The following is a 60,948-nucleotide window of genomic DNA, read 5'->3' as shown; positions in this document are numbered from 1 at the left end:
GTAGTTATATGAGTAGTACCTTCCTGCTGGAAACTTCACAACTGTGTAAGTTATTTTGCTTTGACAACATGAAAATAATGTTACTCACCACCAGCAGACTGGAATTGCTCTGATGGTTTCCATTGCTCTGCAGTTTTTGGTAAGAGGCTGGAAAGAGTGGGAGGATATCACGGTGTGGTGCACTCAAATCACAAATCACATGCTGAAGGTTTGGGATTCTCTGCCCCTGCAGCTACAGCTACGTTTCATTTATTCAGTTTTGAATGGGGGGTTGGAAAAAACAACGTTTATCTGAAGACAAATTCCACCGTCACTGTAAGTTTGGTATTTATTGTGATTTTTACTTACGTGCTCAAAGTGAAACTAATTAACAGATTTTGGATTGTAAGAAATATTCCTTTGGGACATAGGATGGAAACCAGTGGTTTCCACCTATCTTATCTGCAGATGGATTGGCAGATGGAGAGAAGTTCATAGTTTCTGCTAATGAGAACAAGCAAGTTTGGGAAAATGCCTTTTTCTGGCCTCAGTAATGGCCTCATCCTCCCTTAACAAGTACGACCATCCAGGCTGAAAACTACTTCTATCCAGTGTTGTTGTTTCCTCCAGAGGTCAGGTATGTGACACATTTCTTTCTCAAAATTATTATAAACCCATGTTACTCAAATGCTTTTCTTTTTTTTTTTCCCTGATATTTTGTGCAACTGCAAAACATGTTTGTCAAATAGACATCCCTGCCTTTCCCACGCCAAACCCAAATCATAGCTGCTTCAGCACAAAACACGCTGAAAGAACGTCAGGAGGCAGAAAGTCTGTTTTCCAAAGAGAGGAACAAAATAATTTGATTGCAAATGCAGTGCAGCAAATGTTGGCAACAGGAACGACCTCAGACAGATCACTTTCATCCTGTGCATCAGTGAGGCTGTTATACTGAAGAGAAGGAGGGACGTTATAGCTGTCAGCCAAATATGCTGCAGAAGTATTAGATTATTTCCTTAAAGCTTCAGCAGGAGATCATGGCTGAAATGGGCAAACTGCCTTCACAGACCCTGCTTTTTCTGGCATACTCCCTCCATGCATTAGGAATTATTCCGTCTCAGTGGGGATACAGTTGGGATCTGGAACAGATTATGTCGCTTAAGTTAATTACAGTATTTGTCAGCATTAGAAGGGAAAGAAAAAAACAGAACAAAACAAAACAAAACAAACCCCAGAGGCTTTATTTTTATCAAAGACTTGGTAAGAGTCCTATAAACATAACACAGAATATGGTTAAAGAAAATGTGCTCTTTTTTGTTCTCTTTAAATGTTTTTCACGTTTCTCTGACACTTCTAACTAATAAAGGTAAGTACCTTCTTCACACTGTGTTGTTATTTTGAGGTGTGCCTCTAGGGCAGAGCTATTGGGATCCTTGTACATCTCAGAGCAAATGTTATTATTTCTGTGTCGTTCACTTCCCCTGACAGGCCCCCATTAGGGCCCCTTGTGATACCGTCTCTGGAGCTGGACTCGTGATCGCAGTCTGCATTCCCAGCTTGGGACAGCAACTAGGAGCCACAGCAGCAAGCAAAGTTCAAACTGGTTGTGATGCTGGGGTACAGCGAGAGACTGCAAAACGTCTGAGCATACGCACTGCAGCACAGTATTACAATGCAGAGTATCTGGGTGGCTTCTATCATTAGAATCATTTTAACAGAATCACGCAGTTGTGAGCTAGTGAAGGCTCCAACTGTAAGTAATGAGTTCATCAGTTTGAGACAGCTGAGAAAGGGCGAGCTCATAAAATAATTACCATTTCCTGGTGTTACACAGCTGTGATTCTAAAAGGCATCAGGCACAGCCTTCCCAGGAGGAATAATGGAGTGTTCCTGTCCTCTCAGCTGGAATGCTGCCTGCCATTTACATCACACAGAGCTTTTCTGGTCCAAAAAGAAAATACAGCTGAGAAGTGAGATGGTGAAGGGCCTCATACTTTGTCACAGTGTGTATAAAGGCCTGTCAGTTTAGCTTGCAGCTTGGGGATGGGGAATGTTTTCCTTACTGAGGATCAAATAAACCCTTCCAACATATTTGGCAGGCCATGTGTTGACATGCTCTGCTACCTGGTAATAACACACGCTCTAATTTTAATCATAGGCTATACCATGTAAAATGAAATCACTGAGCATATCCAGCCAACAAAATAAGGTTCCCCACGCCTGCTTAGTGCTAAAGACCCCATCAGGGTCTCAATGCTAAACTGCATTTCCAAACCAGCTTTTGGTGTATCTGCTGTACTTCAAACACACAACTTTATTTCACAGACTGAGATCCATCTTTGCTCTCTTCAGCAGAGAGATGGAGTCTTCTGGCTACTTCATATTTCAAAACGTTATGAACGACAAAAAGAAATGCTAATAAATGGCATCCATGGGAAATACCGCACCGCTGTGTTTTCTGACCACAGAAACCATTTTAATGCCACTGTAAAGGTTAAAGGCTATAAAACCAACTTGAAATATTGGCTGAGTAAAGCTAACTGAATTCATACAAATCTGCAGGATTATGCCAAGAATGAGGTGTTAGATGGGGACGTTGCTTTATTAAGTGCTGTTTTTCGGTTCCATTCTTGTTAACACAGCTAAATGGAGTTAAAGCTGAGTGCTTTGCATCTCCCAGGGCTGCTGGCTGATTCAGGTGACTGGCAGGAGAGATGCTCTCACTTGAGTCCAACCCAGCTGCTGCTTCCCTGGAAGCCAAGCGTTGAGTCTACCCAGGGAGCTGTGTGCGCCCCGTCCCCAGAGCTCGGGGCCGGGTTGCATGGGGTCGGGATCGGGTTGGATGGGCTCTCGGCAGCGGCCGGAGCACCCAGCCCATTGCAGGGGTGGGACCGGGCGGGCTGCGAGGTCCTTCCAACCCAACCAGCTCCGCGTGGGTGGCGGCGGCCGGAGGAGGGCGGTGCGGTCCCGGCAGCTCCCACCAGCGGAGGGAGGGGAAAGGAGGAGAAAGGAGGATGCAGTGAGACCGGACCCGCCTCGGGGCGGCCCACGGCGTGCAGGTGAAGGAAGGGGCGGGCGCTGGGTGATGCGAGGGCTGCGGGGCTGGGTTTAGTCGGAGCGACCGCCCAGCTGAGCTGAGCTGCGGCCACGGCCGAGGTAAGTGCCCGGTCCTGGCTTCCCAGGACGGGTTCCCGAGGGTGAGACGGTGGAAGGGTTCTGGGGAAACATATCGCTGCTTCTCTTTGGGTGATAGAGCCGTGCTGCTTCTCGGCGCCTTTGGTGAGCGGCGTGCTGCGTTGTGAGCATCAGGATTAGGTTCTTAGCGTCTTCCCGATGAACAGCCGGCAAGGCTGCTTCGTGATGGAACGCAGGTTGCAGTGCGGCTTTAACGGCGATCTCTGCGATGTTACCATCTTCAGGCTCCTCCAGACCTGACGTGGTTCGTTCTGCCTTCTCTCTCTGGGGCTGTAGTTCCCATTCGGCTACAGGTGGTTGTGCGCATCGTGGGTTTTACTCCTTGTGTTTGTAAGGAGCAAGAAAAAACCGGCTGTGTTGATTTAACTTGTCCGCTTCTGTCCTGCAAACGGTCACCGCGAATCGATAACAGTTCAGATAGTGCCGCTGACCTGAATGAACTGTGGAAGTGGATCCATGATTCCCTTCTTTCCAACCTGTCTGCCTGGACCTTTGCTGCAGGTCCTGGTGATGCCAGCAGAGAACAAGTTGCAGTAGTGTTGAGCCTCATCCAGTTGCTGGCAGGGTGCTCTGAGCTTCATCTGACCCCATCTGACTGGTGGGTGCTGCTCAGTGCTCTGAGCCTCTCTGCCTGCCCTGGGCATGGGAGAACCTCAGGTTCCTTTGTGTTGCACTGCACCCTTATGTTTCCTACTGCGAAAAGCAAATCTCCACTTTCCCTCAGCTCTCAGTGGTTTATGGCTATGGGGAGAGGGAGAGAATGCAGTACATTAATGTCTGATGAATTACATACACCTTCTGTTTATTCCTGGTTCTGTTTGTGCAGGATGTGTATAGCTGGATCCTCTGCGGTTTGTTTCATTCAGATTTCTCCTCTGTATTACAGGCAAAAGTAAACTTGCTGCTTTGCTTTTAGGCACAACACATGCTCTTTCCCCCTTCCTGTTAGTGAATTTTGGAGCCATCTTGCTGTTGCAAGAGAGCTGATTAATAGGTGCCCCTTGCCAATATTCCATTACTGAGGAGTCAGTACTGGGTCAGCTTAGCGGTGGGTTAAATGCTGTTTCCTGTTTGCATGTTTTTTGTTTTAAAATCTCCTTCAACCTCTCCACAAACTATGACAAATTTATACTAAAAGGTCCAAAAAACAAAGAGCTTCTTTCTTTTTTTTTTTTAAGTTACGGAGAAGGAAGATACAGAGACTCCAGTTCTGGAGAAGACTTACAGTTTGCAAACTGCTCGGAATGAATACACAAAGATAAAGCCTTGCAGGCCTCGCGCCTCTGGCAGGGCTGTCCAAGCAAGAACATTCTGATCAGCTGCTGAACTGGAAGCTGCTGCAGGCAGAGGGACCATTGGAACTGGAGGCTTTTAAGAGCAGCCTGCAGTTGTATTTGTCTTGGTAGGAATCTTCAGGTTGGCCTGTAGAAAAAGAGGTAGTGAGAAAAATCTCCTGCTTCAGGTTGTTACTGAAGTAGACGTGTACTTTCCTTTGGTGGAAATCTGAGCATGGCAGCCACTTTGGTAGTGAGCAGTAAGTAGAAATGGAAACTCATTAAGGCCGCTAACGTAGCTCTTACAATGTTGAATGACAAATGATCAAATGTATAAATCAGAATGTGCGCATCCATTGGTTGTTTTAGCACTTGGAAAAGTGATTGTGACACTCAGAGTCTGGTAGTTGCATTGTGTGCCTTTCAGCCTGTAACTCTCAGACTGTTTACACGTGTATCGCTGTGCATTGCAGTGCAGTAAGATTGCAGTACTGGAGGGGTGTGAGTTGTGAGCCAACAGTGCTGACCTGCTGCTGGGGCATCTTCCAGGTGCCAGACAGTGGGTAACTCGCACCCTTGTTAAATCATCCAGCAGTTCCTTGTGCTGTTTGGAATGTGCAGCCCTGCAAGCACGACGTCAATTAGCTGCTGTTGGCTAAGCCCTGGTCTTGAAAGTGCTTGCAGATGTGAGTTAAGCCCCATTACTTGGAAAACTGTTCATCTGTATTGCTGTAGCATCGGGATCTTAGCTTGTGGCTGCTACCAGACCTTGCAGGAAGCTCAGCAGATCTGATGGATGGCCCTGTAAATAGAAGGGTGAGCTCATGGGATTAATCAGGGGATTTCCAGTCGCTTGCTCTGTTTAAGTTTGAACATATTGATACAATGATCCTGCCACAATGCCTATAGTCTTTCAATGGGGATTTCTGCGGTAGGACAGAGAACAACCTTTTAGATGTCTCTTCCCCTTGTGCATAGCTAAGCATTTTCCTGGCTCTTTGTAAGGTGAACTTACTCCATCAGAGTACTTCCTGATGGTATTGCTTTGTTTTTGAACCTGTGGTGCAATGGAGCAGTGTTGGGCAAGGAGATAGGAGCGTGGACTTGAAGAACTTGAGGCAGCAAGGGAGAGACAATGCGTTTTCATCAAGACAGTTCCAAAAGGAGCATGCATTTTTTTTTTACCTTGTTTTCATATATTAATATGTCATTGCCAGTCCCTATGAGATTTATGGAACACTGCTCACTTTCTTGTTATAAAGCACTTGTTTTATGTTGGTGTGTCTAAGAAGTTACACTTTCTGCAGTGCTTTGAGTAAAGAGCTAAAGGTAGTGAAGTTTTGGTCAGTTTTAGGTGTTGTTTTAAGACTTGAGGCATTAATTACCCTACTGAGAATTAGAAGGGTATGTATCGTGGTGTGTTTAGGGCAGGTAACTAAATGAGAGCACGTCACAGCATTCCCATCACGCTCCTTTTTAAGAGCAACATGCTTCTCCATGGTATTTCTTCAAGACATTTGAAGGGCTTTTTCCACTCTTACCTTTTATCTATGAGCTCCTATGTTGAATTTCACTCTTTTTTAAATTTGTTATTTGTAAAAAGAAATGTGGCAGTAGAATTCATGTTTCATTTAATGCATGCAGGAATCTGAAAACTGTTTTTCCTCTTTATAGAGATGAATTCTGAACAGGGCTAAGCAATAACTAGGGAAAAATGCAGAGCCATGGCTTCCTATGGAAACAAACCTAAGCATTGTTCTTCCTCTAACCCAGCATACCAGTATAACTGAATTAATCTATTTAATTACATGCCAGCTCATTTATAGTAACGACCCAGTTCTTATCTTTTTCCTAGGCATTATTGCAGTACTTACGTGTTATCTGAGCATCTCTGGCAGAATATTTCAATATTTGTTAAACGAGGGACTTCCCAATTCAAGCTAGATTTGTATCCTTACAGTATAGAGAGGTAAACTTGTGTGTGCATAGTTAAATGCCATCACTCTGCTGTAACTTATAATAATAACACATTGTGATTGTAGACTGTTTCCTTGTATATTTTACAAAGATGGAGTTTGGGGTTTTGTTCTTTGTAGTACGACTGTCTCTGCTGTGTATTGTAGTGTGTGTGCACTCAGGTAACTGTGGCAGTTCTTCATTCCTCATGGATTTAGATGAGTGGTTTAGGAACACCTGGAGAGCTGTACCTGCACACAGCTATTAGATCACGTTACAAAACTTTACAGTAGTGCACGCTGTCAGATTATGAACATTGTTGATTAATGATGTTAATTCATTTTAACTAAGCTTGGTGTACGTATATGAAACAAATGACTTTGTTTCAGCACATGCATGCACAAAAGACTTGCAGATATCACTATAAAACACTTAATTGGTATTCTTTCTTGTTTCAGTGCAGGGATATCTTGCAATCTCTGAACAGACGGGTTAGCAAGCATGTTTAACCAGGGCTTTTATTTCGTTATTTCATGCCCTTCGGCTTTGCTGTAATTGGACTACTAGGAGGAACTTGGATTCGTGCCCTTAATCATGAACTTACGTGTAAGGGCTCAGCAAACAGGCTCTGTCATTCCAGCTTGTTCCCTCAAAACATGAAGATGGAATTTCCAGCAGAACTCATAAAGAAGCAACAGCTGAGCAAAATTTTGCCTTCAATCTTTACCAGTTATTTTTAGTTGTGCTATGCAACAGTGCTGAATGCTGTTTGCGTATATGGAGCAGCACTGCAGTGATGCTGTAGAATTCGAGCGCTGTGTTGGTTTCAATATAACTGTCTGCGTTTAAAAAAATACCAAAACCAACAAACCGCGGACCGACCTGTTCTTCTTGAGAGTGGAGTCTGCTAAAAGACCCAGTTCTTAGCACTGGGATCACTGCTTTTATGTTACAACACATCTCTTGTCTTACAGCTACCTTGTAAGCTTCCTACACCCTGACTGAACACTGACCCCCTGCTCCTGTTAAGCGATTCATTCCAACTTGCAGTACAAAAACAAACCTGATGTTGGAATTTGAGTTATTTTCCTCATTCTTGATCCTGACTGTACTCGGAAAGAAAGTGCTTAGGTGCCAGTGTGCAGGTCTGGATCTGTTGTTGCCTTGGCAATCATTGTTTTCTCAGTGTTGGAGGAAGAGATGATGGGAAGTGCTGCAAGGCTTTTTGTGAAAGGCAATTTACGCATAACAGAGACATGATTAAAAGGAAAAGGTTCCTTAGGAGTATGTACCAGATCTGAACAAAGAGAGGAGGAAGGGTAGTAGAAGTAAGCACATTTTCTTGCCTAAGTTTAGCACTTGTATGGTCAATAAACAAAGTGTACTGGGTCATGGAGACATAGACTGCTTGTATGAGGGTTTCCCCATGAATACAAGAACTAGGTTGAGTTTAAGTGGCCTGTGCTCCGTTGTTGCTCTGTATAAATGCAGCTTTGCATTGCTTAGGTGAGCTGGAGCTGCCAGCACCCAAAGAGATGGCACAGCTCCTCTGCTTCAGCAGGTTGGAAAAAAGGTCGGGTCTAGCTTAGCTTGCAGTCTGCCTGTTTACATGAAAACAAGAACCCTTGGAGGAGGGAAATCCCACTTAGAGCATCAGTTTCCACTTTCATGCTCAGTTCTGCTCAGGATAAACAAGCTTTCTTCTCTCCAGTAGAATTTTCTGTGCTGAAATCAGTCAGCACAGTCAATTCTTACAGCACTGCAGGGCAGCATATCAGATTCTGCAGCAGATCCTAGTGAATGTTTGAGTGTTTTCATTTTCATTCTTCATATAATAACCTTCAGTAACAAGAAAGCAAAGAGTCGGAAGTAGGTTGTTGTGAGTGCCTCGGTGCTGCCTGCTGAAGCATGGCTCGTAAAACCAAAAGAGGAAAGAAAAAAGCAAGGTTAGGTAGGAAGTTTTTTTTCCCCATTCTATTTTTACCCTACTGTTACAGTAGCGATAGAAATTAATCATCATTCTGGAAACAGTCATTTTTATGCATATTTGCATATTTTCCTACTAAGTAAATGTCAGTCCATTGAGGAAGGAAAAAACAACGCAGAGCCCGTTTTGACTTTGCGTCTCATGAGCTGCGATTTATGGGGTTGTACAGTGCTGTAGCTACACAAGTAGGAACAAGATTTGATTCTCAATTTCTCCCCAGTGTCTGCTTGCAAATCTTACTCCAAACAAAAACATGTTTTACATGGTCCTTATTATATTTTATCTTGAAGTACTTTCTGAAACTTGAGATACTTCATAACGTTTTGACGTACAAAATGTCACCTCTAAGTCTTAGTTGCCCTTCGTTTCAGCTGAAGTTGCCTGTAAGTAAGTGCTGAGCTTAGCATCCAGACTAGAGCATAGTTAGCCTGAAGAGCTAGTTACCTACAAGCAGCACAGGCTTAAAATATTAGTCTTTAATCTTGTGACAACCCTACTAACGAGAGTAAATCATTACCCTAATGTTGCTTAATAGTAATTCTATTACAACATGTCCCAGAGTTGTTTTTCTCCTAGGTCAAGCTGGAGTTTGTTATACACTGTTAAGAAATGAAGTCTGGTCTGTCAGACACACTGTTTTGACCTAGGCTATGTGATGAACTCTATTTTTTTTCCTTATGTTAATAGAATTAACATAATTTTTTTTCTTATGTGGAACTGCACATTTCAGATACATGGATGTGTGTGAAAGCTGCTGCTCTTTTCTTTGTGTTGCGTGCCTTCCTGTATGCCTAGGAGGATGAATGTTCTTCTATTTTGGCACATTAATAATGCAGAGAAAGGTTTAGCATAGGGATAACTTGCCTGTAAGTCTAAAGGTCCTACTGACAGAGCAAAGGCTTCAAGTTTGCGAGATCAAGACTGATCTTATCTGTATACTTGACTCATCAAAATGAGGCGCTTTGAGCAGTGTTCAGGCAAAAGGGTGACCTGATTTGAACAGTTGCTCAGCATCTGTGACTGTTTAGTGCCTCTCTTTAATCAAACAGGCTTAAACATTTAAGCTTTACAAGTAATTCTTCAGTCAGTTAGTCAGTTTCCACTGTTTCCCAAGTACTGCACAGCTTTCGCTAAACAATTCTGTGAGCAGAGAGGGGTTTGTGTGTGCACTTTGCATGGGGAGCAGGCTTTCTGCTATGCAGGTGAGCATACCAGCTGTAAGAGTCTTTCATGGTCTTATTTCGTGCCTGAAGTGGGAAGTAGCGATGATAGTGATCAGTTGGACTGGATGATCTTAGAAGTCTTTTGCAACCTTGATGATTCTGTGGTAAGTGAATATACCCAATAGAAGAGTTACTAAAAAGGGGTTTTGGAGGAGCCCTAATACCTCTTGCAGAATGGGCAAAGAGGTCTTGCTATCAGTTAGTATTCCACTGCAAAGAGCAAACTATGTAGAAGAGTACTAATGGGATTTTAGGCAATAGAACTGTGGTCATGGATTTAGGAGAACCTATGCAAATAGCAGTCTGGCCCAACTTCATCCTGGTCCCAAACTTTTCCCATCAGTAACCTTGCATGGGTCTTCCTATTCAGGATTAAGTGAGCACAGCAGACTGCTGGGGTTATGCTAGTTAAGTACTTAATATGTGACTGTGTGGTGGGGGAGGGAGTGGGAGAAATGTGGAAGGGAAAGAGGAATACCTCAAATGTGCTTCTCGCATTAAGCTGGGAGAACAGAGGTAGAGAGTGGAACTGTTCTCCATCCACATATAGGGGAGATTGCTGCATTTATTAGTAGCTGTTGTGGGAATTGCTCACAGTGAAATTCTTTTTTCCCTCTGAGCTCAAAGCCTCAGTGAGTCATTTTGAAAAACTTTTTCCCCCCAGGAAAAAAATGCCTTATTTCTGTGCCTGGGCAAATATAACAGCTGTTGTGAAGGTGGTTGTAGTCCAGAAAGACACTGATCTGAGGTCTGAAGGGGCAAACTGAAGCATTATCAGAGAACTCATGGGTTTGCTGGATGCCACGTACTTTGCTTTGAGGTACAGATAACCTCTCCAATAATAATGGAAGTGGTGCTGATAAGACGCAATTCCGCAGTTCCAAATGTGCACAATCCTAAATGGCATCCAAGTGATTAAGTCCTAAAGATATCTGTTGTATTGGCACTGTGCTGACTGTGCCGCTGCTGCCAGTGCATTCCTGCCCAGCCCTGTGGCATCCTTTCTCCCACAGAGGAGTCCACGCCTCTGCCCCCTGCAGGCATTGCACCCCCAGCAAAATTGGGCTGGCAGGTGGCATGGGATTAGTGAGAATGCTGCTAATTCCTAAAGATGTACTAACGTCTGATCTAATGGATCTGCAACAATATCACGCTCCTTTTCTTAGCTTCCCACTGGTAAGTCATTATTAAGTTTTTCTTCCAGATTGGAAGATTTTACTCCAAGGGATATGGTGTGTGATGAAGATACCTTATCTCACTTTTTTTTGGAGGGAATGGCAAGCAGGAGGGGTTTACAGCAGCGTCTTTGCTACAAAATGTGGTGAGCAGAAGTCAAATTTTTGCTTGAAACTCTTCAGCTGGCAGCCCTAACCAATCCATTTCCTTCCTGGAATGTTCTTGTCCATTTTAGACAAGAAGGAAAATATTAATTAATGGGTGCATCTGTGCCACTTCAACCACTCTGGTCAATGTGCTGAGTCATTTGGCTTCCATGTCTAATTTCTTCTGTCATTTCTGTGGCCCTAAGAGGATACAAAGTGTATAGGTCAGCAGCCTGGGACCAGTTTGAGTGTGTACTTCAGTCACAGAACTTCCATTTATTCTCTGTACTTTTTAACTTGATGCTTATTTTTTTTCCCCACCCACTTAACCTGTGGATGCGCTCATTGTTTTTGATTGTGCCGTGCCAGTTACTGGTTCTCAGGTAGACTGCATGGTTGTCTTTTGTCTAGATTTAAATACAGACAAGTATTATTGTGTCTTGTGAACAACTTTATAATGTCTTTCATTAAAGAAGTGGTGTGCTGCTGAACATCAGATAAGTGGAACGCTCTGATGTTGTCTGGTGTTTTGTGGATGAAGGGGGGAAGGCTGGTCAGAGTAACACACTTCTCATATTTTTTAACACATCTAAAGCTGAGAGTTCTTAACATGGCTACAGGCATAAACGTATTTGTAATGCATATACGCCTTGCTAGTTGTTAAGTTCAATTTTTTGTAGGGTTTTGTGTGTCTGTTGGTTTCAGTGCTATGTAAAATGTCACAATATCATCATGTTTTAAACTGTGTGCAGAAGCAGCAAGTTTTGTTTCTATTCTTAAAGCTCAGCACCTGTAGATCTTCTGTGTTGGCATGCCAGTAACACAGGCAGCTGAATCAGTGCATCTGTGATCTGCACGGTCTGTGGCTTGGTTTGGGTCTAGGAGAGCTGCTGTTGTATTACTGCACAAGGAGACGTCAGGTTTGATTTGTTGGTTTGGAGCAAGACTAATCCCCTTTACCCCAATTCCTGAATTTCTTTTGTGCAAGTTTCAGTTCTTCGTTGTGTGCAGAAAGTGACTGTATGTCTCAAGAATAGCCAGGATGTGTTTAGCAGCAAGATACCCTATAAATATTGTAAAAGCTTCTGCTGGAGATACTTCATCATCCATATGTAAGCATAAACTTGAGTTCTGTGGGGCAGCAGAGCTTGCAAATGGAACAGCGCTGCACAGGCATGATCTCATGGTTACAGCTGAATTCAGTTTTTGTTCCAAAAGTGTGAACTGGCAGAAATTCTTGTTTTCAGTGCATTAAAAAAATAAATAAATTGCATTTACAAAAGTGATGGAACACAGTGTGACCTTGAGTCCTTGGTACTGCAATCCACGCTCATACCTGATTCAGTGCTTTGATTTAGTCTTCAGTGTTTGGAGGTGGGAGTGACAAAATTCTTTTGCCTTACAACATCCCTTAAGAGAAGTTTGATATCATGATTTAAAAGGGAATTGTCATTGAAATTGGAGAGGAACCTTTATTTCACGAACACTTGCTTGAGGTTTTGGGCACAATACTCATCTTCACACATTAACGAGCTGTTGGCAAATGTATTATTTATCCCCTTGTCTGCTTAGGCTTCAGAGCTCTTCTTGGCAGTGGGGACTGCATGAGCAATGTGGCCCAGCTGGACCTTCTTATTCTATAAATCACACATGCATGGTTATTAGCTTGTTTTAGGATTCTGTTTCCCAGTCAGAGTTTCCAAGTATGTAAAGAGATGCTTTGGTGCACTCTTAGTTGGAAACCAGTGCTATCTACTGTGCTGTGCAGCAATAAAACATAGAAAAAGGGTCTTTGTGGTTATACTTTGCCTTTAAATATTGTCACAGAGCCTCTTTTCAAACAAAACAAAAATAGAAAATGCTTGGTTTTGTTTCTGCAGGGTCTGGCAGAAGTTGAGCTTCCTCTTTGGTGCTGGTTGCAGCCTTTTGCCTGCAGAGATCTATTTCCTTATATTTACTGAATGCCACCAGAAGAGGGACACAGCTCCAAGGGCTGATAGATGACGTGACCAAATACTCTGCTTTACAGAGTGCATTATGGCTTACTGAGCATGTTCAATATTCACTTAGTAACTTGTTATTGGTGTCAGCGATAGAATTAATCTGTTTACTCGTTTCATTTTTTTTGCTGATAGGCATTCGAAAGGACTTGTTCAATAAGCTTGATGTGTTTGCATACATATCCGTGCTACATGATCTCTTTACTTGGTACCAGCAGTCCTGGATGTAGGTTTTGTTGAAGCGTTGAAGGCGTACAGCATACAGTGAACTGGTGGACGTTGGCTGTCTTGCCAAATTACATTAGTGTCAGAAATGGTAGAAAAGGGTGAATGGCAATGCAGGTCTCACAGGTTTTTTCTTCTTTTTCCCAGTCTTTGCGTTCTTTAAAATGATTTCAGTAAAATTCTAAGAAAAATGTATGTCTTTGCCAGCAGCAGACTTAACTTTCTATACTGAGATGTGTACAGGTTAAATAAGTGTACCTATCAAGTAGCATTATAATCACAGAATTGTAGGGGTTGGAAGGGACCTATAGAGATCATTGAGTCCAACCCCCCTGCCAAAGCAGGCTCCCTACACCACGTCACACAGGTAAATCTACAATGGACAGCTGACTTTCCCTTGTATGTTGCTGGAAGACTTTTGTTTTGGCATTCGATGTACTAAAGGCAGATTGGCTTCAATACTGAGAGGTATTTTGGAACATAAGCTGAATTTATTTTGGAGTCCCACAGTGCTTGCTAAATCTTTAGTTATAGAGTGCGTTGCTAATGGAGTTGTGTGTAAATCATTCCAAATGAGCCAAGGAAATAAAATCGTGTCCACTGTAACATCATAGAGAGGAAATGTTCTGCCAAGGAAATAAATAATTTGGGGAAACTCCCACTTTCAGAGTATATATTTTGGGGAAACTCCCTTTGCATCTGTCAGCAGCAGAACTGTGTGCAGGAATAGGACTTGGTCTGTTGCATTTGTACTTCCCAGTTGTGCTACAAGTGCTTGTGAAGGATAACATGTAATGATCAAATCAGTGTGTCACCGTCCTGTACATGCGCCAAGTTTATTGGGGTGAGGAAAGCTAATAGTTTACAATTTCATTTTAAAATTGATATTTTCTTCCTCTTTAAGTGTATTTTATACACACACACACACACAGAGTCTACAGTATCTACTAATATACAGTTCTGTGTAGGTAAACATATAGAAATGCATGTATCTGGTCTACTTATACTATATTATTATAACTTCTTCAGTTCTTCCCCTGTAAGCAGAATGAGGAAATGATAGCAGAAGTTTTAAAAGCTGTCACTTATCTGGCATGGAAAGTGCATTTCTGGAAATCCAGGCTTCACTTCTTCCCTTTGTTGCTGATAATGATTATTATTGTTGTTATGCTGCAGGTTGCCTGGCAGAAGTAATTCTGATGCGTGGTTATTCACATTTTCACAGGGCTGCCCTACCTAGCAGATGAACTATTCAGGTGAGTAGCTGAAGCCAGCTCTTTTCCAGTATGGAGTTGTAGAGTATCCTGCTAACAAATGTGTTCTCTCTCAACACACTGGATGTTTTCCCACTGTGATCTAAAAGCTTGGTCTAAACTTGTTTGGTTAAATCACTAAAATAATAAAGCTTATAATAATCTGCTCCTTATTCAAGCTGGTTCGCCAGTAGAACAAAATATGGTTGTCTTTCCTACCGTACTATACTACAGACTTTTACCATAGAGATAACATATGAACTCTTATGGAACTCTGAGTGGAACCTGACCACTAGGATGGCTACTTGCTCTGGTGGAAGAGAAGCGAGTTTTGTGCTTTTCTTTTGTTCTTCTTGTTGGTTTGTTAATTTTTCTGCCTTGTCTCTTGCTCAGTCTGCTTCTATCTGTGGTCCATTCTTGCAGTTTCCTGTAAATTGGTCAGTAAGAGGAAGCTCTCTCGCTGAAGATAGTTCAACACCTCAGCTGAACCAGTGCATTAATACCAGTGAGGTTACTGTAGCATGAGAGACACTTTTTATTCTCTTGCTTTCGGTAAACTTGGCGTAGACGTGGTTACTTTTGACTGCAAGCAAGAGCTGTTATTAACATTGGTGGGGATGACTGACTGTCATTCACAAGCAGTGGTCCTAATGGAGTGAAAACCAAATGTAAAGTTGCTTTTGATGCTTCGGTTCTTCCTCCATGAGATCTGATAATGTCAGAGAGATGAAGCAACTGCTTTTCGTTGAAATTCACCCTGAGCTGGGTTGGTGCAAGGCCTCACTGATGTTGTGGGGACAAATAAAGGTCAGTAGTCTGAAAACCATATGCCAGCATTCCTTGCAAAACTGAATTTTGCACTGTGGAGGAGGACTCTTCTGTGACAGGCATGTTAATCAAAACCCATTACAATTTTGCGTCTATTGAGGCTCTGTATTTGTAGTTTTGAAACGCAACCCTTCTGATTAATGTTTGGTCTAGAAAGCTAGGCTGAATTTTCATTCTACTACATGAATGATCATCTGTGAAACATGCAAGCGCTCTTTGGTGGTTTTGGTGTGTGCTTGTTCCTCACTACAACACCAGCTTGTGCCTGAGCACATGTGAAGTGGCCTCTGTTCTGATGGTATTCATTCTCTAAGACCATCTGGACAGTGTTAGAAATCACCAGAAAAATCGAAAGGGGATCTTGGAAGTAGAAATGAAAAACTGTGAGTGCGTATATGAAGAGGGCAGCATCAGAAAGATTGGAATGGAAAAAGTAGTACGTTGGGAGCATACTGAATGTATGCAATATTAATTAAAAATGAGACTGCAGAGCCCAGAGAGCATTGTGTTATGGCTGCAAACTTTGGAAGGGTAAAACCAAGGCTGAAGTGTGTCAGGCTGATGTTTGGAATGGATGTTCTGCAGTGTTACATCTACTTAAGTGCTGTCTCTTTTGATCATAGCTTTTTTTTTTAATGAGGTGGAGATACAGGCTGAAGGATAGTAATGCAAGTTTAGGAGAGTATGCCAGATAGCAGAGAGCAATTATAACATAGCAGAGAACAGGGAGAAGAAGGACTGCTTTAAAACACTGTTAATTCTTAATATCAACTGTCTATTTCAATTTAATGGTGCATGGGATGAATTAATTTCATGGAATCACACAATCACCAAGGTTGGAAAAGACCTCCAACATCATCCAGTCCAACCGTCCACCTGCCACCAATATTTCCTCACTAAACCATGTCCCTCAGTATGATACCTAAATGTGTCTTGAACGCCTCTATATACTCAGTCACATTTCTGGGCAGCCTGTTCAGGCACCTGACCACTCTTTCTGAGAAGAAACTTTTACTAATGTCCAACTTGAATCTCCTCTATCACAACATGAGGCCATTCCCTCTGGTCCTATCACTAACTACACAGGAGAGGAGCCAACTCTCACCTCACCACAGCCTCCCTTCAGGGTGCTATTGAGAGCAATAAGGTCTCCCCTGAGCTTCTTCTTCTCCAGACTGAACAATCCCTATCCTCTCGGCCATTCTCCATAAAACTCGTGCTCCAGATCTCACATACATTCCTTGCCCTTCTCCAGAACTGCTCCAGAGCCTGAGCACACTGTAAGGGAGAGGGGCTACCTTCTTTTTCTCCCATGGGAAAGCAGTTGGTGGGAAGGTGAAGAAGAGGCAAGAGAGCGCTAGAAAATCCCCCACAGTGTGTCTCACAGAGGCTTGAGGTAACACACAGTTTGATTTACAGCCTCTGTGGGATATTGGGAAATCTGACAAAGACAGAGCTGCCCACTGACTCTGGGGGGAAACAGGAAGTAACAAAGGAAACAAGTCATTGCCTAGGCGTCCCTTTTGGCCACGCTGCAGTGCAGATGTACAAGCAGTCGGGGCGCAGCTCCTCCTTTGTGTGTACAGTAGTTATCGCTGCCGCTCTCAGCCTTTCCATACACAAAAAGGAGGGGAGCACAGCGATGTTCCTGTCATGCCTGAGAGGGGCTATCAGCTGCTAATGGCTTTGTCCTCACAAAGGAAACTAACATACAGTGAAAGTGTCAGCAGGAAAGCTATGTGTCGACTGGGCACGATGTCAAGGTGAGTGCGTGTATTTCTGTCATCTGTCCTCTTTTAGGTAGAGAGCAGATTATAACTAAGAGAAGAAAGCTGAATTTCTCGAGGAAAAATGCTTTTTACTGCTACATCTTATGCAGAAAATGGCCAAGGATTGGAGGGGGAAAAACAAAGAGAGAGTTGGTTGGAAACGCTCACCTGATAAGAAAAGCAAGTTGAACGGGGTGAACTTATAACATGCACCTCAGTCAGGCTTAGTTCTCTATTCCCTTTGTCCTTTGGATTTATTTCTTCTCAGTGTTTGTGCTACGCTTCATTCTTTTGAGCAACTATTGTGAAAGGGGCTGTTGGGAGTGTTAAGAAATGCGATGTGTAACTCAGAAAAGGGGGAGAAATGTGGCAGAGTATTTCAGAAATACTGGGAATATTTATTAAATAATGGAAATGAGACCTGGATTTTTTGCAGAAAGCAGTTGTACAGATGGTTGGTATGTAGGTGGTTGAACTGGAGAACTCGTTTGTGCTCAGCATTGCAGAGGGCACAGGAGGAAAACTTTTGTTATGTTTTTCTGTATGTGCTGCCTTAGTTCTGGTTCAGCCTTTTGTGAATGCTTAAACTTCAGTCACCTGCGTTATACCAGGAATGCGTTCATTGCTGTAAGTTACACGCACAGTGAGAAGGAAATCCACATCCTGCTATGCTGGGTTTTACTTTCAAAACAGTATTTAAAGATTGGATGTTATGAGATGTTATGGCATTAAAATGTTTCTGAGACATGATTTGCATTGAGACTCTTGTGACAAACCCAGAACAGATTTAATTTTTACTGCAGTTCAGGATACTTGTTTAGTTTTCAGCATGACCAAAGGGCCTCCAGTACCGTCCATAAATATTATTATAACAAGTGAGAACTTTTAAGACAACTTTTGGCAGCTGTAGCATCAGCAATGAGGTTAATGTGTCTTTAGGCTTATACACTACAAGGCGTGGGGATGATCACGTCTGCTGTATGTTCTGCTGAGGTTCAGCAAGGAACAAGGACTCCTGGCTCTTCTAGGATGCAGTCCTTAGTTGAATCAGCCTGTATCAATTTAATTGGGCTGAATGCCAATAGTTCGTAAAGCCAAAAGGGATAAGCACTCCTTCATAATCTGTTCCAGATGTGTTATGTGGCTGAAGGAGTTCATTCTGATAGTATTTGAGAAAGGTGTATTCATGGGATAGGCTTGGACTGACTTTACTGATACTTCCAGGGTACATTGTGGACTGGCTTGGTTTGCCAAAGTCTGGAAGACCGGTTTGCATGTATGAATTAATTACAGTATTGATTGTATCGTGCTCAATAGTGTTAGCTGCACTGCTCTGTCTCAGCTCTGTTGAGTGATGAAGCAAGTCCTATTAGCTGCTGTTTCAGTGTCTCCCACTATGCTTTAAAGTCTTGTCTCCCACGGAGGCGTAGAGTTGCCGTGGGGGTCATCTGAGAAAGGAAGTGGTGCAAGGCCTTTTGCTGCTGTCATCCTCTGCTGGCTCAGATGGTTCATTTCAATAGTGTTTCAGGGAAGAGAAGGCTGATTTACGAGGCACTTGTGCTGGGTGTGGAACTTGATGGAGAAAATTTATAAACATGTACCTAGTCCCTTGATGACAAGAACGGGAGGAATAAAGTATGTGGTTTTTACTAGAAGATTGCACGAAAGAATTAGCACAGGTATTGTTACCTGGTATCTTGTAACAGAGGGCTGCCATCAGAGAGGGAGGGTGGCCTGGCTCTGGTGGCTCTTAGTGGGTCTCTCCTGTTATCTTCCTTGTCTGCTCAGTGGAAGAGGCTTTGCTTATGTACCTTGGGATGAAAATACGTAAGGGGGTCTTTGGCTTGTAGGGCAAGAATATAACAGTATTAAAAAGGCATCTGGGAAATATCTTTTCATTCTTAATGATCACGGAGCTAATAGGCTCTACAGTGACTTTGGTGCTTGCTGTTGACCATACCTGGTAATGGAGCATTGATCTGTTCCTCACATAATAGACTGGAAAAAAAAACCAAAAAAGAAACAAAACATTTAGGAGGAATATCAAAAGTAGAAAGATCTATTTTAGGGAGCTAAAGACAACTATATTATGGATGCTAACACCAGGAAAACCTTCAAGAGCATCAGTTCTTCTTTCATCCCACCCCTAAAATAAAGATCCCGGGGATATTTTGTTTTGACAGCTTTCTCCCAGCAGCAGGATGCAGAGCAGCAGTTAGTGTCCTTCTAGGATTGTTTTGTACGCTCAAAATAAAACAAAATAAAAACCAATCTGCTTGGGAATAGATTCAAAGTGTTGCTTTAAGAGAGCTATTTCAAATGTTTCAATCTGGAATACCAGATTATACACACATACCCTGTGTGTCAGGAACTGCAGCCCCAGCCTACATATGAGAATAGGAAGTGGGAAAAGTTACAGTGGAATCCAGAAAATACCCATAGTTAAACTGAAGGGAAAGCTCTGTGTTTTAGGTGGAATATGTACTTGCCTGCAGGGAGTTCAGCCACACCTCCTTGATTCGCTCAGGTGGATGGGGAAGTTTGAGGGTTTGCTTTCAGAACTGTTTTATTGTAAATCTGCAAAGATAAGGAATGATCCTTGAGAAGAGGAAGCAGAACCTGATACTTTGTTGTCCTTCCTTTTGGTTAAGTCCTGTACTGTCTGCGCTGTAGAACTGGATTCTTTACCCGCTTGTTTCTCTGTTCCCATGCAATGTTTTTGTTGTCTTCCAGCTATTGTGGCTTTCCAGCAGCTATCCATGTTTAAGGCTGCCATGACCTAGGCAAATACTTGTGCTTTCTGTATTTACCCAGGGAGGGATACCCTTGTCCCCAGTGTTTGCTGTTGCCTTCCTAGAATCTCAGCTTGTGGTTGTTTTGGATCACCTCCCTGAGGTACTTAACTCTGCCTCTTCTGAAATGTTTTCAATCTAAGTCAGTCTAACACTGAGATTATTGCTTAATTCCAGTGGGGAAGTGCTGAAGTCCTTTCTTTTGCTCTTTGCTATTTAAAAACAAACCCGTGATGATCTTCAAACCATTGGCTGGCACTGAGACTAACGCTAGAGTCAGATGAAGGAATCTGAGACCAGGGTATATCTGGCTGAATAAGAAGTTGCAACTTTTGCTTCATCTCTTTTTCTGAATTTAATTAGAAACAGACTGAAATCATTTAATCGTAAATTAGTTTCAAATGTTTGAATGTCGATGTACTAGCTCTTAAGTAATGAAATTTGCCCAAGACTTGCCTTTGTGTTCCTCGTTTCAAGGAAATAATGACTCTTAGTACTGCAGTGTAGCTTGGCATTAGTAGCCTGCTGGTTGATGCCCTGTTACCCTCTGACTCTTCTGCAAGATGTGGAGAAATTATTTGAAGATTTCATTTTCTGTTTTGGTTTTAGATTTAATACTTTTTACTATTTTAGTAATTCTCAAGTTCTTAAATATTATAGGTCCATTTCTTGGACCTGTGTAAGGTGGTGGCAGTAACAGTGGGAACTGCGTAGGTATTTGGTGGAACATGGCATTAATAACGGATGTATGAGTGAAGACATCCTGCAGCAATCTGAGATGGATTTGATTTGCATTGTCATGTATGATGTTCAGTATAAGATTACACCCTGATGCTAGTAGTTAGAATAAAACATACAAATGTGGGAAGCATGTTATTAATCACTGCATGTGGTTGATCTGACCGTTGGTTCCCTTGCTGTACAGAAAACTACACTCAGTGCCCATGTGTGGTATGAAGCTTTAGAGAAGAAACTGATTTTCTTTCTAGTCTTGGTGTTATCATCTGAGACAGGTTTAAGATATAAATAGCCAAATAACATTTATTAAGCACTCTTCAATTTCTTTGACCGCTGTCAGTCACATTTGAGAACTGTATAAAAATAAATCGGGACTTTCTGCGCTGTGTTTTTTATACCTCACAAACTTCCTGGAACCTATGAGCACGCGTCTGTCCTGCATACTTGGCTGCTGAACCATGTTAGTTGTTTGGAAAACTTGGTTAAGGAAACAAGCTTTGTTTCTCAGTCCTCATTTCCTGAAGTAAAATCTAACTTTGAAACTGCTCTTAATTAATTATTCTAAATTGCAGGAAGATGGCCTCAGAGGAACAAGTCTGGCCAGTCCCAATGAAGGCAATTGGAGCACAAAACCTTTTGACGATGCCTGGAGGAGTGACCAAATCGGGCTATCTTCATAAAAAGGGAGGCACTCAGCTGCAGATCTTAAAGTGTAAGTTCAGTGGAGTTTAATTTGTATTCTAGTTATTTCCAATGCCTGTTTACAACTAAGCTGTGTTTATACAACTAAGGGCAAAGATTACTGTCTTTGATAAAGGCGAAAGGAGAGTTGGCACTTAGTTTGAAAGAAAGAAGCACTTTATTACCAGCTTTATGCATGTATATTCTGTCACCTTTAAGAAGAAAGGAGGAGATATGTTCACCCCAAATTGTAATATGTTGATCTAAATAGCTATTTGTAGCCCATGTTTGTATTCCTCTTACCTTGTTTCAGGCTGTACTCTTATGTTAACTTGTTCCTCCAGAGAAAGGTGGAGGTCAGGCTTGCAGTCTGGGGTTTCTTTTGAAGAGCTTCATGTGACTGGTCAGCAGCCAGCTGCCACTCCTCTGCTTTGTGCCCTTCTATAAGGATTAATTAAATCCACTTGGCATCCTAACTTGCATACAGCTATTATTCTAGAATTGAGGAACGTGCTGCCTTTGGATTTGTATCTTACTTGCTTTTTTTCTTTATCAGGGCCACTGAGATTTGTTATTATCCATGAGGGATGCATTTACTACTTCAAGACCAGCACATCTGCATCTCCACAGGGTGCATTTTCTTTGAATGGTTACAACAGGTGAGTGCCAGAACTTAATGCTTTAAGCCCTTGTACTTAATGGGGGTAGGAGCTGCCTTTCATTTTGAGTAGTTAATTCAGCAATGTTTGTTGTTTTGGTCAAGCACTGGTCTCACATTCCAAGAGACAAATTCCTTTCAAATTGTGTGTGTGATTCCAGTGCTGTGCAAGCGTATACCCTTCGTTGTTTGTAATTGCTCTGCATTGGGTTTGTGTTTGTTCCTTATTTAATGTGGACTTTGCACACACAGAGATGTATTCCTTTGGGCAAAGTAAAGTTCCTGATTCAGTAACACTCGGCGTCAAAATTGAATCAATTACAGGAGTAATAAAATGAGAACATACATGTGCAAAATATCTGACTCTTTACACTAGGCATTATAAATTTTAACGTTTGCTTTTTAAGTTGAAGACAAAAATAAATGGCTTTCAAGTCCATCAGAATCTCTCTGAGTGCGCATGTACTGAGCCTACAGACTGCACTCAGCATTAACCTCAGGAAATTGGTGTTGAATATGATGCTAAGAAAAGACAAGGAAGATGTAGAATGTAGAGAAATGAGCTGTTGTTGGTCCTAACCGCTGCAGTTTATTGTGTTCGTAAATGTGCTTGTTGTTCCTGCACTGCATAATGCTCTCAGACCTTTAGGATAAGGAAATCTCTCTCATTGTGGTGGGAAGGTCTTTTAACTGGCTGCCACAGCAGGGTATCTGCTAGGAATGCTGCTATAATATGGCCATGATACCAGCTTCTGTAATCATGATATTATGAAAAATGCTATGGATTTTGTAATTCGTGGGAACTCTTATTGCTTTTTACTTAACTGCGTATCTGCAACCACCCTGGTTGTAGAAATGGGACCTGCTCATAGTTAATGTTATGCACAGACAGAAGCACTGCTGAATAAAAGCTTCAAGTGAAAGAAATTTTCACTTGTTAGACTGGGCAGTTCCATAAGAGTACATGCAAGCAAGTTACTCTAAGGCTCCCCTGGACTTCTGTCTTTCGGATTTCATTCAGTAGCCTTTATATTTCAAGAGTGGACGGCACATGAGACAGTGCTGAATGTTCTGGTGGCTCAGGATGTGGGAATCATTGTCATCCCTCCCAGACATACAATGGTTATTTTCCATAGTAACATCTCTATTGGTCTTAAATTAGCAGATGAAGTAACTTACGGTTCCTTTTGCTGCTTTGTTTCAGGACAGATTAAAAGAACCAAACCACTATAACTTACAATTTAAAATTAGCAAAGCATTGCTTTGCTTCAATGAAGAAGAGTTACAATTGCCCATGTTAGTGTTTTGGTGAGGTGTTGTTGCTGATCTTGGGGATTATTTCCATCCAGGTAGAGCAGGCTGGTAAAACTGCTTTCTGAGCTGTGACTTGTACAGCAGAATTAACTTCACAGATGAAGGGATTTCTGTATATTGGTTCTTCTGTTTCCCAGGGTTATGCGGGCAGCTGAGGAGACGACATCAAGCAACGTGTTTCCTTTCAAGTTAGTTCACATTAGCAAGAAGCACAGGACGTGGTTTTTTTCTGCTTCTTCTGAAGATGAAAGAAAGGTATTTTCTACTTCAAGGGACATCATATTACAAATGAAGAAACTGGATCTTGGGCTTCCCCAAAATCTACGTGAGCTGGTCATGCAGCTGTAACCAAAGTCTGTACATCTGGTTCTTTGGACTCTTCTGAAATAATGCCTGAAGTTTTACAATTAGTAATTTGTTGTAGTATAGGGAATGGTTAAAAGTGGCATCATAGATGTTACAGTTCTTCGTATTCCTGGTTTTTAGCCAGGGAATTAATATTTGTATGGTGAACTTCTGATTAAGTATGAAAACTTGTTCAGTGAAATCTCCTACCCGTACACAGTCTATGAGCAGGTACCTGGATTTAGGAGTAACAGCTGGAAATTCACTAATCAAAAGTTGAATATTTTAATACATTCCTGTAGGATTTTCAATAGTCAAAACATTTTGACTAGCAAGTCCTTTCAAGATTTATATAAAGGTGTGGATAAATGTTATTTCACTTACACAGTCGCTCTGGTCTTACAGGAGAAAGATACTGTGCATCTCTGTGTGATGATGTAAAGATTAATGTGTTGAATGTTGTGGATCTATTTATTTAGAATTGGATGCTATCCCTGAGGAGGGAAATCGATCACTATCATGATAAGAAAGAAACAGTAACAGAATTCAGGTATGAGACATTAATCTCTTCATTTGCCTTTTCCCCCTCTTCTCTTTAGCTCTCAATAATGTTGTTCTTGGCTCTTTGCACCTACAAGTTATTTCCTGCTAAGTAATAACAGCTGCAATAGGCTCCAAGAATGAAGGGCCCACCTAAAAGATAGATTGAAGGACAAACAAATCATTTTACAAAGAGAAATTAAGTTGTCAGTTTTGTGTAAAACAGAGAAAAATATTAACAGCAGCAACTGATTTAGCTATTGATGGAGGAATAGATTGCTTCTGCTTTTCCAGCATTACTTTCCAGTGCTGCAGTCTTGCTAACAGATGTCTTTATTGGTCCAAGCCCTCTAACACAGTGATGCAAACAGGACTTGCTTTTCTTTTGCAGTGACTCTGGTTCTGATGCAGACAGTTTCTATGGCTCAGTAGAACGTCCCATTGATATCAAGTATTCTCATCATTCAGCAGATAATGAAGGTGAGAATTTTTAGACATAGATAAATGCTTTTATTTTTAATCTTGTTTTCCTTCTGGATTCTGCAGGAACTATTCCAGTAGTTCGAGCAGACTGTATGATCTAGGTTGCAACTAAGAACTAAAAATGGTTATTTTTATGAGGTACATAGAGTTGTTGTAGTTTGAAGTCAGAAACAGTCTGTGTTGTAAAACTGTTACTAAAAAATAAGTGGTAACTAAAGAAATTCAGGCCTGGCCAGGAGGTGTCTGACAATGTGATCTTAATATCACCCCTAATAATGCAACTTTAAATTGCTTAGTACAAACAAGAACTCCTCCCAGTTCAGGAAGATCTTGCTTTGGACAAATGAATGGCCTTAGTGGGACGTGTTGGATAACATTCTTCAATGACTTTCAAACTGAGTAACTTTTTAAAGTAAGGCTCGAGGAGTCTCATTCTTAGCATTCTTCTTATTTTAATTCAGTTTGATAACTTGCTGTAACAATTCTGGCTGTGTTTAGTTTTTAGATAGAAACGGGGATTTTACAGAAAGCCTGTCAGATTGAGATTCACAGTGCATTTCAAGCAGCTAACTTCTTAGTCAAGAAACACAGTACGGTCCAACATGAGAAGACTTGCTTCATGATCCAGCAGTTCCTTTAGTAGGCATTTTCTGCCCTTTCAGGTTTCTCAGGGTAGGGTTGATTGGAGCCAGAGCTCTGATTTCCTGACGGGAAATTCCTGACTGTTTTTCCTGACTAGGACAAAAGATAAAATAAGGGAGTTTGTAGGAAATCCGTTTGAATTGTTGCAAAGCAGAGGAAAACACTCATCAGCATTTTGTATAGGATTGCAGTTTAGAACATTGGTGTTTATGGGAGAGAAGGGTTGTATACAATATGAATTATGTTTGGAGAGGCCTGGGAGCCTAAATAAGGATAATTATTATAACAGTTAACTGATTTTTATCAGCTTAACCTTAGCATTTTCCCCAGCCCCCACTGAATCTCTTTCTCTAAGGAAGTAGTACATATTGTCCTTAAGGCTCGTATCATAGTCAGTGATGAAAAATTACTGCCCAGAGGCAGCGTGCTTTTCATGTCTTGATTATTTTGACTTGGAGACAATACTGAAGTCATTTGTTGTGGCGTGTTTTGTTCCCAGAGCAAGGCAACATAATTCGTAATGTTTTGAAGGTGATGGGGCTTTCTTAGGCACCTAAACTGCAAGGTCATAAAACTGTGTTTCTGTGGCAGGGTTGCTTTTGGGTTGTTGAGTTTTTATTTTTCCAGCTTGTTCATTAAGTATATCAGATTGTAGTTGTGCCTCTGTAACCCATCTGAATTGTTCTGAGGATGGCGTTGCCACTACAAAGTGTCACACCAGAAGGTGCATTTGAATTTCAAAGATGGAGACAAACAAGCATGCTGTGTTCTTCATTCACTGTTGTAAGCAATGGCTTTCTTGGTTGATGTCAAAATGTAAGAAAATGCATGCTGTGAATAGCAGAGAGGTGGTTATCTGAGACTGACACGTGGATTTTTACTTGCAGATTATGACCAGGAGGAAGATGATGAGTCCTACTTGCAACCAGATACTTCTGACATAGTGAAAGATGGTATGTGATTGCCTCTATTCCCTCCAGAAAATGCTGGCAATGAAGATCAGTTTGTGTAGGATGTCAGATCGCTGTTTCTCCTTAATCATACCTTAAGCACTTCAGGTGGCAAATTAACCAATGAAAGGCATAGGTATCAAATCTTGAGAGGCATTTAGGGTGAAAAGAACCTAGTAACAGAAGTAACAGTTTCTGGAGGGTCTGCTGCCCTGAAGGACCTGTATGTGGTCACCAGTCTGGAGGGAGGGGGTAATGCTTTTTCAGTAGTCTTTTTCCCTTTATTTCCAACATTGGGTATTTTCTTTGTGCAGATATGGTCCTGCCCCCAGCCTACCCACCGCCACCGGTCCCTCATGTCCGAAAAGCTGCCTACTCAGAGTCAAGGTCACATTCCTTTAGTGGAAAAACTGCTGGGTCAGCACCACCACCACCACCTCCAAAAAGGAGCTTACCTGAGATCAAGTCAGATGATTTCTTCGGTGTGAGAGAGCCCCAGTTACAATGCCGAGCTGAACCTAACCTAAAGATTCAGTCTTCCAGCCGAAGACCAAGCGAACAGCCACCTCCTGTACCCCCATTACCTCTTTTCAAGAAGCCTTTTTGTGTCAAAGAACCTTCCTCACTGCCTCCGGAACCTCTCCCTCTATCTCACGTTCTCACTACTCCAGAAGGATGCGAGAAGCTAAAATCCTTAAACCTTTCACCACGGACTCCTCCTCCACTGCCGAGCAATAAACCCAAGTTGTCCCAGATAACTGAAAAAACAGTAGAAACCAAAGTGCCAAGAGAACATGGTAAACCGGGACTGTTTGTGCCACCAGTGCTTCCAAAGCCACCCGTGCCAGGCCACCAGCATCCTGTACCTAAACCTAGACCAGAGAAGCCTCCATGTCCCCAGTTACAGTAAGTGTGAAAATACGTCCCAGTATCAAATAAACCTTTATGTCAGAAAGTCAGTGAACCTCAAAAAATGATTTTAGACCTCTATGGAGACAGGAAATGGTTAAGATCAGCTTTATGAAGGGAGGTGCAACTAGCTGTGCTGTTTAGGCAGCTGGAAATGTTTTTGTCTGCTGGATTGTGCAGCTTTAGAGAAGGAATGAAAAACTCTTTAAATGCCGTACAAGGAAGAGAGATTGATTGATTCATGGAAGTGAGTCCATCCACCAAGATGTTTGGGCACATGATACGTGAGGAGAGGCTGAGAGATTTGGGTTAGTTCAGCCTTTAGTTTCCATCCTTGGCGATACTCAACCAGACACAGCTGCCTGGGCTGTTTGGACCTGCTGTGTGCAGGAGCGTGGGCTAAATCATCTACAGCCGTCCCTTTCAAGCTACATTGTTCTGTGATTCTTGAGCTGATAAGTCCTTATGTTCCAGTTTTATTACCATTTCAGTGCTTGGTATATTTGTTCCGTTTTCATTGGAGTTGTCCTTCAGTTTTTGTTCTGTTTCTGCCAGGAGATCACCACCAGATGGGCAGAGTTTTAGAAGCTTCTCATTTGAAAAACCAGCGCTGCCCTCCAAGCCAAATCAAGTGAATGATGATTCTGATGATGACTATGAAAAAGTAAGAACAAACAGATGATATATTTTTTTTAAAAGACCATTTTTCCTGCTTTCTCTATGGGAGAGCTCTGAGACGTGTCTGGGGGCGGGAGGGGAGAAGGGGGCGGGGGAGAAAAGAACCTTCTGAACATGCAGCTCTTTGTGATTTGTAGATTTAAGGAATGCCTTTATTAATTCTGGATTGTAGTCATTGGTATACAGGAGGAAGAAATGTCAAGTTCAGATTAAAACATTATTAACAAATTCAGATATCAGCAGCTGTAGCTTGTTTGGATACCATGTTAGTATTTTGTATTTTCATTGTCCTTCATGGTCACTTAATTTCTTTGTATTTTCCTACAGGTTGAGTTGCCTACTTCAATATTTCTTAATACCTCTGAATCCTTAGAAGTTGAAAGGTAGATGTGGCTTTCAAGTTACTTAAAATCCTATAAGTATCTGTGTTGAACAGTAGTTTAAAATCATTTTGAGATATATAATTTCTGTTTAAAAGCATGGGGATATATTTGAATCACTTGAATGTGGAAATTGCTTTCCAGCAGAGATAGTTCAGTGCTTGTGTATCAGTTGAGAAAACATAGTACTTACAAAATGATCCTACCCCCTAAGGAAATGATTGTTCTGCCAGGATGCTAAGGGGACAGAAAGCCAAATCTTCTGTGACACATCACTGATTGATATGCTAGAACAGTAAAATTCTGTCCAATGTGATGTAATATAAATTATTACAACTGAAACAGATTTGTAATAAAGAATTGGCAGCAGTGTGCCCTTGTGGCCAAAAAGGGTAGGGTTATCCTGGGGTGCATTAAGAAGAGCGTGGCCAGCAGGTTGAGGGAGGTGATGGTCTGCTCCTACTCTGCCCTGCTGAGTCCACATCTGGAGTGCTGTGTCCAGTTCTGGGCTCCCCAGTTGAAGAAGATGCTTTCCTGTGCAACCTACTTTAGTAAGGTGGGGGTGACTGGACTAGATGATCTCCAGTGGTCCCTTCCTGTTCCTATAATTCTGTGAATACAAGAAGCTACATGTTAATGTTTCCTGGATCAGATAAGTAACATATGTAAATATTGCACTGTTTTTATTTTAGGATATTTAAAGCTACTAGCCCAAAGGGACAGCCACAGAATGGATTATACTGCATTAGGAACTCATCTACTAAGGCTGGAAAGGTAACTTGCAATTGCAGAATCTACCCCTACAAAAACCTTCTGGATTTAGAGATGCTGTATTTTTACATGTTAAAAGTACTTAGATCTTCTTGCTTACTGTTAAGTACTGAAACAATTGCTATTATATCTTCAGTGATTTTTTAATAGGCCAGTCAGCTGGTTGTAAATAATTCCTTAATTATACATTGACTTTGAGCTTATCAGTGTAAACTGATTTTTGTTGCACTTTTCATTGTTAAGGTATTAGTTGTATGGGATCAATCTGCAGAAAAAGTGAGAAACTACAGAATATTTGAAAAGGTGAGTGGCTCTCCTGTATATGAAGCTTTTGTATATGTTTACATCTGTATGATATTGTATACATATAATGTGCAAGTATATGCATATGTATCACAGTTAACAAGTCAAACTTACCCCAGCCCTAAAAGTAAATGTAAGCTGCTTTACAGGTATTTGTTCCAGATTGAGAATTTAAGTGATCAGATCTGGGCTTTTTGATTGCTGTACTGTACAAAAGACAAAGTGGCTGTCAAATGTCCAAATCTAAATATCAGCCCCAGTTCCATTCTAGGGGAAGGACTATGAAGCTCTTGAGTTTAATTTGGACTTATTTGTCTAAGTGAGAAGCTTGCAAAGCAGCAGCTTGATGGAAAGATCCTAGTTCTGATAGTGTGTTTTACTTCTTGTTGTCAGTGTTCGTTGGGTGTTTTTTTTCTTTTCTCATTAAACATTGAGTAGGAAATATTGCTGCCAGTGACTGTGTATGTTTCTGTTCTACCACAGGACTGTAAATTCTACCTGGATGCAGACATCATGTTTCTGAACATGGGGAGTTTGGTTGAATACTACAGCACTCATGTCCTACCTAGTCACGGCAGCCTGATTCTTCAGTGTCCTTATGGGTACTCTAAACCAAGGTGACAGGGCCGGCATAATTCACTGACACTGAGGAAAAATGGGTTCTCTGCTGTCTTGGAATTAAATGTGGACTTCTGCCACTGTTGGATTTCCCGCTGTTTGCACACAGAACCTGAGTTTATTTCAACCATTTGTTCTCATGTGAACTATGCCTACACTTAATGAACTCTTGGTAAAGTTTTAAGATGCAGATCAGTGGATTTTGTGCCTTTCTCTCCGAAAGATCTGAACAGACCGTACTGTGAAGGCCATCTGCAACAACTGCACCTTCTTATGAAACTGCTGCTATTGCTCATCTCCTTGGAATGTGGAGGAGAACCACGTCCACATGATCAAAAAAGTGTTGTGAATACAACCAACAGAGAAGAGGGAAACTTCTGAGAATACATCAGAATTGTGACAGGGAATACTAATATTCTGACTTGGAGGTTTTTACACCTTAAGTCAGGGCTGGTGCTGAACTTGTATAACTTGTACAGCTGATGTGTAAATAATGAAGTCTTTTGTGCAGATAACTTGGTTTACTACAGGTAAAGACGATTGAGAATTTCATGTTTTCTAAGTCATTTGATACATAAATATAATTTGTGATTACAGTGTCCACAGTAATCAGCACTGGGGTACTATCCAACGGGTAGGGTTATGGCGTCATATGAATTACTTAAGAACACTTCAGGGAGGTCTAGGGTAATGCTGATTTGGTTTTAATGGGAGTCCTATTCCTTATTTCAGAACCAGAAGGCTTTTAAAACACAAGAAAAAGCTGTAATTATTGTGATGTTACAATTATTCTATACAATGTTGTGGTCACTTTGTGAGGATCGGGCTGTCAGCCAGTTGCACTCTCTTCTGTTCCAGTGCAGAGCATCTTGTTCTAGTCTACTTTTTGTAGAACTCTACTAATTTTTTCATTATTAAAATCTCTCTTGGATCAAAGCAAATGCAAGCAAGATAAAATTAATTTTTAATGTACTGTCAGCACTATCAATTGTAGGTGTTTGCAGGGTGCTTGTTATGTTTGTTCCCTATTATCATGGGGACGGGTGTTCTAAACACAAGGGCCTGGTGGTTCTGAATTTGCCCTACTCCTGAATTTTTGTAAAGAGAAGGATATTCTGCTGACTTTGGTTAATTCAGAAGTACTGTCAAATTATTATATTTAATCATGCTCGTGAGGCTTAATAAAGAAAGAATAATTTGCTGTAACTCTTGAAACAGGACAAGCTATCTGGTTTCTATCAGATTGAATCCTTAAATTCCTCTTTTCTGCTACCTTTACGAAGGTTATGCATGTCAGGTTTAGTCTTATTAAGTGGTCACAGCTTTAAAAACATTAAAATGTTACAGAATAAGAATTTCGTTTTATGAAAATCATAAAATAGGATTTAATCCCTAAGGGATTTTTCTTAATAAGCTGTAATTATAGGACCTCACATAGGGCCAGAAGTTCTTGCCTTAATTCCTACATTTTGCCTGAGACCGATAAGCACAATAACAATCATTTGCTTTCTGATCCCACTATAATAAACGTTTTTTGTGAGCATAAATTAAAGAATGTGCAGTACTTAAATTTCAGATTCTGTTGAATATCAGATATATCACATTTGTAATTCATTTTACTTTAAGTATCCCCATGGTTCACTGATGTGATTTGCTCCACAAAGAAAGCTCACTCAACAGAGCACTCATAAAAGTGTTGGATTTTAGACATATGCACCTGTATTTTAGGCAAGCTCTCGTTTCCTTACAGTATTTATATGTACTGTTTACAAGTTATTTTTCTCTCTGTAGGAATAACTGACTCATACTGTCATGACATTCATACTTACAATATACTATGGGGCCAAATTCAGGTATTAATTCTGTTATTTTTGTTTGCAGTTATACACTTGTGAGCTGTAAAAATACTCATGTAATCCAGTACATATAAACCATAACACTGTCTTTACCTGTATAGGGCTTGCAAATATGTAAATGTTAATGTTAATTTTCTTTTTTTTTTTTAATACAAATGTACATATTTCTGAAGTGGATAAACTTCCAATGCCAACTCACCTATTTTGTGCAGTCTCACTTGAACTTGCTGAGTATGTGCTTTAATGCTTTAAGTGTAATTGTGGTAAGTAGAGCTCTTCTAACTTCACAATTAGAAGAATTAGGTTTCAGCCCTCTTGAATATGATTTTTTTGTAAGCAATCGTGTCAAAAATTTGGCATTCGGGCCATCAGATAACATGGCAGGAGGTAAAAATTATCCATTTTCTATTTAATTCAAGGGTTCTTGAGTGAGAATTGAGGACTGAAGCATTCATTTTATCTATGGACACAAAACACAAGTGCAGCCATAATTAAAAAGTACCTCAGAGGAACAGGAATGTGCTGTGCAAGAGAGCCAAGTCTCCAAAGGACTTCTTCAGCAGCTTCAAGGGAGAGGCCCTTTGCATTTCCCAGCACCAAACAGCCCTTCTGTTCAGCAGTGTTGGCGTAACCCAGCAGCAGGTTTCTCTGATGCCTCCTGAAGGCAAGTAGGAGGGGGGCAGGTGGGACACGCTATGCAGTTCTTCCAGGATAAAATTCTGCACTTTCTGACCAAATTTCCATGCAAGCTTTGTATTTGTAGGGGGGAAATTCTTCTAGGGAAGAAAAACAAAGAAAAAAATGAATGGTTCTGGAAATACAGGTTTTAAGAAGGGGCTGTCAGTCAATAGGGTGCAATAATGGAATAATAAGAGTGCTAAAAGGGAATCTGGTATCGAGCTTTTATGTGCAAGTGAGTGCTATGTGCTGCTGCTTTTTGTCAGCTGTCCCCCCAGAAATGAACAGTTTGCAAAGGAATGTAAGTAATGAGAACATTGGTGCCCTCTGTTCTGTCGTGCTTTGGAAAATGGGAAGTAACGCAGATTTCTGAAGCTTTGATGGTGATTAGTTTGAATTTGGTGACATCTGCTGGTCAGCCATTTCCATGCAGGGCTCTACGCAACAGCAGCATCAACGTGGAACGTGTACAGATGTCATCTGGGTGGACATCATTCTTAAGTGACTTTGGATAGGAGCCAGTTTAAAGCCTAACTCTGCGTGAAGAGCTGATGAGCTGCGTCTTTGAAGGCGGAAGCATCTTTTGGCTCATGTTTCTTACAGAAGTAGCAACACTGTTTAGCAAAACTAGTCATCAGAATGTATTTTAATATATATAAACAGGAATATAAAATTCAGACATCTGAGCACTACCCAAATACCTGACATTGTGAGGCATGAAGGTGTTGTTCTGAACTTGAAATACTTCACCTCGCTGAAGAATCTGATGTTGTAATAGTTTCCATCTTACTAAGAAGTCAGTATCTTGAAACATTTTCTTCTAGCAAGAGAAGCACTCTCCATGACTGTGATTACAGCCTCTTAAGAGAACTCTGAGCTCTCATATTGAAAACAAACAAATAGTAAATGCTACTGAAACCCTTACAGAGCAGAAAGAATTTGAGTTAACTTTAAATTGGGCAAACTTGGCTCAGCAAGCTTAGTAAGTCTTGTAACATAGTCAACCCTCAAATCGGGTCACCCGGGACTTCCATTCCTGTGTCTTAAAATACAGGATGGTCATTACTGTTGGTTGTCTGTACCTCATTTCATACAACTGCTAATTACTGGGAAACATTTAACCCAGCCTCTCAGGTTCATGGCACACATGGCCATAATTGTCATATAAGAATTGGTTTTAATGTAATTTTACTTCTGCATAATGCTAAGGAAGTTGTTTTGTACAGGAATGACAGTAGTAATTGCTTGCAAGCCTAGATCTCTGGAAATGGATGGGGGAAATGAATGGAGACCCATCTGAGCCTTCTTTGGGTCAGTGCTTTGCTTTTTGCCAGTATCACATGAATTCCTTTTGGCCCTACCCTTGATCCATCTGGTTCTTGTACTGGGAGGCAGTACAACGTACTTCAGTAATGACCTTGAACATTATTTTTTTTGCACAGCTGGAGTCCTGCAGTTATACTGAAGGCCACTGATGTGAAAAGTACATCACAGAAATAGGGTCTATTCAATGTGAACAGGGTTTTCTTACAGGACAGCTAAGGAAAGTTGTTCCAGGTGCAGCCTCACAGGCTGTTGGGGATTCAGTGATTACACTGTGCTTTCATTTCTGCTGTGCTGGCGTTCACACCTACTTATTTCTCAAAGTAATTGGCAGCTATGCCTTAACCATGGGGTGCTGCTGGAAATTTGCCTTTTTAAGAATTAAATATGATTTACAAGTCTTCAAAATGTGCTGTTCTAACATTTGAAAGCTTCCCCCAAGATTAATTTACTCCAGTATGTAGTCATAATTAATACAAAATACTTTTTTTTCCCCCCATGTTTCTCAGCCCTCTTCATTGCTTTGAACTTGCCCCTGTATCTTCTTTCTTCCTTTCTTTGCTGTATTTGCCGTGCTCTGTCTTTGAAGTCCCAGCTCTTCAAAAGGTAAAACTTCTGGCTGTGGCACTTTTTCTTCAGTTACTACCGACCTCCATAAGCAGTGTTGCATTATTAAGAGAAAGCCAGTTTCTTGCTTTCTTTTTGTCCTTCCTTTCATTTCTAGTCACAAGATCCCACCTTTGTTTCTGTGCCATTGCTGACTTTCATGCAGCTCAGGAACCTGCCCAGGCTAAAAACTGAATTGGCACCATTAATGCTGTCACGCATCAGATTCAGCAGCTGTTTGAGTCAGCTGATTCAGCAGGAAGCTGATCTTGCCCCTTTACGCCCCAGTTCTTCCATCAGAGTAGTTCGATGAAATGATATATTCTTTGGCCCTAGAACTATGCAAAGAGGTTGGAAAGGGAGAGCAGGAATGGTGACCTTGGGCAGGTCACAGGGTAATACAGCAGCAAAAGAGAAGGTTAAAGAACAACACCTTTTTAATGGTTTTGAGTGTTTCACCATCAGATCGAACAGTGGCAGTTGATAAAACTCAGCCTCTGCTCAGCCCAGACAGCTGGTGGCACAGCTCCCTGTACTTACAAACACTTTAAGCCAGCACTGCCAGCAAAACGAATGATCCTCCCTTCCCTAGTCAATGCTTCTGACCTCAACATCACCATCCCTGTTGGCTCTAATGCTCTCACAGCCTTTATGTGTTAGAGAGGTGAAGAAGGAGCCGAGCTGAAGTGGAACTGACGCTCATGGTGCCACGGCCGCTCCGCCCACACACGGCCTAGGCCGCCGCCTCCCCTCCCACACCTCCCGCCCCGCGTCCTCCTCCAACCAACGGCGGTGCCGGTTGCTCGCCGCTCTCTCTCCCTCCAATGTTCGTCTCGCTTGTTGCCCTGCAGCCCGGGGAAGCCGCACCCAGCCAGGCGGGGGCTGTGCGGGGGGTGGGCGGAGCGCGGCGCTGGGGCCAGCGGCGGAGGCGACGGGTTCGGCGGAGCGTTGTCCGCAGCGGCCCCGGCTTTTCTCGTCCCGTCGCTCCGGTACCCGCCGCTTGTTTCTCATCTGCCCTCGGGTGAGCGCGGCCGGGACGGGCGGGAGGTTGTGGGGGCGGGGGGGGGAACGTGAGGGGCGCAGCCGTTAACGGACTACGGAGGGCGGGGGTGCGGCCGTTGGCGGCGGCGGAGGAGTCGGGCGGGCAACGCGGGGCTGAGAGGGGCAGGAGGAGGAGGAGGAAAGCGGGTCATGGAGCGGGTCATGGAGCGGGTCCTGCGGCCTCGGGAGGGGCGTCTAGAGCCTGGATGGTGCCCAGGGCCTCTGCGGGGCCCCGCAGTGTTTGGGGCGTTCTAAAGGTTGGATCTTAGGCTGCGTTGGTTTTAGGTGAAACCAGGAAAAAACAAACATCCACGGTTGTGTTGAGACGGGTTGTGAAGAGGCTGGGTGGTATCTACGAGATGAGCCGGGCGCCGATGTTGTTTTCCTCTCTGCTTTCTGGAAGGTTGCTGTAGATCGTTAGTGTTATGTACTGTCTGTGTTGCTGGAGGGGAACGTTTTCTTGCATGGTGATATGGATCTATAAGGGGCTTCACGGAACACTCCTACCTTCTGTTGGTGGGTTCTCGAATCATCATGCTGCAACGACTGCCAGATATTTCTGTATGCCTTGCAGAAAGCTACAGGTATCTCTGAGCACGAACCATAGAATCCTTAGAGCTGGAAGGGACCTCTGAGGGCCGTTTCATCCCACTGCTCTGCACTGAGCAGGGACACTGCAGCTATAGCGGGTACCCCAGGGCCTCATCCAGCCTGGCCTTGAAAGTCTCCAGGGACAGAGAATAAACCACATCCCTACGCAACCTGTGCCAGAGCCTGACCACTTCCATGTAAAAGACTTTTATATCCCATCTGAATCTCCCCTCTTTGAGCTTAGAGACCGTTTACATCTTGGGGCTTTGCAATGTGTCCAAGCGTGTTGGGACTCAGCAGTTCTTAACTGGCATGAGTATTATTCTTGCTAATAGAATAAGGATTTAAAATTAAAGGAATACAAATTTTGCTTTCTATCTCCTTTGTCAATTTGATTGATGTAAGAGCTGCGTGTCTCAGTTTTAGAGCTGTATTCTGTCCCCGTTTGTTATTTATTATACAACAACGGACTGGCTCCTCATTCTGCAGCAGGTGGCTTTACATTCAACAAGCCCATCTGATGTGATCGAACAAAAATAGGCTGCAGTGAACATAACGTCTTATGGAGTTTGTGTCAGAATTTAGACCTTGGAGGTGTTCAAGACCAGGTTGGACGGGGCCCTGGGCAACCTGATCTAGTAAAGGTGTATGTTTGGTGGCCCTGCCAGGCCGAGGCATTGGAACTACATGATCCTTGAGGTCCCTTCCAACCCGGGTCATTCAGTGATTCTGTGTTTTCTCAGAGTTTGCAGGAACCGAAAGTTTTTAACATCTGTGCATGTGAATGCTTCCATGTTTAGGTATCTTGTAGTGTTGCTGGCTTCCTGTGAGGTTCCGTGTGGGATATAATTCTTCAGCCAAAACCAGCAGCGCTGCCTGAATGTTTGTTTCTTGATGTTGGTGAATAACAAGTGGTGGGGGAAACCTGAACATCACGCTTCATCTGAAACAAGCGTTTTTCCCAACCAGCACGTTGTGCCAATGAGTTCTTTAGAGCATGGTTTGCTAATGCAGTAATGAAGAAGGTCATTTACTGAATCTCTTGTTTTCTGTGACAGTTTTTTCAGTGTCTCCAGCAGAAAATGACTCATCTTTGTTCTCGTTCTTTGAAATTCACCGCTGGTGTTGAATGATACTTTGTAGCTACAGAATCGAGTCGCTTGGTGAGAATATATGGCCAAACCCATTGGGGTACTGAGAGACTTACATGGCACGAAGCTGCTTCTGCCCCGTTTGAGTCTGGTTTTGAAGGGTGGCTTCCCAGCATGGAGTGCTTTTAACAAGTCTCCTTTACCAGCATTCTGTGAAATATCATGGCAGAAAAAAGCTGGATTTCAAAGGGGGCATTTTTGTTAAGAGATAAAGTGTAATAATGCGAGGTTTCAAATGAGGAGAAGCACATTCAAGGTGCTGGTTGCTAGAAAGCATCCAACTTCTATGTGACAAGTGCCTTCTACACCTGGAGAGGTCAGGCAATAAGCCTTGTACCTCGTGCTTTTTGGAGTTTGAAGGAGTTTTTGTCATCATTTAAGAACTGTCAGTGGTGAAGATGGATCCATTTATCAATCCCAGCATCTGTCCAATGACTGACTCCTGCTTGGAAATGAATGAAAATGAAAACTTGTCTATGCCTTTATGAAAGAGCACATCAAACGAGTGTTGCCGTGGTGTTCTCATGTGCCGTGTGTCCTCGCTGCATGGCAAACTAAAAATAATGCTAAGTTTCTAATTTCAATGGCTTTTCGACACTTTTAGAGTTCTTGGTGCTTCATATTTAAAAGCTGATAGAGGAGATATGAGTGCAGAACTGCTGGTTCTGCTTGCATCAGTCAGAGCGTGTCATTGTCAGCCCAGGAGTCGCAGTGTGATCAGTAGCTGCAGAAGTTGTAGGGGCTGAGGTGGGAAACACCATTTGTAGAGTTACTGTTGGCTCAAATCAGGTTTAGCTGAGGTAACGTCATTTGTCACAAGGGCTCTGGATTAGCGGTTCCGACCCAGGCCCTGAGTATCATTCAGGTATTTTAAAATCTATCTGCTCAGCATTTCATTGCAAACTGGATTTTGGTGCAGAGCTGGATTTGAGCAGCTGCTGCCAGTTGGGCCGGCTCAGCCGTCCGTGTGCTTGCAGGCTTTGGAGGGTTGGCTCTTTGACCATTAAGAAACTGAAGATGTTGCCGTTGAAGGTGTGGCTAAAGAGGACAAGAACTGTTTGAGCACCTGCTCGAGTTCCTCCTTGCAGCCTCGCTTCCTATGTTGTGTTTTGAGACATGATCTCTTCCTGCTCTGTTGGGTGCAGTTACTGTTCTCTGGTGGATCCGCCTTTCAACGTCCGACCAGTTGTGTTCGCAGGCGAGACTTCAAAGCATCTTTCACTGTTGGCTCAGTAATTTCCCTAAAGATTAATTAAAAATCAAAATACACGAGGAAAAGCACATTTTAGGTCACTTTTATAACTGGGGAACAGCTCTTCAAAACTGAGATTTAGCGTTTCCATGCTCTTTGGGTGGGTCAAACATTGCTTTCAATTTCTAATTGATAAATGCATTATGTTTCTTTCTTTGCCTAATTACCATCTTTGACACCACGTGTTGTGTATGGTTTTCTGATCTTGACTCATGAAATGTTTAATTAAAAAAAAAAAAAAAGGAATAAAATATTTTAAGAGTTGAGAGATTTTCTTCCATATACCTGCATGAATCGCTGAGAAGACAACGTGGAAAACACAAGTAGAAAATGAGTAGTTAATCAGTAGCTTTTTATGGCATCTTTGATACTTTCTCATCAGTGGAGTAGATAAATATTGAATCACGGTACTTACCCATTCACACGCTAAAGATAAGGGGAAAAATTAGATTAACTAAGCTCTTTTTCATTGGAGACAACAAGCATTTGAAAACAACTTTAGGGTAAGAAACTGTCATTCACTTAGTTGTGGAAACTTAGTTTACCTTAGATTTGCTTTCTTTTTCAATCTGTGTGTCAGATTTCTGTGGTGCTATCTGTGCTCTTTATCTCAGTTGTGGTTCAGATCTTACAAGGCCTGATACACAATTTCACCTTTGTTCTAGTTAATGAACTTTTGCCAGATGGAATGAGCGAGTGTTCGGGCAGCCCTGGGCACATGAAGGTTGTCTGCTTTCTGTTCTTTTCTGCTTGGTTGGTTTGGGTTTTTTGGTTTGTGTGTTTTTAAGGTGACTTAGTGCTGTGCATTAAATGATCGTCCCAGCATTCTCACCATGAAGGTGAAAGGTACAGAGTACTCGGCGACTTTAGTTCTCTGCTAATGGATGATATGGTTTCTTTAATTGTCACTGTGAAGTGCTGCTGAAAGTTCATAGAGTATGTTTGCATGCAAAACATCCATTCCATGTAAAATTAAGGGAAATAGGGCATCGCTGATGTTGTGCATTAACGCAATGTACTTGGTTGTGGTTTTTTTTCTTCCAGAAGATCTTTTCTAGCACAGCTTTGCTTATTAATTTTGAATGAGCACAGCTTAAATATTTCTAAAGCACAGGGGCTTAGTTCCTCACATTGTCACTTCAGCTCCTGAATGCACTGCTGCCTTCAGCTCACTTTAAGCACTGAAGCAGTTACTTCAGGCACACTGGGTTTCTCCTGTGAGTGTGGTGAGCTGAGCCGCACACTTGTGCCCCACAGATCTCAGAATCACAGGGGCTGGAAGGGGCCTCAACAGATCAAGTCCAACTCCTTTGCTAAAGTAGGAACCCTATATTAGGTCACACAGGTAGGTGTGCAGCTGGGTCTTGAGTGTCTCCGTAGGAAGAGACTCCACCAGCTCTCTGGGCAACCCGTTCCAGTGCTCTGCCACCCTTAGCATAAAGAAGTTCTTCTGTGTGTTAGTACAGAACTTCCCAAGTTCAAGTCTTAGGCTGTTACTCCCTGTCCTATTGCTACACACTTCTGAGAAGAGCCTGGCCTCATCTGTTTGCCTCCCACCTCCATTGAGGTATTTATAAACATTTATCAGATTCCCCCTTACTCATCTTTTCCCCAGGCTGAACAGATCCAGGTTACTCAGTCTTTCTTCATTCAGAAGAATATAGAACTATAGAGTGGCCTGAGTTGAAACAGACCTCAAAGTTCAACTAGTTTCAACCCCCTTGCCGTGGGCTGTGTTGCCAGCCACTAGACGGGGCTGCTCAGAGCCACATCTTGCCTTGATGCTCCAGTCCCTTTACCATCTTTGTGGCTCTGTGCTGGACTCCTTCTAGGAGATCCCTACCTTTTTTTGCACTGGGGAGCCCAACACTGCATACAGCATTCCAGATGTGTCCTTACCAGGGCAGAGTAGCGTGGGAGATCACCTCCCTTGACCTGCTGCCCACATTGTTTTTAATACACCCCAGGATACCATTAACCTTCACAAGGGTGCAGTGCTGGCTCATGGTCAGCCTGTTGTCCATCAGGGCACCCAGGTCCATCCTTCTCTACAGAGCTCCTGTCACACAGGTCATCCCCTGTACTGATGCATACAGTTATTCCTCCTTGGGTGCAAGACTTTACACTTGTTCCAGTTAAACCTCACCAGGTTCCTCTTTACTCAACTCTCGTGTCTGTCCAGGTTTCGCAGAATGGAAGCAGAGCCTTCAGGTGCATCAGCCAATCCTCCCAGCTTTGTATCCTCAGGAAACTTACTGAGAGTGGACTCTGTCCTTTCATCCAGGTCACTGATGAAGATGTTGAACAAGACCAGACCCAGCACCAACACCTGGTGAACGCTGCTAGTTACAGTCTTCCAAGCAGACTCTGCACTGCTGATGAGCACCCTCTGAGCTCAGCCAGTTCTCGATCCACCTCGCTGTCCACCTCACTGTCCCTCATTTTCTATGTTTCAGCTGATGGGTGTTTCTTTATTTCTGTCATCTTTTGTAGGTTACAGAAGATTTTCATCATTTTTGGGTAAAATTCTAAACAACAAAGGAATTGCTTTATTTTTTAACCATGACTTTGAGTTTCCAAGTGATTTGAACAGGTTCACTAGAAGGCATCAAATTCTATCTTGACTCCAGACCAATTCTTTTTAATATAAATTTTCTGCACTACTATATACATATAGCATATATATGACATATATGTTTCTCCACCCCTTCTTGAGCTTAAAGTAGAACTTAAGAGACAGTGAGATTTCAAAGGTGTTTCGTGGTACTTCTGGTTATAACTGAAGCATTTAGTTTTTGTGAAGAATAATGATCTCAGATGTTTGTGTGGATCTCAACTCTACCTGTGAAATAAATCTTTTCTTTCCATGTATGTGAGGATAGGTGAAAAGTTGGTTTATTTTGGCAGCAGTAAATTTAGAGAGCTTTCCCAAGGGAAGTGAATGTCATTTCGGAGATCAAGTGCAAAATGTTCTGGTGCTTTTTGGATGTTGGACTTGATGACCTTAGAGTACTTTTCTAACCTTAAAGCTTCTATTAAACTGTGTGTTGCCATTCTGTAGATCTAGTAGCATACGTGATGTGAGTGGAAAGACAGATTAGTATAGATACATATTTAATCTAGTGCTAAGTCATTATATCTTTTATACATCAAGAGACAGTGGGCTTGTTTGCCTTGGTGGCAGAGGACCCTCCTGGTCTCTCTGCTTCTGCTGCCTGAATGCAGATGGCTGCTGCTGTGCTTTTCCCACGCTGCTTTCCATCTCCTTGAGAACCTGTATTAATCCTGACACTGCTGAGTTATGTGGGTCATCTTAACTGAGCTTCTTCCCTCTCTCCTGGAAGGAAAGGATTTGTGATTATAGCACTGAGGTACCAGTTTGGCAACTGAGATTTCCACTCCTACATCTGCCACAGGCTTTATTGTTGATCTCTAATGGAGATGGACAGTGCAACCCCAGTTAAGGTACCTCTACCTTATTGTAGGACAGTATCCTTCTAGTAGCTTCCAGTTTCCCCTCACTGCAACAACCTGGACTGGAGCCAGGAGCAGAGAACTGTTAGCAGCACAAATGAGAGGAAGATAGTGTCTCAGATTGTCCTCTGGCATGCCTGGCAACTGGAAAATAAAGGGTATTTTGGCAGCTGCTCAATGAAAGCCAGAAGTGGTGAACAGAAGGTTGGGAAGCGTGGTTAAAATCTGAATGTCAGCCAGAAAAGCTGGACTCTAGGCAGTCTTGCAAATTGTGAGGGCAGCCTTATTAATGTAACATTCTGGCTGGTGGAAAAGTTGCCTGGGGCAGAGTCTTTATGGGTCAGTACGTGCCACTGAAGTGGAGAGACAGCTCTGTGGGCCACAAGCACAGCTCCCAGGGTCAAAAAGAAACCTTTGTAGCTGCATTCTTACGTGGTTTGGATGCCTTTCTAATGGGAGTGGGCTAGTGAAATGGAATAGCTGGTCTCCCAGAAAGACAGATCGGTTTCTTTCTCATCCTTTCTTTTGGTCATTAATGTACTTCTTTATTGACGTTGGAATAGTGTCCATCACTAATTACTTATATAAGCATTGATTAGTCACCCAAAATATGGAGAATGCTAAAAATTGCGTAAAGAAAGGAGATGAGAGTAATTAGTTACCTATAAACACAAATCCAGGGTATCCTAATGTCAACATTTTAAAGAGCTTATTTCTGCATTCCCAGGTTTACAGGGCATTAAGTCATTACTGTAGTCACAGATGTTGTTGAGATATATAGGGGACTTACTGAAGCAATGTATTTGGAACTTCATGGCACCACCATGCCTTAGAGGGACATGGCATCGCTCACTTCCAGTATTGCAGTTACTGGAGGCACTTTGTTAAGAATGAGGCAGATTTTTAATGCATCCTGTCCTTTGTGGGCCTTTAATTAGTGATAGAAGCCCTCTTTGTTCAACAGAGTCATTCAGGATATTGTGACTTCTGATCCATCAGGTCCTGGTTTGAAGGTGTGTTCTAATAATCAGATATTAACAGCAGAAGGAATAAGCAAGGTTGTTCAATCTGAATTTATTTGTGACTTCTTGTTCTACAATTTTGACTTGTTTAACTTGTCTTTAATCTGATATGTCAAACGTTAATGAATGAGATAAATTTAGAGTAATTTCATTTGACTGATGCTAAATCTATTCTAGCAAAGATCTGATGAACTGTGTGTGTAATCTGGTAATCCCTTCCCTCCACCCTCCCCTGTTGCTATAGTAATCCTAAATTTGAACCTTATTGCTGCACTTCTCATTTAAACTGAGCTTAGTGATTGCTGCAGTGCAGTGTGTTCTCAAGCAAATATTGATAATGAAGGGTGTTTTATTTAGATTTAGTATCAGAGGTAAAAGAGAAATTAACCATCCTTTACTTGTTTTCTTTTGTTGTGGCTCTGGGGAGACCTCATGGCATTAATGTTTTCCTTCATGTTACAGGCAGGCATCTTTGGGGGGTGGGCAAACAAATAAAGACCCAACTAAACCAACCAAGAGCAACAGCAACAAAACAATAAAGAAAAAGGTAAGCCCCAAAAACCCAAACCCATCTCTCAAGGTCTCAGAAAGCTGTTAATAATTGTAGTTAGAGGAGGGAACGCTCATAGTGCAAAGGCTAGAACTTGATTTAGCATCCAAATGTTCTTGCAATTCCAGTTCTGCAGCAATGCTCAGGGCTCATTAGATGAGGTGCTTTCAGCCACTTTTGGTATGGCTGGACTTCTGGTGCAGCAAAACGTGCAGATAATTCTGGTAACTGAATGAAATAGTTGTTCTCTTACCAAATATTGCTTTTTATTATACGGAAGTATGACTTCTTTTCCCAGTGGAAATGCAAGAGCTAATGAGCTTAATAGCAAATTGAATAAGAACATGAGGACTAAGCAGAACACTGAAAAAGACTGATCTGTCTTATCAGGAAGCACGGAGACAATGAAAGAAGGCTAAAAAGAATTTAAATATGGGTGAAAAACTACATGGAAGGTTTCCCCGTCTCTAGAAATGGGGCATCTGCCACCTCTCTGGGCAACCTGTTCCAGGGCTTCTCTACCCTTAAAAAAAGCCAAAACAAAGAAACCTTCTTCCTAATATCCCATCTAAACCTCCCCTTAGTTTGAAACCATTTCCCCTTATCTTATCACAACAGACCCCACTAAGGATTCTGTTCCCTTCTTTCTTACAGCCCCCCTTTACGTACTGAAGGGCTGCTCTTAGATCTCCTTGGAGTTTAATATAGTTCTGCTGGAAAACTACAGTGATGTCTGTGTAAAAAATCACTTATGATGTTGTCAGGATTTGCTAAGTATGGATTGAACTGGATGACCAGAAGAAAACGTATTGAATGTATGTTGGTAGTGGGGTGTGTCCAGGATCAGGTCCAGGTCTTCGTTTTTTCATTAATTGATTTATTCCTACCATTGCCATTAGATGCTACCAATACAGAAGGTTTTGCCCAGAGGGAATTGAGGCCTTGGAATATGAGTAGTAGAGAGTGTCACCTAAATTCTTCTCAAACATCATTGAGGGTAGAAAAATGAGGATTTAGAATGGAAGAGGCTCCTATTCCTAGAGTGACTGAGGGAATCGAGAATTATCTGCATGAGGGTACCTAAAAACATGTCTTTTTTGAACCTGTAAAACAGAGCACGAAGAAGTTATTCTCCATAAAAATGAGTGAAATAGCACAGGTGGGTAAAATGAGCTTCTTAAGCTGAAGGTATGAGAACAAATGGGTACAAACTGTCCAAGAATAAACCAAGTCTGGAAATTAGAAAAGATGGTTCCTAAGCAACAGAGGCAGAAAAGCCTGAAGCATCCTTCCCTTAGGAGTAGTGGCATACAACTGTCTTTAAGATGGAGCTAGTTAGCTTATGTAAGGGGAGGAGGGGGTGGAATGTGTAGTTTTCCACAGTGCCTGGGGGTCTGAATATTCCTCTGGTTCCATGGTTCCTGTCCTGTCAGTCTTTGCAACCTTTCCTTGACCAGAGACTGTAGGTGCATTGAAGAGCTGTTTCTTGGGCTGACAGAATGCTTGCATTCTGATGTATGTAAATGCTTTTATCAAGGGATAAAAAAATGCATAGGCAAGTAGGAGGCTTTAAACTGTTTTATGTAACGCAGTACGTTGTATCTCATGAGGTGGATGTATGTTATGATATTCATATTTTCAGTATAAACCCTGAAGTTAACACAGTATAAATGGGTTGGATGTTAGGGGGAAGTTCTTCACTAGGAGAGTGGTGAGGTCCTGGAACAGGCTGCCAAGGGAGGTTGTGGATGCCCCGTCCCTGGAGGTGTTCAAGGCCAGGTTGGACGGGGCCCTGGGCAACCTGATCTAGTAAAGGTGTATGTTTGGTGGCCCTGCCAGGCACAGGGACTGGAGCTTCATGATCCTTGAGGTCCCTTCCAACCCGGGTCATTCTGTGATTCTGTGAAATGGACTTTATAAAGAGCCCTGAGGTGGTGAAACCTTGTATGTATATTGAGAGATATTGTGCTGCTGTTCCTGTGGATTGCCAGTGTTTGAATGAAGACTGTCCACGTCATAAACTAGTGTGTCTCCTGAATTTGTGCACAATATAAGATTGGTGGTTTTGCAGAAGACTTGCAAAGAAAAGGCTTGTGCTGCCTTCTCCCGGCTTAACAGAATGAATCTGATCTACAGGCTGGGGAATTAACGGTGCCCGAGGTCACAATATCTTTAGAAGTTGTGCAGTTATTATGACATGCTAAATCACGTTTAATTCCTGCTGAGGTATTTCAGACCCAGGGGAGAACTTGTAAACGCTCGCAGATGCCAGTGTTTTGCTTGTATCAATAGTGTGCATTATTGGATGGGAACAGAAACAGAGGTAGAAATACAGCATCTGCTTTATATTCTTCTATTCTAAATATTTTCTGTAAATGTTTTTGTATAAAGCTTCATTTTTGGAAGGAAGTTCAGGCATGGAAAGTAGTTTGGTAGGGCAGGATAGAAACGTGGTGGTGTTTGAAAGGTTCCTTCCGGACTGTGCTTAATGTGTGTTATTGAGTTCCCTTCAGCTGTCAGTTGAATTTCCTGTTAATTTTAGGTAGCAGTAATTTCCAGAGCAGTGTCCAGCAAGTGACCTGTCCGTGTGCTTCTGGTGGGATGTTGTTGTTATTCATAAACTCGATGTATTTTCATGTTTTATGAACAAATAGATAAAACTGAGTACTATTTCTTAGCCATAACGTCAAGGGCTTAAGTGGTACTTTGCACACATTTAAACTGTTGCCAACTTACGTTCCAGAAATGGAGCTTGATGGGAAAAGAGCTTGACAGCCTGTATTTCAGAAATAAATGCTATTTGAAAGGTAACCATGTGTGTGGTATTGTTTGCCATTCTGTGACCATTGTTAAAATTACATTGAACCTCCTTTTTATGATGAAGTTGTTCATCCTTGTCGTTTACTGTTAAATGTATGTGAACTACAGGCAGCATCAGTACAAAAGGAAAAAGGTCCAGTGTAAGGCTACAACTGTTTGGCAATCATATCCAATGAGTAGGTGACTCAGCAGATACACTGCAGCTATTTCAGCAAGGAAAAGGCATTGCTGCTTTGAAAGAACATGGGTGACAAATGAGCGCTAAGAAGGCTGTAGAAGTTGAATGTCTTGACGTTTTGTTCTTAAAGTATGTTTTAGCTCATGTAGGATTAGAGATTCTTACGTGCATGGGACATGTTTGTAATGTATGGGGTGCAGTGGCAAATAGTGGACAAATACAAATCAGGAGAGGTTGGTTTAGTTCAGGGAAGAGAGATGAGAAAAATAAATTGAAATAGAATTAAAAAATAAAGTGATACCATAAGGGCAGGAACAGCCTTAAAAGTCTGGGTTACGTTACAGAGAGGATTTTCACTAGGATTTTTACACAGAACATACCTCAGACACACTGCTCTTGTTAAGTCATACGCTCTATTTGCCCATGGGACTTACAGCATCATGATGTTACAGTCAAGAGTTTAACTCGGTGTAAAGATTGCACTCCTTGTATCAGTCATATGAGGAACATTATAATGTGTGTAATTGTTTCACAGTCGAAAGTAGAACATCAAATCTCTGCAGATGTGTTTGTTAGTGATGCTGTTCTTCAAACTGTGCAGCATTGTCCATATTTATGGGAACGTTTGAAAAGTTAAGCCACTACTTTGGCTATTTGACATCATCTGTCCACTCAGGCAAACACCAAAACTTAATCTATAAGACCCCAAATGGAGTTTACTCTGGCAGCTACAGAAACCATCTCTTCCTCGTGAAGTCAGTGCATCTGGAAGTAGTAGTGGGCAGATGGCTGAGTAAGTGATTAACTTAATACTTGAACACTAGAATTGACAGGCTTTTGTTTAGTTATTAACAAACCCAAAATAAGTCTGAAGCAAGTAACTTCCGAAGGTAGCTGAAGTTAAACGGCCTGTGCAAAGTGCATCCCTTGCAGGGAAGGCTTCTGGGAGAGATGTGATAGTACATACTGGGGTCTTGATACAGACAGAAAGGTAACAGTTTAACGTTAAAATGGCATAGTAAGTATAATTTATTGCATGTCTCTATAGACAGTAACACGATAATTCAGGGTCATTGTCTGACTCCCAGCAGTTACGACGTGACTCTTTATCTTTGATGTTCAGTAATTTAACTTAGATTTCTATTTCTAAGATGAAAAGCACAACGCTGGCTAGTGTGATTTTTAGAACACAGTGGATTCGAGAAGTGTTTGGGCAGTGCTCTCAAACACAGAGTTTGAATCCTGGGCAAATATGCTCTGCTGCCTTGCTGTGATGTTGAGGCCTTCCTCAGATGGGTACTTGTGTGTTCGGGAGTGGTTCTATCAAGGCTGCCTGTCCCACAAGGTCTCAGGGCACTCAATGTACATGCAGCCAGCTCAGGCTCTTGGATGAGGGCAGCCTTCATGGATGGACCCAGTGCATACAGCAGAGTGAAGTACGAGCCATTCTTTCAGTTTACCAGCTTATGTGGGAGGGGCTCCATTACAGTAACTGAGCAAGTATCAGGCTTGCTTTTGTCCTTCACTTGTCTTCCTGCTGTGACTTGTTTTTCCATGTGCTGTCTGTTCTCCTTCATTGGGTTGATTAATGCAACCCTCTGGAGATTAAAGTGGTCCTTGTTAAGGAACAAATAAATAGTCCCAGTAAAAGTGAGTGGTCGGGCTTCCTGAAATGAGGAAGTCTGGTCTTCTGTAGGTGCCTGTGCTTCTGCAGGGAACTTAGCTAAAGTGGGCGTAAGCACTGTTAGTGTGATTTGCAGTGACTGAAGAAATGGGATTGCTGCACTTCTCCCCAATATGAATCTGAAGCCCCAAAGTGCAAAGCAAACACTTTCTCATTTTCTTTTTCACTTGATAGCGATAGTCTCAGGTGGAAGGCCCGAGTTTGCATAATGTTGGTCTGTGAAGCCGTATTTGCTTGTGCAATAGTTGTCTGACAAGGGAGATGGCATCATCAGGAGGGCTGTTTCTTCGCGGTGTTTCATCTCTTGCCATGTGGGTGTGCTTGACCCCTGAGGTTTACCCAGAAGTAGGAAACACGGCCGCATAACTTTGGAGTTGGGAACATGTTCACACTCCCCGAGGTAAAAGAAAAACAGAAAAGAGATGCTCCTAAAATAGAATGCATTGGGGCATTTTGACATGCTGTTTCCTCGTATGGAACAGATGACAATCTAATGCAGGAAAATCAGTTCCAGTAACATTTTTATGCATAGTTCATGTCTTTCATCTTTAGATTAAAGCTAAGGGTGCTCCAACAGAGCGAAAACAACACGCTCTTGGATTTGGGAACTGCGGAATGTGATGAACTTTGTCTTGCAGACACTTGTAAGACCTCTTTGAAGATGGCATTAATGGCCTTCATATAGGACGTGTGTACTAGACAGTGCTCAGAAATGTTCAGTGTAGGGTTGAAGATGAGCAGTGCAAGCCATGTTATATAGCGATGCCTGCGCATTTATGTGAAGTACTTAGAAATGCCTGATTCACCACCTCCTAAAGGTGTTCTGAATTTAAAGAAGCTTGGCTGTTAGCTGACTTGGAAATAGGATGATGATGCATCCGAAAGGTTTGCATTTGGATCAGTTTTCATTTGAATGTGCAGTGAAAATCTCACAGGGAATATTTACGTCAAAATTCATATTAAGGTTTGTGTTCTCCAGGTTCCCTACGTGGGTTAGAAGGATACAGCAAGATACTTAGTTTCTTGAGGATAAATTTTCAAGCGTGTCAGATTGTATCACATTGATGTGTATTTTATAGTAACTGAAACAAAGATGCTTCTTTCCTTCTGAGTGTAGGCTTCTAACATTCTGTCCAATTCTGCTGCATCAAAAAACTGATTTGGTATTGGATCTTATTAGGATCTCTGTCCTTTCCTCCCTCTCCCATCAAAACTAGGAAGCAGTTTAAAACCACTGGGGAGTGCCACCTCCAAAAGCCTCAGGTAAACATGAATGACACACTCATGAAAAATTCAGAATGTCTACCATCATCACCTGCCTGATCTAAGCCTGCATGAAATCTCCAGTCTCTGTATAGCATCAACCTCATTTATGTACCCTAATTCTCTCTTATAGCCCCGTCTGGTAGCACGCCCATCAGCAATGCTTGTGCTGCTTCTGTGTCGGGCCTGCTGGTTCCAGCATCATGTCAGCGTGCTCTCTAATCGCTGCAGCAATTCCTGAGTCACCTGCATTCTCTGCCAGAAAGTAATGCCTGAGGTTCATATGTCGAGTTTCTGGGCATATTCAGGCAGTTCCTTCTCAAAGATCTCAACCTGCCAGTCTCATGATGTAGGACTGCTTTTTCTTGGGGGCATTAGTTGCAGGATCTCAGTATCTTCAGAGGTACATTGAGCATGAGCTCAGGCCTGCTGCTTCTTGCTGGCTCCCAGCTCTGTTACCAGGTGGTGGTATGCTGGAACTTGGCCTCTTGGTTCTTTGTGTGATTTCATGAACTGCCAGAGCAGCTCCACTAATGGCCTATAACTTCCTTAATGTTATGTTTTTTGTGTTTGTTTTTTTTTTTTCTAGTGTTCATGACTTAATTGTAAGTTGCAATTAATGTTACCAGAACAACAGATGTATTATAGCAAATGGGATTTCTTAGCGTAAGATAATAGATGTTGTTTTGACAGGCTAACATTAGTGATGATGCTCTTTGCTGTAATGAGTAGGGACTGTGCTAATACTTGGTCTCAGCCTAGAAAGAAAAACTGATATGCTTATGGGATTTCAGCTTGGCCTTGCTTTAATAAGAGCCTCTTGTCTCTAAATCAGGATATAAGAGATTATATAAGACCTGTCAGTGAGGTTTAATAATTTCTGATGAATGAAGAAGTTGAACTTAAAATGTTTTTGATTTTTCAGTCCTTTTTGAGGCACCTTATAATAAGCCTCCAAGTTCAGTGTGTCTGTACAGTCAGAATTAACTGTAAAACTATCTACTGGCTCGTGTGCTTGATTTTTATAAGGTAAGTCCTGGCTGTGCTAAGTCTAGGGCTGTCTATGTGTAAATGAGGGAAGTGACTACCTGTTGTTTTCTATCCCATAGATAAGATACAAAATGTAATCTAATTTTTCTGTTGAAAGCGATCATTGCAAAACAGTTCAAGAAGTTAAATGCCGCTCTGTTCGTTGCCTGCACAGTTCTCAAATCTCATTCCTCACTATTCAGACTCTGCAAAAATAACTGGATTCTGCCCAAAAAGGGGCCATGTAGCCTGCACTGCTGCATTTCAGTCAATCCTTTATATACCATATATATATATCCATCATATACCTAATGATTCAGACACTGTGATTTATTGTCTTTTTAAAATGTCAGGGAAGTCCTTATGTCCCTGTTCAAAAATGGGTTTTGATTTTCTTTGTCCTCCAGAAGAGCTTTTGGAAAACACAGGTTCTGGATGGCGTCAACAGTGGTGGATGTTCACAGTCACTCAATGTTTTAAAGCAAGATTGTTTTCGTATGCATAATAACATTGGGTGTGTTGGTGGTGCTTTTTGGTTGGAATTGTCTTTTCCCGGGACACTGATCTGACACACCCATTTGTTTCCAACAAACACATTAAAGTAGACTATCATGTCTGATTTTGGGATGTCCAGGAAGGTACTCTTCCTCAATCTTTGGTCTTTGCACCAGCCCGTTGTTATTTAGGGAACCTGCACCTTGTACAGTCATGCATTCAAGTAAGTGCAAGAACCTCCTGCCTCTGCTTTGTGGTTCTTCCTAAAGCTGCTTATGAGCTTCTTGGTTCTCATGCAGTGCTGCAGCCTCTGTTCTGCAGTGGGGAATGGCCCTCACTGCTCCTCTTCACCTGGTATGTTAGAAGAACCCCCAAGTTATTGATGGACAGTAGTAAAACCTTGTCCTCTGTTAATAACTGTTATTATTATCAAGTTCATTTTGAGACCACAGTTTGTTTATGATTCAGACACTCATTTTGGTTTGTCTCAGGCTTTCTAAATATCCATTGCATAAAACTGTGGCCCTGCCCTTAGAAGAGCTGGGGCTCACATTTGCCCCATGCTCAGAAATGTGTGGGCGCTGGTTTGCTGGTGAGTTCAGCACGAGGCCTGGGCAGTGCATGTGGGTTCACAGCAACCTAAAAATAACAGGACTTGGGTTAAACCTCTTTATCTGTGTGGGCTTGTGACCCTGATTGCAATAAATATACACTAGCTTTCTGGTGTTACCACCATCCATGAATACTAATAGTGGCAAAAAATACTTAATTTAATATTGCATTGACCACAGATGCTTTGACAAATTAGAAGATGAAAAATGAAAATCAATGACAACTATTCCTCTGTAGTACTGAGGAGCTCGTGTAGCTGAGCCTGTATGACATCAGTGACAACATGTAACGCAGCAGTTAAGCAGGGCTGGGAAAAACACTTTCCACCACTGCTTTCTGTTCAACAAACTGGCTTAGGGAGGCCTTGTTTCTACTACAGCCACTTTTGTTCTACAGGCTGTTCAACTTCATCCAGCTTTAAAAATAAAAAGGGGGAAACAAAGTGAAATGAACCCAGGGAATTCTCTGAGCTAAACAGCCAAATGCATCTGAGCAGCCAGTGAGACAAGTGAAGGTATTCAGGAACGTGCATCCTTTTGGTCACTGAGATTGGTTAGGTAAGATGAACCTGAATTATTCTGATGGCAGGTTTGCACTTCATTACAAACAGATAGAGATGCTCTACCTGATCTTACGGAAAGTTTGTCCTAATCACAGGTTAGATCAGTGTGACCTGAGCAGAAGAGAAGGATTAAGGAGGATTTTTGGTAGTCTTCTGTCTGACATTCAGTTTCCAGCTGTCACCAACCTACCCTCAGGATAACGTGCTGTGTGAATGAACAAGCGGCACTAGAAGTGCTTTGGAAGCTGCAAATAACACAAGCACATTGTGCATGTAGGAACATTCTTTTTTCTCCAAAGCCTAAGTAAGAGAGCAGATACAGAGATTTCAGAAGCAGACGGAACTCTCATCTCAGCACAGACACAGTAAAACATATTCTGGAAGCTGGATTAAAGCTTGTGTTTTGAAAAGATTCATGAAGCAAAGACACAGGATTCCAGTGTCTGTGGGTAGGAAACTTCCATCTTGATTCAAGACTAAATGTGTCTGACACTTGTTCTCCAGCATGAAATTTGTCCATGTTTTTCTTGGCAGGACTGAAAGGCGGTTGCAGCCCTGTGAGCAGCTCGTCTTTCTTCATACCCAGACAGGTGGAGCTGCTCTTCCTGCTGAAGGTAGTTCTTTACCTTCTGCTTCACTGCTGTATCCATTGCACTTCTGTAGTATTTCATGCCTTTCTTGAAGTGTGCATATAACCAGAGTTTATATCTTAATAGCATTTTTGTTTCAAGGTTAGATAAACTAATTTTGCTCCTTGATATTCTTTTATTTGGCGATCACAGTAGACTGTCTGGTCACAGCACCGTGTTTGCACCTCCTGGTAGGGATTTATGGTTGCTCCAGAATTCAGATCTTGAGTTTTGTGGTATTATATCATTAATTTGGTAATTCTGAGGTTTTCACTTGAGAAGCTTCTTAAATTGGCACTCATGTTTTCAAAACAGAATTGCATGCAGAGCAGCTTCTTGTGGTATTTGACAGGTTTTATTTGGCAGTGGGAGCTGATTTGATGGCTCCTTAAGTCCAGGTTCAGTGAGCAGCAAATTCTGTGTCAGTTCCAATGCAGGAAGAGATAAAAGAAATGCGTCTGGAAAGCTGTGCTATGACTCTGAACCTCAATCCTGAAGCCTGTGTTGTTCACTGAACTGTAAGGGGTTATTCTGGGGACAACCAAAGTCTTCAGAAGCAGCCGCCTGTGACCCAGGTGCTGCCCTGGTTCAAGGTGTTTACATTATGTAGAGTTTTTCTGTTACGTGAGCAGTATAGCTTCTTATGTTATCATGGAGTCGTGGAAGGGACTTTTTGAGGTCATGTGGCCTCACTCCCCTGCATTGAACAGGGACATCCACAGCGAGATCAGTTGCCCAGGGCCATATTGATCCTGTTTTCTGCTGTCTCTGTCTTTAGTCATCCATGAATTTATGTGCCGAACCTTTCCAAAAATGCAATATCAGAATCACTTGGAACAAGTCACACTGAGTTACTGAATCCAAGAAGTGAGAGCAAAGTAATTTTTCTGCTGCAAAGACATTTTTGGTCATGTAAGCTTAAAAAAATACCAACAAACTGCTTAGCAAAAAGTTAAGATTGGGAAGAAAGAATGAGGAAAAAATGACATGTTTACTGCCATGGATACTAAGGCACGATATTATCCATCCGAAATACAACACTTCCAGAGAGATAAACACACAGTTGGTTTTCTCTGTGTTTTGAGGATCCTGTATTTGACTGGCAGTACCTCTGGTGCTGAGTGGGATGGTGGAGCCTTCATTCAATACGACATAAAGGAGTGTTTGTGCTCATGAAATGGTCTCTTCCTGCCCCAAGACAAAGAGCAGTGGAAATTTGGAAGATGCACGAGCCAGGAACATTTGGTAAAGAAAATAATTTGGTTATTCACGATGCAAAGTACATTGTCTGTTAAGAGGTACGGGCATGATTTACTTTCTTTGTTCTTACACTTCCTAAGGTAGCGCCAGCTTTTCCTCTTCAAAGTTCAGTAGGAAACATTTGGAATGGAAAGAGCAAATCCAATGTCATTGGTGCCAAAATGTTCTCACTGAACATGATGGAAACTTTAGTGCAAACAATAAATCATTTACTTTTGTAAATAATTTTTCAGGGAGCAAGATGAACAAATTTTATTCTCAAGTAAATGAAAATTGTTAGTACAGAAAACATCAGGATATTGGGTGAAGTAGTGATAGCATAAGCTTGTGAACAGCTCTTCACACAGATGCTGATGGACTCTTGCTGTCTGTAGGTGGGTGTTCAGACTCCTGGCTGTTCCCCTGCTGCCTGGTGTTGATGCTGTCAGTGTGGCACAGCTGCTCGGTGACCTCGAGTAACACACTGCCTGCATGGCACCCCTGCCTTCCTGGCTCCCTTCTGTCCCTTCCTGGCATTCCTTCTCTGTGCCCCAGCTTTGCACAGCTCCCTGACTCCATTTGTTCCCTCTTTCAGGAATTTCTTGTCAAACCTTTTTTTCCATGGCATAGTTCTGCCTGGTTCTGGGCTCCCCATTTTAGGAAAGACAGGGAACTTCTTAAGGATTTCCAGCAGGAGGCCACAGAGATGGTGAGGGACCTGGAGCTGGCACCTTCATGAGACCTGGGGATGTTCATCCTGGAGAAGGGAAGGCTGAGAAGGGATTTTGTCATTACTTAACTGTCAGACAGGCAAGTGAATGGGACCAGGCTCATTTCAGCAATGTGCAACAGCAGGACAAGGGGCAATGGGTGTGAACTGAAACATGAGAATTTCCATCTGAACACAAAGAAAAACTTCTTTAAGGGTGACAGAGCACTGGAACAGGCTGCACAGAGGGACTGCGGAGCCTCCTCCTCTTGGGATGTTCAGGACCCTCCAGGACAGTTTCATGTACAACCTGCTTTAGCAGAGGTTGGACTGGGGGATCTCAGAGGTCCCTTCCAACCCCTCCAATTCTGTGATTTCTGGCATGAGAGGAGAGAACTTGTTAGAGGAACAATCAGAAACAAGTGGGTGCAAAGCAGATTACTACGTCGCTGTTCTCCTATGTTCAGCCTTTTGTTGCCAGTGACTGGAACTGTAATGGTGGCTCTGGGCCGAGAAGAGTTCTGACTCACTTGCAAGCTGGACACAAGCACCCAATAAGAGTGTTTTGCTTACAGAGCATTTTGCACAGGGGATTTGTAAGCTACCAGGACAAGAACAAGTTCTATGATTCTAAGTTTTTGGAGTTTGATATGATCTTTGATATGACTCGATTTTACAAGATTTTGAATCAGACAACTCTAAACTTAATAATAAAAATAAATGAATGGGTCTGTTTTTGTTGTTTGTTTCAGGAGGAGATTGGAGTGGGTTTCTTTTTGCTTCTCAGTGTTTTTATTCTCAGTTGGCCTCTGCAGGCTGAAAGCTGCATTGATGTGAAGAGGTGTGGTCGGCCCTTCGGTGGCAGCGAGCCCTTAGATTAGATCAAGTCCTGTCTGGTTGCAGCCTCAGCAAAAATACTTTTCCTCTGAATGCCGAGGAGCAAAAATAACTCATTACAAGTTAGTGCTATTGCTATTTGTGACAGGAAAAATAAAGTCATAACTGAAAAGAAAAAAGATAACAGAAAAAGCACAGCCTCTCCCCAGCAACAAAAAGCCACCCTACCTTTAAGTGATTGCAGTGTTCCTCCAAGAAATGCAGATAGCTGGTTCTTGGCTGACAGCTTCTTGTGAGCCATTACAGAGCTCAAGGTTCCTATAATATTTATGATGGTGCTACAAGCTAAGAAACACTGAACCTGTAAAGTCTGAGATAATCTATCTCATCTTCCAACTATTATAGGAGTTCAGTATTAAAATTTTAAATGTGTTTATTGACTGCATTGGAATCTCCTCCCAGACGCACTGTGGTTTTGGTAATCTGTGTATGTTTTTAGTTTTGAGGTGTTGTTGTGCCCTTGAGTTACTGCAGACTCTTAATGGCTGTTGCTCTCTCAACGTGTGTAGAATTATCAAACTGAAAGTGCATCATCTGCTCCTTCTTACGTAGTGCTGGGGAACAGGAGCTGTTGAAAACACTGACGTTTTTCTTCTTTCTGCATGTTAACAGGAACAGTTTTGTGCTATTCCTCTTCTAAACCTTGCTTCTTTTGTTTGAGTTTAACCTCCTGGCCCTTCCTCTTCGGTGAATGGAGGCGAAACCCTCTCTGTAGTATTAATTTTAAATAAAAAGGAAGTAATCCTAAGTATTAATAATTATTTCAGGATGTTTTTGACAGCAGTGTTTTTTGTCTGTAAATGATCTATAAGTTGTATAGGGCTGCTTTCCTGATGGTCATTTCCTGACCATAGCTGTGCACGCAGCATCCAGTGAGTCCCATATGCTGAGAACTGGCTTGATGGCTCTCATTTGATGCAGTGTCTTTGAAGAAATGTATAGCTTTAATATATGCAATAAATGGATTTAATTGCTTCAGTGACTGTAGGCTGTGATTTGTGTTTCATGGCTTTGCCCGTAGTGATGGATGCTGTTCATTGTGGTAGTCTATCATAGAATCATGCAGTGGTTTGGTTTGGAGGGACCTCACAGCCCACCTAGTCCCCAGCCCTGCCATGGTCTGGCTGCCCAGGGCCCATCCAACCTGGCCTTGAGCACCTCCAGGGACGGGGCATCCACAGCTCTGTGTTGGAAAGTTCCTGCTCGCAGAGGAAGGATTTCTGTGCACTGAGCTTCCAGCCGTGGCTTTCAGTTAAGGGTGTGGTGTCACTGACACACTTGTGCCAAAAACAACGAGCGTGGCAAAAAGTCCATTGCAGCTTATCTGACTTCCCCGTCTGCTCAGCTTAACTGTTCTGATTCCTTTTATTTTGTCTCTGCAGACGTTGCTGAAGGTCTCACTGCAGAGTCCATCTTGCCTTTCGTTTAAAGGGCTTTTGAGGAAATTAATGGATAAATTTCAGAGGCTTTTGTGAAATGTTGTTAAGTGCATCAGTTTCTAATTCAAAAAGTGTTACCTTTCTCGTCAGTAGCTAACACTGAAATCGGCAATTGCTGTTATATTAAAAGGGATTATTTTAAGACTGTGTAGGGATGGGGGGGATGCTAGTAATTGTGGATATCTGTAAGACTGAGCTATGAACTGGATATTTAACCTCTGGCATAAAAGGACTGCCTGGAGATGAATGCTGAATTTCCTGTTAAATTATTACATTCCAGATCCTTCTCAAACTCCAGCTCAGAGCAGGAATAACACAAGCTCAGTGCAGTGCTGCAGTCCCATTTGGGGATTGCCTTTGTGAGGCTGCTGGGAGCAGCATGGAGCAAGGAGTGCAGATGTGCCATGTGCTGGGCAGTGTTGGGGGTGGTCAGGACTGCAAAACACCTGCTTGGGTCTGCGGGCTGTTGTTTTACAAGCCAGAAAGAGACACAGGCATTAATAGAGCTCAGAAAAGAGGCTGTAAAATCGGGTAGTAGGTTTTGAGTGATTTGTTTGCTGCTTTTTGGAATGGCAGGCAGACCTGTCTTCTAATGTAAGAATTAGAAAGGATGAGATCTGCTGATTCTGATGTCTCAAAGTAGATGATTTTCTTCACAGCGCTGATTTTGTTCGGCATGTTTTGCATTTCAAAATAACTTCTTCTGTGTGCATCCACATCTGAGGTGGTTTAGCTAATAAATATGCAGGTAAATGCCTAATGTAGTTTGCAAGCAAAAGCAAGACAGGAAGCTAAGGAAATTTTTAAATTGAGGTTTGTGTCAATATTTACCAGCTCTAATGTGCAGAAGGAGAATCGTTATTTAGATGAAGATACGTACAATCTCTTCCACTGCATCACAGAAAGAATTGCAGTAACTTGCAATATCAGCAGATTCCGATGGTACAAATCCTTACAAAACTGAAGGTGTGTAATGAAATGAACAGCTGAGTTTTTCCTGCCTGTTTGAGCCCCTGGTCTCTGAATCACTCTAACTGAAATGAGTCTGATCTCAGTGGAGCAGGGAGCTGGAGGCTGCTGCTGAATTTCCTTTATCTGTTCCTATACCTGCAGGAAAAGAGCTGCAGGTTCGCTTGGCACATTTATTGGTGAAGCTGCTAAATACAATGAGGGTATGGGATTTCAACGTGGCATATTTTACATGTAATGTACATCACTGCAGCTTGCCAAACAAGTTTTGAGAAGTACAGTTTGCATTGGTGACATTTTGCTTATCGTGTGTGATGTGCAAAGAAAATTATCTTCTCTGAAAAGGTTGAATTTAATACGTGATCGGGAATGAGAGATCCACGGCTGAAGGTGTTGCAGGGGCTGCTTTATCAGACTTGAAAGGCTTCATGAAATCTTGCAAAAAAAGATTTTTGAATGAAGATTGTAACGTGCTTTGAAAACTGGAATAATGGTACACAAAGGGGTTCTTGTGAGTGAAGATCATCTTGTGTGGATGAGCAGTGCTGGCTGTTTTCAGGCTTTCTGGTGGATACCTGCAGTTGTACATCACATGTAAAGCAGAAGTGAGCTCTGGCCAGGGGGCTCATTTCATTGACTTAAACGTCTGAAATTTAAAGTTATTGTGACTGTAGGCATTGTGTTGTCACAGTGTTCTCTGTGACAGGATTTGAAAGGCATTTGTGCTTCAGAAAGCAACACTGCAGTCAGCTTTAGGAGCTGGATGTGGGAGTTCTCATGGTGGTTTTGTGTAGCACGTATCCACATAGTACGTTCAACCTTGAGTGTCTATTAGCCTACCTTTCTAGTCACATCTCTTAAGACCATTTTTCTTTAAGTTATTGCTATCCTACTGCAGAAACAGGGCTTTTGAGTTTGGGAGGCCATGATAACAGTAGGTGAATTTGAACTTTTTCTCTGAAACAAGAAACACTTACTAAGTTCTTCATTTTTTCCTTGTTTTATTCATGCATCTTCTTTGTCCTGTTCAGGTTCCATAAAGCCATACTATGAATGGTGATTCTGGTGCGGCGGTGGTGACTTCGCCACCTCTAACAACAGCCCCTCATAAAGAGAGATATTTCGATCGAGTTGATGAAAATAATCCAGATTACTTGAGAGAGAGAAATATGGCACCTGACCTTCGCCAGGATTTTAACATGATGGAACAGAAGAAAAGAGTCTCCATGATTCTTCAAAGCCCGGTAAGAAAAGAAAATGCTCCATCTTTGAAGTGATGAATTTATTATCTCTCTATTGTTTGAACTTCCTTCTAAAGTTAGTAGCCCATTTTTTCTCACATTACCTGGTTGAAGTTTAACACTTGCTCATGAAGAAGCCTCTCAGACTTCATTTCAGGATTCTGTATGTTATCCATCAGCATTCTTTTCATATAATCTTTGTATTTATATTAAAACATCTTTTTAAATTGTTTTGTATTTTAACATTCATTTAAGTACTGAAATCAAGTAACTCTTCAAACAGTAGCTTATGCAGCTCTGTTCTGTGTTCAGTTTTTTGTCATCTGACATTTGGAATATTACTGTACATCTTTTCCAGAACAGGTGCACAATTAGAAGTATTGAATGGTTTGAGGATTATTATAGATATTTCCCTCATGGAGGAAGTACATACAACGTTTTCATTTAGGTGTTATAAAGAAGCTGTATGAAAAGCTGAAGTTGGTGTGTATGTGCTTTACATTATGCAATGTCCTGTTGGCAGGCTTTTTGTGAAGAATTGGAGTCTATGATCCAGGAGCAATTTAAGAAGGGGAAGAATCCAACAGGATTATTGGCTTTACAGCAGATTGCAGATTTTATGACAACAAATGTGCCAAATGTCTACCCAGCAGCACCACAAGGAGGAATGGCTGCGTTAAACATGAGTGAGTGCACATTAATGTAGAATGGTTGAATTCTCTTGTCTGAAAAGCTTAAAATGAAGACAGTGTGAATGCTGTGAATTTCATTTTGTTCTGTGAAGTTCAGATACTACCTTGCCCTCTCATTATAATTAGACCTATAGTAACTGTAATGCTTTACTGTAATCCTCCTCTATTTAGCTTGCATTTATTATTTCTTAATTACACCTTACTAGGTGTATAATTCTTCTTTCCAGGTATAAAAACCTGTATGTCTCAAGAAGTGGAATATTTGGGGTTACAATTCTCTGTTATCAATGAATAGTTATATTATATGAGATTGATGGGAGGGATTTTACTAAAGAGCTTACCGTCACCTTAACCCCAGTGAACATTAAGGAAGCTGGCTCTAGCGAAGATCTTGTCAGAGATCTTAATTATACTGATTAAATATGCATTATGACACGATAGTAATTAAATCTTGCTCTCCATTTCTAAGGCTAATATGTTGGTATTAACTAGCAAGAAAAAACATTCTAACTGCGATGGCTGCTATTGTGTTCTAGCTAACACAAACACAACTGCCTTGTGCTTTCTTCTCTTCTCAGGCCTTGGCATGGTGACACCAGTGAATGATCTCAGGGGGTCTGATTCCATCGCTTACGAAAAAGGGGAGAAGTTATTACGATGTAAATTGGCGGCTTTCTACAGATTAGCAGATCTCTTTGGCTGGTCTCAGCTTATTTACAATCATATAACAGTGAGTATTGAATCAACAGAGAACTGAACCAATTGTTTTAGAATACAAGTGAATTGATTCCCTCCCTCATCTGTCATCTTCTCTTTGTGTGGAAGAAGAGCAAAGTGGTATTGAAAGCAGAATAATAGTGAAGAGATTAGTCATTGCTTCTTAAGAATGAGAGCTGAAATGGCTTGGATGTCAGCTACCATAGTATGAATAGACTTAAGAGAGTGTATGTGAAAAATCTTACAAGGAAATTTAAGGTTCTTAAAAGGCTGAATCTTTTAGTATCTTAAATGGTTTGAGTAATTGTATGCATTATTCTGCAAGGTAATGTCTTCATTTTCTAAGTGCTAAGCCATCTTTTCACCGGTAATACTATGCAGTGTTACTGTAAATTCTCTACTGACTTCTTTGTAAA

General features: G+C 41.9%; 2 protein-coding genes and 1 long non-coding RNA gene across 37 annotated transcripts in view; 2 read left to right on the top strand and 1 right to left on the bottom strand.

Moving 5' to 3' along the window:
• Nucleotides 1-2,955: 2,955 nt before the first annotated feature.
• On the top strand, nt 2,956-31,867 carry SH3BP2 (SH3 domain binding protein 2). 10 transcript variants are annotated; one of them, XM_015862608.3, is made up of 14 exons: nt 2,956-3,135; nt 14,338-14,417; nt 21,114-21,253; nt 21,779-21,881; nt 23,332-23,449; nt 24,019-24,089; nt 24,471-24,559; nt 26,092-26,157; nt 26,469-27,060; nt 27,619-27,727; nt 28,069-28,124; nt 28,814-28,895; nt 29,136-29,195; nt 29,679-31,867. In XM_015862608.3, exons 3-14 carry the CDS (start codon nt 21,118-21,120, stop codon nt 29,814-29,816), a joined length of 1,620 nt encoding a protein of 539 aa, XP_015718094.1. In that variant the 5' UTR covers nt 2,956-3,135; nt 14,338-14,417; nt 21,114-21,117; the 3' UTR covers nt 29,817-31,867. The 10 variants fall into 10 exon arrangements, with proteins under 10 accessions (XP_015718094.1, XP_085401922.1, XP_085401926.1 ...); XM_085545796.1 differs by having other exon boundaries at nt 2,975-3,038; XM_085545800.1 differs by having other exon boundaries at nt 3,003-3,135; nt 27,622-27,727.
• On the bottom strand, nt 27,158-32,445 carry LOC146761152 (uncharacterized). Its single transcript, XR_014945530.1, has 2 exons — nt 32,172-32,445; nt 27,158-27,717 (listed from the first exon to the last, which is right to left on the bottom strand). It is a non-coding gene; the product is annotated as an uncharacterized LOC146761152 (long non-coding RNA).
• A 2,726-nt stretch (nt 32,446-35,171) lies between these two features.
• The window catches only part of ADD1 (adducin 1), a 49,284-nt gene continuing 23,507 nt past the window's right edge, over nt 35,172-60,948 (top strand). For 11 of the 26 annotated variants that reach the window (XM_085545781.1, XM_085545777.1, XM_085545776.1 and 8 more), the window contains exons 1-4: nt 35,172-35,297; nt 58,914-59,126; nt 59,647-59,809; nt 60,394-60,545. In XM_085545781.1, the coding sequence (XP_085401907.1) occupies nt 58,932-59,126; nt 59,647-59,809; nt 60,394-60,545 (510 nt within the window). In that variant the 5' untranslated portion in view covers nt 35,172-35,297; nt 58,914-58,931. Of the gene's footprint in view, nt 35,298-35,387; nt 35,575-41,705; nt 41,777-43,269; nt 43,355-49,256; nt 49,303-52,534; nt 52,615-58,913; nt 59,127-59,646; nt 59,810-60,393; nt 60,546-60,948 lie in introns of those variants that run through there. The other 15 variants (XM_085545782.1, XM_085545779.1, XM_085545778.1 and 12 more) reach the window with 7 other exon arrangements.

Source organism: Coturnix japonica, chromosome 4 (assembly GCF_054131305.1).
Source record: "Coturnix japonica strain WE chromosome 4, WE-NBRP24, whole genome shotgun sequence".
NCBI lineage: Eukaryota > Metazoa > Chordata > Aves > Galliformes > Phasianidae > Coturnix > Coturnix japonica.
The sequence above is the reverse complement of the archived record's forward strand: the minus strand, read 5'-3'. Positions and strand labels throughout refer to the sequence as shown.

Excerpts from the sequence above, each read along its gene's own strand:
- SH3BP2 (XM_015862607.3), top strand. The coding sequence starts at position 16,896 with ATGCCTGAGAGGGGCTATCAGCTGCTAATGGCTTTGTCCTCACAAAGG. Across the intron at positions 17,006-21,113 it reads CGACTGGGCACGATGTCAAG|GAAGATGGCCTCAGAGGAAC; the intron begins GTGAGTGCGTGT and ends TCTAAATTGCAG. Across the intron at positions 28,125-28,813 it reads GAATCCTTAGAAGTTGAAAG|GATATTTAAAGCTACTAGCC; the intron begins GTAGATGTGGCT and ends TTTTTATTTTAG.